General features: G+C 36.9%; 6 protein-coding genes and 1 long non-coding RNA gene across 12 annotated transcripts; 6 read left to right on the top strand and 1 right to left on the bottom strand.

Moving 5' to 3' along the window:
• The first annotated feature begins 5,113 nt into the window (after positions 1-5,113).
• hoxa11a (homeobox A11a) lies at positions 5,114-8,012 on the top strand. Of its 2 annotated transcripts, none has more exons than XM_048202261.1 (2): positions 5,114-6,065; positions 6,871-8,012. In XM_048202261.1, the coding sequence occupies exons 1-2, from the start codon at positions 5,459-5,461 to the stop codon at positions 7,101-7,103; spliced, it is 840 nt and encodes a 279-aa protein (XP_048058218.1). In that variant the 5' UTR covers positions 5,114-5,458; the 3' UTR covers positions 7,104-8,012. The 2 variants fall into 2 exon arrangements, with proteins under 2 accessions (XP_048058218.1, XP_048058217.1); XM_048202260.1 differs by having other exon boundaries at positions 5,120-6,074.
• Positions 8,013-11,741: 3,729 nt separating this feature from the next.
• LOC125275393 (homeobox protein Hox-A4a) lies at positions 11,742-35,785 on the top strand. Of its 3 annotated transcripts, XM_048202268.1 has the most exons (4): positions 11,742-15,970; positions 16,095-16,160; positions 28,678-28,789; positions 34,907-35,785. In XM_048202268.1, the coding sequence occupies exons 1-4, from the start codon at positions 15,644-15,646 to the stop codon at positions 35,230-35,232; spliced, it is 831 nt and encodes a 276-aa protein (XP_048058225.1). In that variant the 5' UTR covers positions 11,742-15,643; the 3' UTR covers positions 35,233-35,785. The 3 variants fall into 3 exon arrangements, with proteins under 3 accessions (XP_048058225.1, XP_048058226.1, XP_048058227.1); XM_048202269.1 differs by lacking the exons at positions 28,678-28,789; positions 34,907-35,785 and adding an exon at positions 16,461-17,423 and having other exon boundaries at positions 13,327-16,160; XM_048202270.1 differs by lacking the exons at positions 11,742-15,970; positions 16,095-16,160; positions 28,678-28,789 and adding an exon at positions 32,909-34,425.
• On the top strand, positions 22,654-28,023 carry hoxa5a (homeobox A5a). The gene is made up of 2 exons (XM_048202271.1): positions 22,654-26,442; positions 26,943-28,023. The coding sequence occupies exons 1-2, from the start codon at positions 25,896-25,898 to the stop codon at positions 27,191-27,193; spliced, it is 798 nt and encodes a 265-aa protein (XP_048058228.1). The 5' UTR covers positions 22,654-25,895; the 3' UTR covers positions 27,194-28,023.
• A 6,070-nt stretch (positions 35,786-41,855) lies between the features above and the next one.
• hoxa3a (homeobox A3a) lies at positions 41,856-47,812 on the top strand. 3 transcript variants are annotated; one of them, XM_048202263.1, is made up of 3 exons: positions 41,856-41,898; positions 45,077-45,635; positions 46,314-47,812. In XM_048202263.1, exons 2-3 carry the CDS (start codon positions 45,194-45,196, stop codon positions 47,105-47,107), a joined length of 1,236 nt encoding a protein of 411 aa, XP_048058220.1. In that variant the 5' UTR covers positions 41,856-41,898; positions 45,077-45,193; the 3' UTR covers positions 47,108-47,812. The 3 variants fall into 3 exon arrangements, with proteins under 3 accessions (XP_048058220.1, XP_048058222.1, XP_048058219.1); XM_048202265.1 differs by lacking the exon at positions 41,856-41,898 and adding an exon at positions 42,422-44,968; XM_048202262.1 differs by lacking the exon at positions 41,856-41,898 and adding an exon at positions 42,422-43,645.
• Positions 47,720-49,021, bottom strand: LOC125275395. The gene is made up of 2 exons (XR_007186439.1): positions 48,913-49,021; positions 47,720-48,094 (listed from the first exon to the last, which is right to left on the bottom strand). It is a non-coding gene; the product is annotated as an uncharacterized LOC125275395 (long non-coding RNA).
• A 153-nt stretch (positions 49,022-49,174) lies between these two features.
• LOC125275391 (homeobox protein Hox-A2a-like) lies at positions 49,175-53,446 on the top strand. The gene is made up of 2 exons (XM_048202266.1): positions 49,175-50,872; positions 51,355-53,446. Exons 1-2 carry the CDS (start codon positions 50,506-50,508, stop codon positions 52,044-52,046), a joined length of 1,059 nt encoding a protein of 352 aa, XP_048058223.1. The 5' UTR covers positions 49,175-50,505; the 3' UTR covers positions 52,047-53,446.
• Positions 53,447-53,526: 80 nt separating this feature from the next.
• Positions 53,527-57,255, top strand: hoxa1a (homeobox A1a). The gene is made up of 2 exons (XM_048202267.1): positions 53,527-55,251; positions 55,448-57,255. The coding sequence occupies exons 1-2, from the start codon at positions 54,612-54,614 to the stop codon at positions 55,798-55,800; spliced, it is 993 nt and encodes a 330-aa protein (XP_048058224.1). The 5' UTR covers positions 53,527-54,611; the 3' UTR covers positions 55,801-57,255.
• Positions 57,256-71,754: the final 14,499 nt, after the last annotated feature.

Here is a 71,754-nt window from a genome sequence, read left to right on the forward strand (position 1 = left end):
CTTGATTTCTAATGACATACAAAGCAGAAAGTGTTAATGACGCGATGTTAATTCTATACATCCTATCGAATTTTTTTTTTAATTGATTTATTTTCGAAAGCTTAGAAAGAATTTGGAATAAATTTTGTTTATAACGTCTTCTACAGCTGCTGCTGAATCCTCTCGAATTTTGTTATGATCTGGCTTTTCATTTTATTTTTGGAGTATAGCAGTTTTTGAAATAGCACTTTTTATAGTGATGTCATGAGTAATTTTTAGATCAGGTTTCATGAGGTGTTACATTTTATTTTTTTTGTTTTGTTTTGTTTGTTTGGCAAATAGAAGCCACACGCAAATGCTTTTTCAGTTATTTATTTTAGCTATCCTTAGCAAAAAGTGTATTTTACGTTATGTTAAAAAATAAATGAAATATTATGATCTACTATATTTAACAGGAAATATTTTTTATAATAATTTTTATCAAGATGGTAATGCATCGGTAAACTTTGAATTCTGCTGACTGCTGAATCGTTACCAGACCCAATCGGTTAGTCTAAATAGACTATATAGGCCAAAATATTGGCTAATTATAAAAAGATTTGAAAAATTTTACGCGTGATTGGCACATTTATAAAAGTAAATTTCAAAGTTTCCAAATAAGAAATGCTAACACCCTGGTATTTAGACAACCATTTTCCTTATTTTGCAGCTGAATCTGCAGCTGAAGCTTTCAGTCCAGTGTACATTAACTTATTACCTCCATGGTAGCCTATGTAATTATATTTGCTGGTAAAAAAAAAAAAAAAAGAAAAACTCTTTTGGAAATTTTATATATATATATATATATATATATATATATATATATATATATATATATAATTTCCAAAAGAGTTTTTTTTTTTTAACTAGCCTATTATTATTCCATGTAAACAAATAAATAGAGGCTACAAAGCTTCCAGGTTCTTTATAGTATAGCCTACACACTCACATTAATATTTATATTAGACCATTTTCATAATTAGTAACTGCTCGGATTGTTTCGATTGCAAAAAGTTTTGACGCTGGTGATGAAAATATGTTTATGCCTTCCACAATCACATTTCCGTTTTCTGCTTCAGCGTGTCTGTGTGTGTAAGGTCTGTTGTGTTGACGTAATGTCTCAAGTGCGCGCACGTAGTCTCGAGAGAGTGAATGCATTTGAACCATTCACGAGTCTTTTGATGATTTGTAAATCTGGTTTCTGGCGCCATCTACTGAACAAAAATCGAACCGCACCTGCAAATCTTTTTTTTTGAGGAAAATCATTTTCTCTCTTGATTTCGTTTCTTTCTCTCTCTCTCTGGATTTTTTTTATAGTTGTCAGTTAGTGAACAAACAGTTTGAATTCTATTGTATTCTAGGCTACGTCTTAATAAGACCTAGAAAACTAGAAACCGTTATTTGTTTAAATAATTTTAATGTGATTTGTTCAAACAATTTAACGTCCGTATTGATAGAAAAACAAGAAAACTGAAAGAATGAAAAAAATTGTATTTTAAAATTGCTAATTAAAGATGAAGATCATTTAAATATAGACAACTGATCAAAGAAGTTTTAATTAAAAATGCATTTTATATATTATTTAGTTTATAGCTAATTAGGCGATACTTGTTTATAAAGTTTGATATTTGTTTATAACATTTAGCTCATGAGAGAATGTCGGAATGTTTTGTGAGACAGATTAGAGATTTGTGAATGACTGGTAAAATAGCGCGGGTTTTCTCTCAGGTTTCATTCTTTGAGCTATTAGAAGGGGTTAAAGCTCGGGGTGGTCGTCTAGACAATGATGAAAGCCAAGGCCACAGACAATATCTCAATCATAGGCCTACGTCTGGTTTATCCTTGATTATAATATATAGGCCTGTGTATTTTTTATTTGATAACTGTTCCATACTACTCTTTTAACAATGTGTTGATGTAGAAATTCATGACGCAAAGTCTTGTGTTTTCTTTTTCAAAACACGACTCGATCAAATAATAGGCTATTAGGCCTATTAAAGAAATTAAACTTCTAATGGTGAAGGAGACGGTAGAGATATAATTAGAAGTCATAACTATAAACTCCAAATTCAAACATAAATTACCCCAACACTATGCCTATATTTCAAACTAAAAAAAAAAAGAAAAAAGAAAACTAACATGCGCTTCATGGTAAAACGTTAAGCTAAATTATGTAACAAAAGTTATAACTCTTGTAGGTAACCAGTTATATTGTCTTAAACTTTAAAAATCATTTTCCCATATATGTTAAAATCCCATAGGCCTATGTTTTTTGCTTTACCCCTTTTAAACAAATAAACAAATTAAACAAATATTTTCCTAGACAGTAGGCCTAGATTTAAGTGTCAAAAAAAATAAATAAATAAAAATAAAAATACAGGTTTTAAGCGGTCACTCTAGCCTGCAATTACGCATCAACCTTAACGTAGATAACAAAGGAGTTACTAATCAGTTAAAATAAATCCGTTGCAGTTTTTAGGATGTTTAGGTAGCGCTTGTTGCATGCCAATTTCAAAAGTCTTTGTAGCTTAGTTCCAAAGAGGGTCAAAATCTTTTAGAATTGTTATTATCTTGGTATTCGTTTTTCGTCTTCGTAAATTGAAATTTACAAAGAGAAAAAACGCTAAATGACATGATTTAGCGTTATTTGCAATTGTTTGACGACAATAAAAAATATTTCTTTTCATCATCATTGTTGTTAATTATTGTGTAATTACACTGTTGTTTTATTCATCGGCAATGTAATTTTAATAGAAATTGTCGTAATATGCTGCATACATTTTAACAAATAGGAACATTTTACAAACAAGTAATTTGTAATCTAATTTGTGGCCAATTGCAGACCTAATTCTCCGCCCGTATGTCCAAGCAAAAAAAAGTAAATGGCTTATTAACTGTTCTGCTGTGCTTGTGCAACAAACTTGTGAAGGGCTTGCTCCTGCAGTGTTTTGCGGAGGTTCTAACGGGGATTTCTAGAATACAACTGACATAGTCCGCTGTATTCAGTTGTATTTAGTCGTACTTAAAGTGACATTCATAGGGGATCGGCCACTCCATCCAGTTCCATATGCAATTTGGCTGCAAAAAACATGATTTTTGATTAGTTTAAATATGATTTAGCTTCACACTGATTATTCTTCGGGTATATTTACGGTTACAGTTGGTGTGTTGCTGTGTGTGATATAGGCCTAAAGTTATAAATGAACTAATTTGTGGCATGTGTGTCAGAGAGAAATTTTATTGGGATGTTTCGTTCTTTCCCCCCCCCCAAGTGCCCGTTTTTCCCTACTTGTCACGTTATATTGTTTTCTGTCGTTCCCTTATGTGAAAGCGACGTTTGTGAAACTCCATCCGGGGCATAGAGTGGCTTGCGTGGCGTTTGCTGTTCATTCTTTTTTCAGACTTGCGCTGTGGGCGGTAGCCCGTCCCCCTCCCCGAACTTGAAGTCGACCCTGAGGGAGGGGGTGCGGGCCGCAACATCAGACTACTAGATATAGATACACTGGGGAAGAGAAAGCCAAAAGAGCAGCAGAATGACATCATGTCATAACGTTATATAATAACAAGTTGATACAATCTGTTAATTTGCAAAATGTAGGCCTGTATTTAGGCCAACCAAGGATTGTTGGATATTAATGTCCATATTATATCCTGTTATTCATATATTCTTATTATTTCAGTCCATGTTCCTGTTATTATAAATAGGCTATTCTTTTGTCTAAACTTACCTTGCTCTGAAACTGTAGCGCGTCACTAAACTGTAGCGCGTTGTTACTTACGTTTTAGACAGAGAAATTGTCTTTAGCTGAGGTATGCGTCAGTGCTACCCATTCATCTTGGTTGAGCAGCATTGTTCTGTTGTGTTAAAAAAAAAAAAGATGTAAAAAGGTGTCACACTATATAGATCCTACAAATTGCATTCAAATATCTGCTTCCCCATCGAAGGTTTCCGCTGCACTCGGGCCCCCAATTACTCTCCGGCACACGGCGCGGAATTTGCCATGAGTTGACGAAGAGGCGGAGCGTCTGGTCTCGGGGCCACCGATTTTGTGTTTGTGTCATTTTGCAATATATCGTGAAGAACCTATTACTGGTGGTAATAGAATCGTATAATCAGAATATCTTAAAAAGCAAGACAATTACACAGTGCAAACATTATGAACGTTGCACTAAATTAGGCTCATGTTACTCACCTCCCTCTGCGTTCCTCTGAGGCATGTATAGTACAAGGGGATTAAGGGTAATGCTGTGGAAAAGCGAGGCCTTTACCGGCCTAATCCAGGTTTAAACCCTATACGGTTAAACTCGTTTATTCTCAGGCCTTTCAAAAGTAAAAGAAGCATATTTGGGAGCTGCCGAAACAAATTGACACACACATGATATTTAAAAAACAATGAAAAGGTTGAGATAGTTTCCAGAATTTTGTATATAAAATAAGGTACCGGTACTGTTGAATTCTTGAATTGAAGTTTACATTATGTATCATTTATTTAGTATGTCAAATCTTTATATCGCGTTAACGCACAAAGTTGCCGCGGTGATACGTATCTGAAGGTAGCTCGTTAGTCCTTTATACATTAGTTGGACTTGGAATGAGTACTATTAAAAAAACTGAACGATCTAATTATTACGAATAATCATGTGCACTGATTTCCATGCGTAATCATTAACGCTCAAATGTCAGGCTATCACTGCTCGCTTTTTGTTGTGTCAAAACATAATAATGACAACAAAATAAGAAATATGATTGAAAGACTCTAGTGAATATATTTCTAAATGTTTTATAAGAAGTCTGGATTTCAGAAGCCATACACTTTTCTTAACGGCCTTTTTTATATTTAATTTTTCTTCGTTTTGATACCGTTTGTGGTAGGCCTAATACAGTAGGCTAATGCGAGTGAGCATTAAGTCACAAACAATGTGTTCCTGACATATCAACTTAAGAATATACTCTGGGAAGACTTTATATACATTTTTTTACAATTTCATTTAGAAATCAATACATCATAAAGACATCATAAATATTTTTCAGTTTAAAATATAGGGCCTATTCAAACATTCCTGTCAATCAAACACACTCCTGAATTTTTTTTTTTTTGTGTGTGTGTGTGTTCTGCCGCCTCAACATAGATCTTTTTTTAATCTTCACAAACTAGTTTTCACAAAGAGATTAGAAACTCATTCGTAATTCAGTCGAAACTGATAGCTTTCTCGTCAATATACAAACAGTGGGCGAGGATCTATCAATTTCTTTTCTAGATCACGTGACCCTGGCCTCAGTTGGACTGGACAGAGATGGATTTCCACGTCATCTTACGTCTCAAAATTTCTGCCTCTCAGATACCCCTACAACGCGGGTAAGAGGCACGCGCACATGAGAGCATGTTGTGGGCGTTGCGTATAGGTCTTGCTAGCCCAAGCTTGAAGCTGCGCGGGTACAATGATGGATTTTGACGAGAGGGTTTCCGTTGGCTCCAACATGTATCTCCCCAGCTGCACTTATTACGTTCCGGGTGCTGAGTTCTCCACGTTGCCCTCTTTCCTATCTCAAAGTCCGTCTTCTCGTCCCGTCACCTACTCTTACTCCTCTAACCTGCCTCAGGTACAGCATGTCAGGGAGGTTACATTCCGTGACTATGCTATTGACGCGTCCGGTAAATGGCCTCATCGGGGTCCACTGGCTCAGTGTTATCCGTCGGAGGACATAGTACACAGGGAGTGTTTACCAGCGGCAACGACAGTTGGTGAAATGTTCCCCAAGAATACTGCATCTGCGTATTATCACTCTACATCGAACTCGACCTCCGCGCACAATTTCTACGGCAGTGTTGGAAGAAACGGGGTGCTTCCTCAAGCTTTTGACCAGTTTTTCGACACCGCTTACAGCGGCTCGGACAGTGTAGCGAACAGCGACTATGCAGCTAGGGATAAAATGCACTGCAGCAAACAGCCAACGCCAGCGCCAGAGCAGGACTCCGAAGGAAAGGAGCGACAGGAGACCAGTAGCCCCGAATCTTCTTCCGGAAACAATGAGGAAAAGACTAACGGTGCGAGCAGTAAGTATGAGCTCAGCGAACAGTCATGCGAGAAAGTTTGCAATCTTGCCGCTCCTGTTAAATTTTTATATGCTGTTTTATAAGCGTATAAGGTTTATAGAGGGCCTGAGATTTTCCCAACAAAACCTAGGCTACTTATAAACTGTGAGAATCACGTGCTTGGAATTGAAATTGGCCATGAAAAGACTCAAAGCTAGCGCAATTTTAACTTGAACTTTAAAATGCGTTTAAGTGGCCGCAGTGATTTCACACGACTGCTTAAAACAATCAGTGTAACAAGCTTCTTGTATGTCTCTGGTAATTCAGGGTTCCCCCCCCCCCCCACTGGTTCAAAAAGTAAGCTATTATATTATATCATTATTATCAAGTAAGCTATTATATTATATTATAGTGTGTGTATATATATATATATATATATATATATATATATATAAATGTATATGTATATGTTTTTGATAGAAGAATATGTAGCTTGTAGCTTAAAAAGATTCTACTTATTGTTTTTGTATTTAATAACACTGACAACCATGTGTATATTATTAATAATGATAATATATAAATAATATAATGTTATATAATAATAGACCCATGTAATCATAAATATATAATATTCGTTTAAATTTATATATTTTACATTAACTAACCTCAATAATCTTAGCCTATAGAATATTTTATATATAATATTCTTATCTTTCATAATCTAAACCTACAGCAATGACGATTTTTATTTTTTATTTTTATTATTATTATTATTATTATTATTTTTACGTTTCATTTTATTTTCATTGCCTCTTAGGTGGACCCAGAGTTCGCAAGAAGAGATGTCCCTACACTAAATTTCAAATTCGGGAGCTCGAGAGGGAATTCTTCTTTAGCGTGTACATCAACAAAGAGAAACGACTTCAGCTCTCACGGATGCTTAACCTCACCGATCGCCAAGTAAAAATATGGTTCCAGAACCGGCGCATGAAGGAAAAGAAACTAAATCGGGACCGGTTACAGTACTACAGTACCAACCCACTGCTCTAGGACAAGGAAATAACAACAGATACATACAACTACCGCAAAAAAGAGATCGCATACGAGAGGTTATAGAGACTCAGCGGTAAACTTCAAGTTCGTGAAAAGGCACCATTCACTTGTATGCAATTACAGAGAGCATATATGACATTTAAATTCACATAATTTAAGTACGAATTGTTTTATGCTGGTAATAGATAATTTTGTGGTGGAAAAAATGATTTCATTTTAAGCTCGTGATACACATTAAACAAGCAGGCTATTTCTTCCCTTGCACTTCTGATGGACACGCGAAGATTGAGTGCAAATGGCTGAAATATTTGGGTCTAAACAAGGAAAGACTTTTGACAGGCCATTCCTATGGTATGTTAATTTGTGTGGAGGAATGTTGTACAGGTTGGCCTAATGACTTTGGTGTGACCAAATAGAAGAAAAACTGCTAGAGGCAGACTGCTCCCAGTTTTTGAATTATTTATTTGATTTGCCAGCAAATGGAATTTCCACCGTCGTTGTTGGTGAACTCTTTAAGCAATAACACTTTCTTCTACTGCCGTCTCGGGATTGTAAATTTAAACTCATTACAAGCAACTGTGTACTGATTATATTCTGATCATCAAAAGTTTTCACTTGTTGCAAACTCTGAACAAAGAGACTATAAGCTTATTGACTGCACGGAAAACAAACTCGCTGAATCTCATCCAGTCATAAACAAACATATCCGAACTTGGATAAGGTCCTTCTTTAGTGGACTCTTTCAGGCTTAATAACTGTTTTCACAATAAACTTATTTGCCCATATTATACTCTGCACCGAGATGAACATTGTCCTGGGGTTAAAATAAGGTTTGGCTTATTGTAATCCAGAAAACAATATGTATAACATATATTTCCTAAATTAAACAACCAAAGAGGTACAAAGTATATTTGCAGTACATCGTTGTCTTTTATATATACACATATATATATATATATATATATATATATATATATATATATATATATATATATTAGTTGTTGTGTACATATAGGCTACATTTTGCGTGAGCGTAAACATGCGCATTGTGTGCATTAATGAAAAACAATGTTTTTTGTTGTTGTTGGGTGTTATTTTTTTTCCCTCTTTTTTTTCTCAGGAACCCTCTCGGACCATGGGATAAAGCAGTTGTTACCTGACAGTTTTACCGTCACAGTGGTTACAGTATTTGCAGTTATCATCTGAATGTTTATGGCCGTACTCGTAGCGTTCATATATGGCAGCCTAAGAGCAATAAACTATAGTCACAGGGAAAAAGAAAGAAAGTAGAGAGTATAAGAGAAGGGTAGAGAAAGACTGAGCTTTATGGTTGCCTGCTGCAGAGCGACATGGCCTGGCTGGCGCATGCTTTGAGGCGCTGAGGTATATCCGTCTAATTACGGGGACATCCTCCTTGTTGCTTCAGCAACACGACCATAAAAGCTGTCTGCGTCTGGAGCATTTGGGCAATTGCAGTGTGGTGCCATAAACTGTCTGAGAACCAAGGTTATTAGCCACGATTCCAAGGGTACAGAGGCAAAAAGATATTGAGGGCCGCTTTCAGAAGTGCTCTTGCGCTTTCTGTTGTATTAATCTGTTTTTTTTTACCCCTGAAGCGCATTGTGCTGTTTCATCTGTTTTATTTTCTTTTTTTGAAACTTTGTTTGCCTGTCTATATTTACTTGCAATGATAACTGTCCCATGAGTAGGTTCAAACGGCCTCCATTGGGAGGCACTCGTGAGATCAATGTCATGGCCGTGGATCATGGACTGAACAGGAGGATTTGCAGATTCAAATCTTTAAAACGTCTTTGAAAAATCTTATATATATATATATATATATATATATATATATATATATATATATATATATATATATATATATATATTATTATTATTATTATTATTATTATTATGTATTCCAAGTCTTTCTAGGTCTATTCAGAGTCCAACTGGTTCAGTGAAACATACCAAATTCTTTGCAGGTGTTCCAACCGAACTCCCTTAAATTTAGAAAGTCACTAAAACATTCCACAACGTTAACTGCCTGGATCCAGAACACGCATTGAACGTCAACTCTTCTTATTATATTAAATATGATAGTGTAAAATATGAGGCTTTTAAAATTTCACTTTTACTACTGAATCAAAAAGTTTATGGCAAATGAACTATGCTCCGTCGTTTAAGAAATCCATTAAGGATATACAAAAGATACGCGTTTTCGCTCATATCTTTAAGCACAATTATTAAATTTACAAAAATGGCTAAGATAATTTATTGCCAGCTGTATTCAAGAATTTATTGTGGCCTCAGAAATGACGTAGGCCCTACATCGTTAATTCGAGCTTTCAGCGACGATTGAACATTGAGAATGTAAAAGTGAGTATGCTGTCTGCACATCTCTTTTTCTCTCCCGCTGACAAATTCCATTATGTAATTTGAAATGGTGTTTGTAATTGTGATACATAATCGCGACTTTCCGTAAGAGGGATTCAGTAACAACATGAAAAGGGTAGAGGAGGCGAACGGGTAGTGTTACAGTGCGTGTGGACTATTTGTCTCTGGTGCAAAATAAATGCTTCCGCTGATAGCAATAAAATGAGAGAACAAAAGTTCTTGGGTTTCTCTTACAGCAAACTAGATCTTGGGAATAAAGAAACGTGCAAATGAAAGGGTTGAGTTTACCTGACATTTCAACTTTGGTAGGTAGGCCTACTGCAAAGACACATCAAAGATAAGATTTAGATCGACAAATATTAAAAAAAGGAATAGGTCCAAACTGTTGTTATTTTGATTAGGACTGAAATAATAATGCCTTACACTGTTACATTAACTAATAATAAGGGCTAGATAGCCATTATTTATATTATTATAAATAAAAATATCTAGAGAGAGATAAAGAGTCATATGGTGGGATTTATGATTGTCTTTAAACTATAAGTTCCCTTTTCACGTTTATTTTTAAACTTGAATTTGAACAAGGCGTGTCAGCGTCAATCGGACAGCGTGTATTTTGCAACCCAAGAAACATTGTGTTGTCAGTGTTTTGTTTCTTTTATTTTGTTTTAGCATGTGGATGTTTTAAGGAAAATGAACAGGCCTAATAGGCCTATTCTTCGAGAATTGAATAGAACTGAGTCTGAGGGCGCCACTTTGTAATATGTGCACCATAAAATTTGACCCAAACATTATTCTACAAATACGTAATATTAATTAAAGAAAATAATAAACATTTATATTTTATTGTTAGCACGCACGCTACTCTCCCGATTTCAAGCTATATATGTTTTAAATAACCCCGAAAATCAGGCTATTGTGTTTCCTAATATAGCTGTTTGGTCGGCTTTAAGCCGTGTATTTCTTCAAACACTGAGGGTGAAAAAAAAGCTTGTGGCATCCCGCAATTTCACACATACACACGTTTTAGCTCCGATAATCTAGCTGCCCCACATGGTCTTCTCTGCAGTCCAAAAGTTGCTGCTACATAGACAGGTGACGAAGGACTGGAGGGGGTGTGGCTTTGTGTTTCTAGGCTTCCAGTGGTTGAAATGTGCGCACTGAATTGAACGAGGGCAACTTATTACATCCAGTTTCTCAAACGAAGTAAATGACTGGCCATACTTTCTCATCTCCAAACATGCACTTTCCGATAATGGCGCGTCCAGTTAGCGCAAAAGGGAGTAAGCGTAATTTGGATTCCTTAATTAATAAGCGGACTAAACCTGGCAGGTTGACCAGCATCAGCATCTGGAGTTTAGCATCTGACTTGGAAGAGGGATATTATAACCCAACAAAACTAAACATATGGGGCTGCCCAAACCATAAATGTGACCAGCAAGTGGTTTGGAGCAGCTCGTGTCGCATCGTAAATAGATTTTTACCTCTGTCCTCAGGACATCAAAGAAGATGGGCATGTTGTTCGAGTAGCGGAAGTGCACTAAAGAAGCAGCCAGCCACAGTGAGAGAGGAGTATGGCTCAAGGGATGCTTCAGGTTTATTATTATACACTATTAGGACATATCAGACGTCGAGCACTGTCTCTACTGTAGTGGCTGCTAATAGGCTACTATATTATCCAGGGAATAAGATGGAGATGGTATAGTGTTGTCAAAACGCCCGATGACAACGATGAGGAAGAAGCACAAGAAATAAAGCACGGTCGGGAATATGTCAAGCCTACAGAACGAGATATAGGAGTTTTCGGTTTAATGTGGCAAAGGTAAGATAATCCGTTTGTTATTGGTCTGCTCTCACCTTTAACTTTAAACTTAAAGCCATTAATATATGAATCTGGTGCAGAATCTAAATGAATGAATTAATTAATATAGTATAGGCTATTTCCAGATATTTCTTTTCAGAAAAAAACATCATAGGTAAATTGCTATCTGCATGGCTCAAGAAAAAAAGTGGGCCTACTAAAAGGCGTCGAAAAAAATACGATGTTAAATCATGTCGTACTATAGGCTAATGGATTACTAAAATAAAATATATTTAAAAAGAATGTCACTTTTGGTTAAAATTATTCTAAATCTATACAGAAATAAACATCAACTGTAGACTACTCCTGCTACTATCAATCCAGGCAAATATTGAAGATTATCAAAATCTAGATCTCAAATATTGTTACTCTGTGTTTAATTTCGAAACAACTAAATATCTGAAACAACACGCACATTTTATGTTGACCATGAAACAAACGCTCCCCCTTTCTGCTGTCAGCTGTGCTTTACTTATTCTGTATCTCATACAGGAAACCATGGACTGTTCAACAAACTGGCTAACGGAAGACTTCCCGGAAGAAGCGCTGTCCTTAAATTAAACAACAAACCTTGGAGCTGGAGAAGAGGTTCCTCTACACTTTAGAGTATGTACTTGACTCAAGAGCGCCGCCTAGAAATCGGCTGCTGTGTGCACCTGACCGACAGGCAAGTCAAAAATATAGTTCCCCAGAATCGCCATGTAAAATGGAGAAATAACCTACGAAACGAGAATCCTCGAACTCTAGCACGGTTATGAGTTTTCCTCATGACGAGAATTCCAGCAAAAATTTTTATATTGTTTTCTTTATGTTTTTTCTTCGAGATTGTTATCTGATTTTCGAGGATGAAATCAGTGTATTTTGGGGGAAACAATAATCATGTGGTTCATTTACCAACGTATGGAATGTAAACGATTGCTCTTTGTTCTCGCCATATGCCTAGACATAGCCTATGTTTATGTTAGCACCGAGCATTGTGAAAAATATAGGGCCTAATTGAAGATTATATATCATATTTAAAAATTTTTTTATTATTTAATCGTGGTATACATTATTCAAGAATCATGTAGCTAAAAGGTAGGTCTACGTTTAAATATTTCGAAACTGTACCCCAACAGGCGCTTTATTAAAAAAAACAAAAAAACAAAAAAACTCAAAACAAACAAACAAACAAAACAAAACAAAACTATAGGCCTATCATTGGCTGCTACAGCATAGGCTTCTTGTATCTATCTTGAAAATTCCAAGGCCGTTGAATTATGAAATGAATTATGAACGACATAAACCCTCGATGAGACAGGCAAAAAAATATAATTCTGACATAATGAATGTGCTTATGTTTGTGTTACACATACGCCTACAATGTTGCTTTTTTAGTGTGTGTATATTTTGCCTTTGAGTTTACATGACATTTGTTGAGTTTCGCTGTGAGAACATAGTGTTTTCAATATGTAATACGTTCTAGATTTTTAAGTCATAAATTTCGTTTTGCTATGAAGTTTCCCGTTCTCTCTGCTGGAACCTATTTAAACATAGCTGCTACTTCGGCGAATGGCCACAACATGGACACCGTAGTATTATGGCGAGTTTAGTCCGCTTTTGTGACATTTTATTGCTGGCTACTTTATGAGGCTCGTCACTTTTCTGAGTGACTACCCTCAGTAGAGACTGGATGGAGGTAGGAATAAAGACGTTCGGATTTCAGGCGATGGAAAACAGTTAATTTTTGGTATGCGGTTTCAAGTTAACACAGGTAAGGTGCTATTCTGACATTACTAGTCTTGGCTGTTACAGAAAAATGCATGTTGTTTGATAGAACAAGGCAGTACAGATTAAATGAAAGACAATGCCGATGATTTGTTTAGATAACCTACCATTATTTGTTTTTTGTCTGAAGATTTGAACCAGACTGTCGAGTGGTTTAGGTAGTTTCATGTTGTTGGGATTGTATAATTAAACCCTGCAACACGAAACTGTCTTAATTGCCCCAGTTTAATTCGTCAGTAACCTACGATCTTTTTATCTAGCGGATACCGAAAATCCTTTAAATTTTACATTAGATTTTAAGTTTACAGTATTATTTTTTCACTTGTACGAAATGCAGCTGCCTTTTGAACATAATCGCCATGAGTTGTTTGTTTTTTGTCGCTCTGTTGTTGAACCACGCTGATGGCAGACACGGATTTGTTCAACTCAATGTAGACAGTACTTGACAAGGCCTCGGTTACGTCCAATACACCGTAATCGGCCACGTCTGCTGTAAGCAACAGCGACCTCGGTGGCGTTCCACTGAGCTAAATAAATTGCTTTCCTGGCTTCCGCCTAGCGCCGTATAAGTGGCTGAACACAAAAGGCAAAATTGGCTTTATTGGTGGCACTTCAGTACAGTTAAAGGGACTAAAATGCATGAATAGCGCCTATGGTAAAACTCGGTTGTGTAACAAACACCATATCTCAGTTTACGGCATCAAAGGGCCATGCTGCTTCTTTTCTCTTTTTCTCTCTCTTCTTTTTTGACAAGTAGTGGCGTTTCCTGCTGTAAAATCCTTCTGAATGCCCTTCTGCTAATCACTGGTGGACCACTAAACAGTGTGAACAATTATTTAATTATTTTTAAAAAGTATATATGTACTTAGGGTTATGTCTGTTGAAAATACACCTGATTAAAAAAAAGGTAGAAAAACAGTAATTGGGCTATTTGTTTTAACTTGAGTGTATTACGCATTTTGTTTTTGTTTTTTTGTTTGTTGTTGTTTTGCCGTTAAATAGGCTGTTAAAAGTGTATTTTTGTTTTTTAAGGCTACCATTATTTAGGCTACATCTAAACGATACATAAATGTAATCCATTTATGGCCAATGATTGCCGAATAAAACGTACAACAACAACATTTATTATTATAATTATATCATTTATAATTGTTTAAATATCATATAAAATTATATATTGTTTTTTAAAAATAACAATAACATGATAATAATATAACATTGCTACTACTTTACTATATGCTGTTATTTTTATTTATAGTATTAGCATTAATAAAAGCTCTTTCATTTTTTTTTATAAGTGATCCTCACATTTTCTGTACCAAGTCACTTTGAATGTTATAATAACCATTTTGACTTTATAGTCTGTTCGATCGAGTTTATTGTTAATATAGGCTAATAGTTAATATAATGTATATAATGTATTAACTGTCAAATTGTATTTTTCCATATTCATGGCGTTCTTCAGGATTTAATACCTTGTTTGAGACATTTAAGGCTGTTTGGCTAACGTGCATTTTGTTTTGTTTTTTGTTTTTTTTTCCTTTTCTGTTATTAGTTTGTCTGATATGCAATTTACAGATAGCCTACAGAAGATTCTGAATAAACAATAAGTGATATCTTTTGGCCAACTTAAACTTTTATAGTTTTATATTCTCATTCATATGGAACATTTTGGAATAATGTACTATGCTATGTGAAGATTATATTTGAATGCATAAAAGACACACATTTATTTAGATAGTATAGTACGCTCAAAAAATTAAAACTTTTTAAGATTTACGCAATTTAATTAATATCAAAATTGAATTGAATAATCCTTATGCAATTTAATTAAATAACTGATTAAGGATTTTTCAATTATTCTATTAAATTGCGTAAGGATTGTTCATTTCAGATTGATGGAATGTTACTATTTAAATTGCGTAAATCTTAAAAAAAAGAGTCAGTTTTACAGCTTGCTGCTAACCACCAAGTGAAAATATAAATGAACAGAGTTAGCTAATTCAGGTCGTCATGTACATAACAATACATCAAAACATCAGCACTGTAACCATTTTATTTTAACAACCGTGTAACTAATCCCTCTACATTTCTTTGGACAGCAGTGTCAGTTTGATTACATTTCTGGCAATGCCTCCTGCCCATGACTTTTGTCAGCAGAAAGAAGTGTTTAAATTTTGTAGATATTTATTTTTTATCATAGCTTATTCGATTGATGTTTTTACAGAAAAAGTAGAGCTTAATTAGAACAAATGCAATCTTTTTTACTTTTTTTTTTTTAAACAGAAATTCCATTGATTTTTTTGATTTTTTATTGTGCTGTCCCAATGGTCACGTGTGTACCTCACCCAATCAAATGGCAGTTTGCTCTCAACTTATTAGCTGACTGGGGCTTTGTGAGGGGGAAGTTGCCTCTCCATTTTCACAGATTGTTATTTTGTGAGCGTGTTACTGTATGTGTGTGTGTTAATGTTTTTATGTGTGTGTGTATGCATGAGAGTGCGTCCCTGCCATGTCGACATCTGGAACTCTGACAGGATACTATATTGACTCTCTTGTTATGCCGGACAACGAGGAGAATCGCTTCTCCTCAGGTTCAGGGCTCATTCAGCACAGGCCCTCCGTTCTACCCACAGATCATACAGAGCTCGGTCCCTGCACATCCCCGGCAAAGCAACCCGTTTATGGTGGCTCAGGTTGGGGCCACATCCCAACGCATTTCTCCAGTGGTGTACCGTCAGTGTATCAGCCGCATACACAGCCTCCAGTAGCTGGGGATTACGTACAGTCTTGGCTTTTGGACTCTGCGTTTGGGCTGCCCTTCACTGAGCTACCGACGGTACATCATCACTATCATACCAAACCCGATACAAATAAAACGAATGATGACGGCACAGAGGCCAGTTCAAATGCCGTACTCCCTCCTGGAGACTTCATTAATGGAGCATGTTCTACCGACACAGAGAAAGTATCTGGCCGGGCTGCTGAGAAGGGAGGCGATATCGAGGAGAAACCGGGCGCTCATCCAGGTAAGGCTGACCAGATGGTGCGATATATGAGTACTATTGATGTTAAACTTATATTAAGCACTATTGAAAATTGGCCATTTTTATGTATTTAACATGATTCTCGTGTAGTTAACTGCTGTAAATTATTTTACAGCGAAATATTTTACTTTGTTTGTTGTGATTGTTACGACGCTCTGAGAGGCTATGTTTGGATAACTGTGATTTATGCCATCGTCTGGATTTTAGATAGGGAGTATTGTGTGAAAACTATTCACTACTCGCTTATGATTTCGAAACCCTCCTTCCCATACCTTTCCCCAGACAACCCTGTATCCAACTGGCTTCACGCGAGCTCAACGCGTAAAAAACGCTGCCCCTATACTAAGCACCAGATCCTCGAGCTGGAGAAAGAATTTTTATTTAACACTTACCTCACGCGCGACCGGCGGTACGAGGTCGCCCGTCTACTGAACCTCACGGAGAGACAGGTCAAAATTTGGTTTCAAAACCGCAGGATGAAGATGAAAAAATTAAACAAGGATGGAACAAAGGACGACCAAGAATGAAGAGATGATACATCCTTTCACTGAAATGATTTTCGTGGGATTTTACATTAGGTCTGTCATTCTTTTCAAGCAAAACATATTAAAGCATGCAGGGATCCGATTGTTTTAATGAATTATGGGCTATTTGTCATATGTGGTTACATCTTAATGAATACGGCACAAATCCATTTTTCAGACTCGCTGATGCAGCCTTAAAAAATCTGTACTTAATTTAGACCAAATTTATTGGGAATGAATGAACGTAGCTATATGTGCTATTCCTCTTCGATTGTAGGATAATGTATCATTGTGTATTTCAGACTGCTAATTAACATTTTTCTTATGTTCTGTAACTTTTCCTAAATTTTGACTAGAAAGATTGGGCCTAGTTTTATGTAAAGGTAATAAACTTAAGATCATGTGCCCGTAGTTTTTTTTTTTTTTTTTAAATATGACATTACCACTACCTAGTCTCTTCACTACCTATTTGTTTTGAAACGACCAAAATTTTCACGCCATATCAGCCGCTGTGATATTGGGTGAAGTCTGCGAACTTCAGGGAACAAGTAAAATTATACTGAGCTGTAGATATAAAAGCACTGTAGGCAACTTTACAAATACCTCGTGGTCTGTTGACCGTCATAATTTGTATTAGTTTTTATGTTTTGTTTACTTTAATTTCTCAGATGTAATTTGTGATCTTATTTATTGAATAATAAAAGCAATTCATATCTCCAAACAAGTCTTCCTTAGCCTATATTTTGAAGTTCTCGTGACATTTTAAATAACGATTAAGTTGAGAACGATGTAATAAATTGCTTGTACGTGTTAAGTTTTAATTATGTAATTTTTGATATATTTTCTTGTGCTTTTCAGACTTTTTCATAAAATTGTATTTTGCATTAAGGAAATTCGTTACATTGAATTGAAGAAGAAGAAGAATTTTGTTCAAATATTAAAGTCTTCTACAAACGCTAATATATATTTTACTTAAACCAAGAGTATCTCACAGACCTGCCATCTGCACTTGAGGAATGTGTTCTGAGGCGAGCCTATATAGGCAACTGGGCGAGTTTGGAGTCGGGGAGAGGCTCGTAGACCGGTCTGGCAGATGAGGTTGTTAGCTGCATGCTGCCATAAAAGACAATTACTGCTATAACCGTTTATGGTGTGCAAAGCGCTTTGAGGCGAGAGAACGCAACACAACAGAGAGATTATGAGACTCGACAGCTGGGCCCAGGGAACAACGCACCATGTGTGCATGAATATGTGGAATTAAAAGAACAGAGCTGTCGTTTTAACCTCCAATGATGAGGTGTTTGACGATACTGAGTTCGAGGTGTTATTTTAGATTCTGTCTGTTTAAACATTTAAACCTTAAAATGTGCATGTTACATATATTGTATAAGGCCTACTGTAGGCTATAGCCTGGAGGTTTAAGTGGCACAGATATAGCGGATGGACTTTGACTTCAAAGGCCTCCTCATGGAGGCAAGGCAATGAATCGCAGACGCGGCAACAGACATTGGCATTCCGTTTTCAATGGCTTTATGGCCGTCCAGACACAATTAGACCGTTTCCAGAGGCCCGACACCCATTTGGAGAGGTGTTTTTGTTTTCTTCAGTTACCCTCCGTTTCAGGGAGACTGGACTTCGTGCACAAAAAAGCCAGCGGAAATAATCTAGTTTTATTGGCCTCTTATTGCAGTTTGCCCTATACGGCACCCTTTGTGTAGACCCATACACGGTAAAATGGAAGCGTCTTTGCAAAGTCTCCAGAAATATGATTAAAAAACAGGCTACTCACTGATAAAATGAAAATGATTAAAATATTTCATATTCTTGCTATCACTTGCAGAAATTTTGGCCATAACAGAATGTGTAATCGTCCAAGCAAAAACAAACAAACAAAAAAACAAAACAAAAAAAACCCTGCTTTGTTATACAGTCTGACCACTTGATGTCAGTAAAACCTCATAATCGCAAAGTGTTTTTGAGTTGTCCTACACACGTAGCCTATTTCCAATAGCTACAATTTTCCAGTTTCTTTTTTAACGGTTTCATTTTATTTAATTTTTGTTTGATGAATTCACAAACAAAAAGTCTGTTTAATGATCTCTGTTTCATTGTAAGTGTAGAGCAATAATTACAACTTACATTTTAACAGTGAAGCAAAATCATTTGAGTCCTGTCTGGTTTATGAGTCAAGCCTGGTTTATAATATTCTAATATTTTTAATTAGTCAGCATTTAAGTTCTGAAAGAGATTTATTTGTTTTTGCATTTAAGTATTTTTGAAATAGAACATATCTATTATTATTCTGTCGTGACATTCTGTTTTGAAAAATAACCCGCAAAAAATCGGGTGAATTTGGTATAGAAGACATGTTGGATTAAACTAGCCCAGTTTTATTATGTAGAAAATGTATAAATGCATATCGACATAGCAGCCTTCCTCAGATTGTGTCCGTGTATATTGACGCACTGAGGAAGGCTGCATGCCGAAATGCAACAGTTCTAAAATATTTTTTATTTCAAACCAAAACTACAATAAAGGCTTTTTAAAACCTTTTTTATGCTATACTACAAGAAGTGCTAAGGTGTTTAAGACTAATATCCAAACCAAAGAGCACCTTCTGGGTTTATTAGGTCCCTTTCCCTCTGAGACTAGCATTGCTCTTAAATAGTCTACTATGCATACGCAAAATTACACTTAACTGGTAATTGAAATATTTATTTTGTAATAAGTTTTCTTTGTCTTAACAAATGCATTAAATTCTAACAATAATCATAACATCGAAATTTTAGGAAGGGAAAGGAGCACATAAAAGCAGTGGCATCTGAAGAAAAAACAAATAGTATTAGTAGTGCAGACTGGAAAAGATCAGAACATGAAATCCTATGCCAATATTCACGTTTTTGCAAAGTGACGTCGAAGAAAAATATACAGGGTTACTTTGTGTGCTCTAATGTGGAAAAAAACCTAACGTGCTCGACCCGGCGTTTTTAGAGTGTAGATAACCTGGTTTACATTCAAACATCATTAAGATTTTTAGCACTTTAAAAATGCTCTGATTAACTTGTACTTCATATAAGAGCTTAGTATGCTGTTATTTGGAACACCCCGTGTTTTATTCGAAAACGGGTTTCTTTTAGCAGAGTTAGCTACATCATAAAAGGTCCTTACAGCATATTATTTTTACGTGTATTCAGAGCTCGTCTTTTAGACTAAAATGTTCGCATTTTATGCAAACATCCTGTACTCTTTACTTTTCTTCCTTTCTATTTCACAACAATGAAATGTAGCCTATATAACAAAATACAAACAGAATGCAAAAAAATGAATTTTAATAAAAAAAAAAAAAAAGATTTTGATCCTGTGAAATAATTGTACTTCTAATCGGTTATACTTTAAACGCTGCCGTTCAGAGACAAAAAATAAGAATAAAAGAATAAAAAAGAAATAGAATATTAACGAATAACGAATATTAAAATGTACAAAGATGTTTTTCCAAATCAATGCATTTTTAAATGCACTTCGAAGACAGTTTTCTAAATCAGTCAAAAACAAACTAAAATCTTCTAAGTCTGCTTAGTATTTTTATATTTTGAAATACTAATTTTCATAAGAATTGTGATCATTTTCAGCGGTCCATAGAATTATTTTTGAGATTTACTATTCTTGCAAGCTGATGAAAATGCAAAAGCAATACTTATTGGCTGTCTAATGCTTGCGGAGTAATCATGTGACTTCATGGGCCCAATGCCATTGAAGTGGTATTTAATATGAACTCTGGCTATAATGGGATTGTATATCACCCTGGCTCGTAAAAACGACAGCAAGGATCTCTGCTCAACAACTCTGCAAGATGAAAAAGTATATGAATTAGAATTAAATTGGAAAGTCACAGGCACATGTAGCGCGCTCTCACTCTTCTTCAGCACTGGCCAGAAATGTTGCTTTTATGTAAAACAAACTGTCGTCTTCAGGAGGCAATGACTGTTTATTAAATGTTACTTAGCCTACACATGACATGGTCAAGCTCATCGGGGATTTAGAAGGACTTGGACATCTCTCGTCCCAAATTCATATAACATGCACGGGCAGGACCTGTCGGATGTGTATCTTCAAATGAGAACGCAAGGTATGACTTTTTGTTTGAGACAGCTTGTATAGTCGTGTGTATCTTTTATTATTGTGTCAGAGGCTACAGAGTCGTGTCCTGTAACTGCATCCATTAAGCCGCCGATGCAGCTGTTCATTCATGTGTGAAGTCGTAAAGGTTTTAATGTCTTGCATGGCTCTGTGGTAATAAATTAATTACTCAGTCCGTCTTAATTTAGAGGATCCCCTATGCGTATCTAGTTGCATAATTGATTTCTCTCTTTGTGTCTGCTTTTAAGATTCATAGCATAGGCTATATTCTGTAAAAAACAAAAAACAAAAACAAAAAACATGGATTCTATTTTCGATGTTATTGTGGCTTATAGGCTGCACTGCAAAAGAGAGCTACATTATAATCTCTAATACATTATAAACTACTGACCAGGATCTACTACTCACAGCTCACAGGCATATAAACCTTTAAACTGTATGCCTACCGTAATTAATCTATTGATACAAAACCAAGGATAATTTTAATTAGCCAGGAGCGATGATAACGCGCTATAGGCTACGCAAGAATAAAATGTAGTGTAGGGCCGATGGCTCTCTTTGGCGTAATCGTGCAGTTTAAAAAGAATTGCATAAACCTATCTTTATATTTCGATCATTTTTTTGTCATGTATTGACAAGGTGACAACATGACGTTAACTGTCGGTCTGCGGTATAAGTCTTAGACTCAGAAAGGGACATCAAATGTGAAAACTCGTATGCAGCTATATTTGCGCATATCCTATTAGATGCTATGGTTTAAACATGTTCAGGTAGTTAGTCACATAGGCGTGAGTCAAATGGCCACAACGCGCCTTTATTGTTATTGACATCAATATGAAATTTCTAAAATCTGGCAACATAAAGGCTAAACTTAACACTTACAATGATAATGTAGACACAAAATACACTGATCGTATATTGAGACAGATTTTCCACTAAATAATACAAAATCTTCTCACATTTTCTCTTGTAACCCTATACACTAGGCCTATATTGAATTAGACTGTATGCCTGAATTAAAGTAAAACATACTGTGTAATTATTGTGGACCTATCTGTTTTCTCTGATTAAAAACAACAACATCTGAATAGATTAGTTGTCCTCCACAATATTTGGATAATTAAAAATCCTTATGTTTCCGTTATATGATTTCAATGATTTTTTTTACTATTTTATTTTAATAAATCTGTCTATAGGGTTAAATTAATAGCGTTATTATAATTTCAGCAATTTATGAAAAAAGTTGTTGTAATTGTTTATAATATTTCACTGTAATGCGGATAAGTATATAGAGTTACTTTTCCTGTGAGCTCCTCCTCTCTGTAAAATGGCGCCTGGCTGAAAACTGCTTTACCAGCCCCCACCTCTGTCCTCTTCCCTAGGGAAGCTATAAATCTGTTGTTGTTTATGAAAATTTACTACTTTGCCGTACAACTTTATGAGCTGCCGCTAGCTCCTATTGGCTACCAGTTGGTCACGTGTCTTAAGGCCACATGAACGTTAACTTTTATGTGTATGCATCCCTACCCAAAATAGAGCAGCATTCTTCTTCTGACCTTGCTTTGTCTAGGATTCTTTTACCTCCGCTTTTCCACATAATTTCGTAGTTGTTAATTTCTTGTCTTTCAATTTTGAGGTAATATTCTACATTCGCTGCCATCGAAGTGGGCATTGACTGACAGAAAAGAGAAAACTGCTCATCCTGTTTGGCACACTGTGACATGATAGAGAAGCTTTCTGAAGATCTGAAAAGTATTTTTCATCAGCTTTTGTTTCTTGCCTTCGTGGATCAACAGACACACTGAACGGTAAGGACTTGGGTTGTTTTTTTACTATCGAACTGACTATTTTTGTACTATCGAATATTGCACACGTTTTGAGGAAAATACAACATTTACAATTAGGATTGTTTGTCTGGATGATTCTAATGTTGTTCCTGTTGCTGTCGTTATTGCTGTTTGTTGTCCACAAAGTTATGTCTGCTGCTGTTCCTTGAAAACTGTATATGACCGCAGTATGTAGCCTAAACGTTGCAACAACTGGTTATGTCTTGATTAAAAAAAAAAAACAACTTGATAAAAATATAAAGTTGTTTATTAGTATTTTCCTATTTGGAATAGGGTTGCATAAGCTATTTGTATTTGAATAAGCAGCTATGTGAGAGGGTTATACAATAATGTCGATGTAACGTTTTGTTTCTAGGCAAGAAATGTGGTGTGTGGTCCTTGTTTCAGAAAAGTTTGAGGTTTCGAGTAGCCTAATAATCATTAACATAAAGCCTAATAATAATTGCAATAACGTTTGGTCATGTTCTTAAAAGGAAGTCTAAGTAGAAAAATGCTTCCACGAATAATAAATTATAAATACATTCTTTATTTTAAAGCTTCTTATCTTTAAGGACTTGAAAATCGTCGTACGAGTGCTGAAATGCATAATGAGATACATGCCGTCACCTGCAGGACAACCGCAAAATTACACCTCAACTTAAAACAGGCTATAGCCTTCGGTAGACTATTCAATGTGACTTTAAAATCATTCACATTGTTTTGTTTTATTTTATTTCATTTTGTCTATTTACTTTTATTTCAGCACGTTATAAACACGACTCTTAAAGCAAGCAAAGCGTAGAAATCTTCCCAAACGCTGTGGAGAGCTAATATCTATCATTATCGGGAAAGGGCATCTATGTGGTGTTTAAATTATATATAATCTAAGAATAGAAACGGGTGCAATTCATAAGAGATGTGCATAGTTCTATAAATCTTCAACTGTGAATGAATGACGAGGTAAATAGAGGTACATCTAAACCACCACTAGATGGTGATCTACTTTAATGGCTGCACAAGCAAAGGTTCCAAAACAGTTTTTGCTGTGATGCCATAGAAGAACTTTTTTTTTTTTTTTTTTTTTTTTTGTTCCCCAAGGAACCTTTCAGTGAACAGTTCTTAATAGAAACATTTTTTTCTTGTGTGAAGAACATTTTAATAATTTAAAGAACCTTTTCCTACTATAAAGAACTTTTTGTGAAATGGAAAGGTACCATGGATTTGTGTTCACTTGTTCAAGCTGTTGTAACATATTGAAATGTGAAGTGAAACGGCAAGGAATCTATCTAGATCCTATAGGATACAGCTCAAAAACGTTAATATTCATAGCATTAACAGCATTATCATTATACAGAGAACAATCTTGTGTCAGTTTTTTTTTTTTTTTTTTAGAGTTTTAGGTAGCAACGTTTTCGCGCCACATTTCACAGTTAAACCAGCTGCTTTATCTCTACCACATTTCCATAATTATAGAGGCTAAGCTAAATGAATCCGAAGTTCAACCAAAGACAAAACAATGTCTGGTTTCTAGATAATTAGCTTTTCTGTAAACGAATCACGACCTCAAGATAATTGAAACTGTCTTCGTTCGTTAGCTTATGGCACCGGACAACCAGAACGTATGTAGGTGCTGAACTAGAGCTGAAACTTAGGAGTCCTGAAGATATTCGCTTGTCATCTTATCAAAGTAGGCCTAAACGAGGTTTTATATTATGCATAATGAAGACAGTTTTTAAGTCGAATTTTAACGATAGAATACAATAGCACATATAATTGCGAGGTTTTCATTACTAAATGATTGTTTCTATCCAATGACAATGTTTTAAAAAAGCGTTTTCATTCAAAAATGCTTGACCAGGGGCCAGCTTTGTCACCGCTTAGCTCTTTTCATCATCATAAGCTCCTGCTGTTATTCCTCCGGTACCTCAGCTTGTCAAGGAAACAGGCAGAACACAGGGAGTTGAAATTTAGTCTGTTTTATTTTATTTTATTTTATTTTATATTTTAGTATCTATTCAGAGACATTTTCTCTACAAGAAACTGTAATTTCCAAGTGAATGTGATTCTCAAGTCTAATTATATTAGACTATAGATAGGGCTACATTTTCTCTCTGAAGCCATATTTATTAGTCAGAATATTTGACACATCAGTTAGTCAGTTATTTATTCCCGTAGGGAAAGTATTTGTATCACAATCACACAGAAATCAAAGAAACATAGTTGGCATATAAGCTACAAAGAACAAGTAAATTTAAGTGAATTTAATTTAACCATCAATTAACACTATTAAAAGAAGACAAAAAATGATTTTTAATGACTTCACGCGCACAGTTAAACAGTCTAACTACACACACACACACACACACACACACACACACACACACACACACACACACAATCATATTTAACCTTACCATTTCTATATGATTTTGTTATATAATATACTGTAATAATTAACGATGATCATGCACCATATATTAAAATTAGATAATGAGTGTAGGCCTACATACATAACCGAATAACGTAAACCCTTTATTTGATGAACCACTGTTTATTTTCCTTATATGCCTTATTATTTTAAGTGGGCGCTATAGACCAAAGATTCAGATGGTATTCTTTGGTAGGCAATTATAATTTTATATCCTTGTTGGTTGATTATTTCAAACCTTTAGTTGCATTTGTCTTTGAATCTACTGAATCCATTAGACATTGTGGAGCGTGTTTTGTGTGCAGGTCACGGTGCATTGTTTCAGCAGATACAATTTTTCTACCGCAGAGTCGTTACCCTCTGAATGACCCCATCGCGTGCTCGCCTCCAGTCTGATGGTTTAGGTAGTCCCGCCTTTAACCAGAGGGTGGCGCGCGGCTACAATCTTTGGCCGACCAAACAACAGCTAGTTCGGCGAAACTCTTGTTGCGCGCTCCCGTGTCCAAACAATTCCACCCTGATTTCCTGCTTACGCGTGAGTTTACCGCTGGAGGTCACGGAATAGGATTTACGACTGGTCAACAAAAACACGTGACTCTAAGCCGTACCCCATATTTGGGAGCCTACGTAAGGGAGCATTAAGTCTGTGTCTCACTCATTTCCATAATTCATCATAAATTGTGCAAGGGTGCAATAGAAGCTCAAAACCATCAAGCGATACAAATCAAACACACGGCAGCATAGTTCTCAACACAAAGGTAGTTGTAGTAACTAAAAATAATTATAAGGTAATTGTCAACCAATGAGCTCTTATTTTGTGAACTCATTTTGCGGTCGCTATCCAAATGGCGCGGACTATCCCTTACATAACTATGGAGACCACAGCTCTAGTGGCCAATGCAGAGATTCTTCGGGCATGCATTCGGGCAGGTATGCTTATGGCTACAATGGAATGGATCTCAGCACCGGGCGCTCTACCACCGGACACTTTCTCTCATCTGTTGAGCGAACTCAAAGCTACACAGACAGTCCAACTGCGACGCCTGTCCGGTACAGTCAACCGGTTACCGCGAGCAGCGCTGAGACTTCCTCTGACCCTCTCCCCTGCTCATCCTTAGCCAACTCTCCTGTCAGCGAGCAGTCACACCGCGCCCTGAAAACCTCTCTACCGAGCACCGCTGGCTCTGAGACCAGCAGCGTCGGGACGGTTCTCAATCGCGAGGACGTCTCTAAAGCGTCCAGCATTATGGAGGAAGAAAAGCCGCCGGGAAGTGCGCAGACAGCCTCACAGAATGTATCCGAGGCGCCGCAGATTTATCCATGGATGCGAAAACTTCATATAAGTCATGGTAAACAGAAAACAAAGTTCTGTTTTTTTATGTTTGTGTTCTGAGTGTTGGAGTAACGTGTGAATGACCCCTTGTCAAATTACACAAAATCAGATGAATGCAAATATAGTAGTTTACTTTGGTTTTGGACAGTTATATCGAAATATGTCACCTCCAGCATGAGGTTATGTTGTTTACATGGCTTCATGTCTCGGAAAATAATTTAAAATAGATTATTTTATTAAAATGAAAGAACCTAATTGTATTATTAATTGCCCTGTCGATTATCCATTAAGGAACTGACTGTGCTATTAAATTCATTAGGCTATGTAAAACTGATTTAATTTTAGATCATGTAAAGAAATGAGATGAATTAAATGTTATGCTTTCTGTCCTTAAGAGCGTGTCACGCATGCAAGTTGATGCATGTCCTTTCAACCATGTTTTGTGTGTCGTACATAATATGTATACATTAAATTAGCCTATAAAAAATGAAAATGTCACACTTTTGTGTATAACAGACAGTTTGGCCGGACCGGAGGGGAAAAGGCCCAGGACAGCCTACACACGCTTCCAGACACTTGAGCTTGAGAAGGAGTTCCACTTCAACCGATACCTGACACGTCGCCGACGGATTGAGATTGCACACACGCTCTGTCTCTCAGAGAGACAAATCAAAATATGGTTTCAAAACCGCAGAATGAAATGGAAAAAGGACAACAAATTGAAGAGTATGAATATGGCGGCTGCAGGAAGCGGATACCGTCCCTGAAAATGTGTTTATAATGTAAATGTGCATATATAAACTAAATCTGTTAGTGTTTCAGTTTGTGTGTGTGTGTGTATGTGTGTGTGTGTGTGTGTGTGTATGCGCGGGTGCGCGTCAGTTTCCTTAAAGTGTGCTTTACAAGGGGATGAAGGTTTTTCCCATTTCACAAAAGAACTTTCAACTGGTCGTGAGAGTTTTGCGCCCTGTGTGCGGCCTTTGTCAGAATAAAAATAGTAATAATAATAAAAACAATTCCCCTCCATGTTTTCATGTAATGTTGCTAAAGTGGATAAATCTTTGCATTGTCTTACAAAAGCCACATGAAGGTGTCAATTAATATAACACGTTTTGACGAAAAATGCTTTATGTTTTTAAGGTGCATTGGGTAAGGCAACCTATAAAAGTATTTAACTCTTGCTAAATGAAGCATAACTTAAATACGTTTTTTTTTTTTTTTTTTTTTTTTTTTTTTAAATGTGTTTTGTTTGTAAATATGAATTGATATATTTTATGTATTTATAGTAATTCGATATCAAATATCGATTGTATTTAATTCATTGTAAAGCTGAAGTAGAAGATCTGTTATTTTTCGTGTTGTACTGTCATCTTTGTGTAGGTATTGATAAAATCGTTATGTTCAGACTTGTCCGTATATTTGTCGTGTCCTCATTTTTATAGCCTACTTGAATATGTTTGTGTGTTTTACTCAAATGTTCAACTCGAATTATTTAATTTACTTTCTCGTGAAATTTGAATGATAACTGGAAGTGCAGAAAACAATGTGGCCAACGATAAATGCAATGTTCCTAACAATAAAGTTTTTACCTAAAATATTAGATCTCATTGTTTTTTCAGGTTTGTCCCATAAGGGTGTGTGTGTGTGTGTGTGTGTGTGTGTGTGTGTGTGTAAGAGACAGGCGTATAAAAGTCAAAACTGCTGTGATTATTAATGTGAGGGTGAAAGTTACTGAGATAAAACTGGAAAAATACCACATTGCTCTTTCAAAACTTAAATAAAAGGTTTAGCAAGACATTTTTAAATTCTAGTTTGTTTACAGCAATTTGTTTATTTCTTTAATTTGAATGGTTCAACAGGTATGAGATACACTAATCACTACTTTACTCACCCAATGTGGAAAGGGCACTTATGGTCCCCTTGCCAACTTCTCAACATGAGTGTGCGTCCACGCCCAGTGTCTCGCACTCTTCTCTTCTCTGGAAATCTGAAAAGGGTTTTTAGCGGCAAACTTTACTAGACCCTTTGCCATTCTGGATCCGTGACATTGGCGGGTAAGATAAATAATGAGGTTTGGTCCACGAATTAGATCGTAAAATTCACCCGGAGTGAAACGGCAGATAGGCTCACTGGCCATAAAACAGTCACGTGGTGGCAATTAAAGTCATTTTTATGGTTTTGGGGAGTCGACACTATATCGCATATAAAGTTTAATCGCACTGACGTGGAGCTTCGTTCCCTTTCTCTGCAGACCTTAGAAGTGTTCATTGACTGCTTACCACAACTTCTATTGACACACCAGATTGCTATGGACTGGAAACACGTCGACCGGATTCACTCGGGTGGACGAGTGTCAGCTCTTGGTAAGTTGGTTTGTTTCGGTTTTTCGCTTTTGTTAAGAGACAAAATTTTCTTTAGGCCCTCAGTGTAACAATGAGCAGAACACAAATGCACTCAGTTTCAACTGTTAATGAGGGCTTGTACTGTGAAGACCTGCTTGTCCGGCAGAGTGGTAGGGGGCATTGCTCTCTGACTGCTTCATTCCTACTGTAACATTTTCTGCCCTTTGCATCTATGCATAAAATAATGATTTTTAAGACGTTTTTCTTGTGCAGCCACACCCTTCAGGACTTTTTGTTAGATGTTGATGCACAAATTTATCGCCTGTCAGAACTGCCTAAAAGTTTTGAGAGCGAGGATAAGGAGTTATTCAATCTGCCTGGCTTTCTGTCTGTCTGTTTGTCTTTACCTCCCTCTTTTTATTTTCATAGGCAATGTTTACTTTGTAGGCAAGATCATTTTATACTCTCACAATGGATAATTCCTTATGATTAAAAATGAGTAATTATTATTCAACAACATCTTATACCAACACTGCTGCTCAGCAACACTGTAGTTATCATGATCAACAATGCTGTTTTATTTTTATCTCAACGGCACGTAAAACGCAGTATTGTATAAAAAAATAAAAACGTTAACGCAGATGAGATGAGAAAATGCGCATAAAACATCCACATAGCCTACTTAAAGCGATGTGTGAGAATGAGTGGGAGATAGACAGAATTCGATAGACAATAAAGGAGAGAGAGGGACTGAAGAAAAATGTCTTTGCTCCTGGTTCACCGTAAGGTCAGCGGCGGCAGGAAGATGAATGTGCGCACGCCGTAAACCACCAGCAGAGCTCGCTTTTGGCCAAGTTCAGTGTCACCCGCATTGGCGCCCCTTATCCCTATAAGGATAGAAATGAGAGAAAGAGAAAGAATAATAACTCCCGCATTCACCTTTAATTGCAGGGAATAGAAATGGTTCACAAATCTTGATGCAGCATGGATATCAGAAGGATGAAATTTATGACTTTAGCAGGCCAATCTGTCTGCAAACATAAAGGTTGTTTGATACTGTATTAATAGATTTGGCCTAATATTACTGGTCATGATAAATGGAAGATATAGGCCCAAAAGATGTATGGGGAAAACAATAGCATAGAAGAGAGAGAGAGAGAAGGGGAGAAAGAAAGTTGATGAGCTCGAAGGCTTGTTTGTGTCCATCTGTTTATTTGTGCTTGTTTGTCTGAGAGAGAGAGAGTGAGATTGTAAAGGTAGGGGGAGGGCCGGGGTCAAAAGTTTACTGCAGAACAAGTAGCTGTCATCTGTTCTTGTAGAGCGCAGTGCCACTTTTATAATGGCACAAAAGATGGAATAGCTGTGAATCCCGTGAGTTCTGGTCTAACCTCGCGATGAACTCTGCAAGCTGGGTGACCCTTGGTTAGCATCCCCAAGAGACTACCTCCTCCGCCTATGCCAGAGATTGAGTATTCAGGTTTTATTAAAGGGTTTGATTGGTGAATTTCCTTTGAATAAATCGCACTTGATGACCAAATGTTCTACTGGACATTTGCATTTAGGATTGATAATATTTCAGCGCATTTCTTTGTTCTGAAGCGTTGATTTCTCTTTGTCTGGACTTGAAAACCAAACATGTAAGTTTAATTGAATACAAGAAAAATAGAAAAGAAGAATCATACAAGGAAAATAATATGTCTAGCAACATTTACCGGTAAAACGAGACCGAGACGGTATTGAGTTTGTAATAAAAATGACTTGGAATTGTCTTACAAATAATTTTATTTAGTACTAACCCCGTTGAACGCTTCTCGTTTTGGACATGCGAAGAAGCGTCGACGCCATATGTTTTGTCTATATTTCTGTGAATACAAACAAAATAAAATAAGCCACAAATTTGGAAATCTTTATTGGATCGGTTTAATGTTAATTTTTAAAAGAATTTCTTAAAGAATGCATAGGCCTATATTTTGTGCAAAATCTGACCTTTCCGAAAAAATACTAATTTTGTAATAGCCTGCAGAAAAATGAAACAAAAATGGTATTATAAATCAAAGCTGTATCACACAGATTTATATAGGAGAAAAAGTGTTTAATGAAAGTAATTTCGAATAATTTTGTCCAAGGTTGTTAGACAGTTTAATTTACCTCAGGTTTACAGATGACACTTGCTATAGCCGTATATTCCCTTTAGGAGACCGGAGCTATTTGTTACATGGGGAAGCACTATGGAGGACTATCTCTGTAAATAAGGTTTTGAGTTAAAAGTCCAATTACAGAATTGCTCGCGATTTAAATTATTTTGAATTTTCATTGTATTTTGGTTTCAGGCAACTTAAGTTCAAAACAACAAAACGGAATATTTATGTTGGAATTCTGTACTCAAATCGGAAATTGCAATACCATAGTATTTTGTAAAATCAGTTGTCAGTTGAACGTATTAAAACTTTTTAAACAATTAATCAAAGTATGTTTTAACAGAACATTTAAACTATGTTTTCAGAACAAGGGTATTTTTAAGTGTTTAGAGTGGTGCCATTTTTTACAATCTGTTGGCGAAATGTATGTTAGCCTACCTTTTACATTTTTTCGTGTTTAATTAACTGTTAATTTGTTTAATGTTTAAGCCTCTTTATAGCCAATTTATTGTCAACTTCTCATTCGTAATACACCGTTTCTAAAATTGACGTTCAGTACCCTGAGAGATATATTAATTGGAGTAAAAAAAATGTGACAACTAACCCCGGTCTCTCTTATTTTTATTTAATCCATATAAAGAACTATTGCAGTTGTAACATTTAAATATGCATAATCAGAGTTTTCTTGCTTCTGATCTTCTAATAAATTGTTTGTTTTACTTGCTTTAAATATGTAAATACTGCAGCGTGTTTGATTTTAGGCCTCCAGTTTTGTACACAAAGGAGAGAAGTATATAATGAATAACAGACGACACGATATCATTTTATGTGGCCCTCGGAAAACTAAAGACTTGGCTTTTTTGCTCCTTTTTTAAGCCTTACAGTTAAAAGACTTTAGACGTTAGCAATATTAATTTATCAAGTTAAAGCAAATAATACAACAACATTACAATAACTTTTATAATAATAATTATGATTATTAAATATGTGGTTATAGTGAAGTTGAAAATAAAGTTTTATATATATTTGCATTTACCCCGGCCTTGGACTTCATTTATCCCCAAAGGGTGCATATATATATATATATATATATATATATATATATATATATATATATATATATATATATATATGCCGATCTCCAGAAGGACCCTGTGCCCCATGGGGATAAATGAAGTCCAAGGCCGGGGTAAATGCAAGGTCACTGCGTCTAACAAATATGAAAATGTCACCTTTTCAGAGGGCACGCCTTGTTGTTTAACAAAGACTGTCAATGAACAAGATTAATAAGGGGCGAAATGGACACTGAGTCATTGAGAGGTCAAACCGAAGTTATCTCTGTGTAGCTATTACAGAAAAGTAGCCAGAGTGGTTCTGAAGCTGTGAAACCTCACGTGACTCACATAGTTTAAATACTAACCTAAAGCTAGTTTGGATAGCCTACTTAAGCAGGAGTTTTCAGTTCAGAGTGGCTGTTGAATCACTACATGGAACTATTAAGGATAAAGAAACATTACTTGGGAGCTACCTGTCGCAAAAGGGATGTGTCATTATTTTCGTTTATCTGTGCAGCGAACCTGTCTTATCATGGCTTCAAGGTCAGGGATATTATTTTGCTCACGAATTTATACAAGGTAGGCCTTCTCATATTTTAGTGTTCAAATAAACATTGCAATTCAACAAGTCCAATAGGAATATGGTATTGTTATGTAATAAAGTCTGTCTTTGTAGTGCATTTCACAGGAAAGCGGAAACAGACAAAAAAAGTAACTTTTTTTAATATTGAGATGCGTTTAGAGATAGAGATATATTTCAGACCATATAAACATGACATTGCAGCCATTGTTATAACGGTTTTGAATTATTTTTATTACCACTGAAGCAATATTCATACAAATATAACTCCATCAAGACTGCTGAGTATCGCAGTAAATTAAAAGCCAACTGCAATAAATGCAATTGATACAATTGATAAGTAATGGCTGCATAATACAAAGTCAGTGTGGGTTTGTTGTCATTTGTGTTTGGAGTAGAATACGAAATACAATGCATCATTGTGCGGAACACTAAAGTTATTTACAAGATGTCCAGTTCAGTTTAACTGGACAGTATAAAATATAAAATATGACCAACATATTTAATTTTGGGACATCTGTGAAGGAATGTTTTTTTATTTATTTAGATTGTATATTATTATGGATTCTTTACATATTTATGTAGACTATTTTTGCTTTTAATGAAGACGTGTAAGACTTAATTCGGTAATAACAGTCATTTCAAAATCAAAATCAAAAATGTGTGCATCTAAAAGGCTCGTGTAGCTTTGATTTCTTTTTTCTTTACTGCACACGTTTGGGGTTGCTTTAACATTGAGCAAATCGTCTAACTGATGAAATTTCGTTATAATTTGAGATGCCAATGGTAGAACCCCCAAAACTAAGAAATTTTACTGTGTCTGTAAAAACTGTTACAAAAGACATGTGGAGTTATTGGTTGATGATGTTGCTGGCTTGAAAATAGTCTTTGTCCTATTCATTAACAGGTGCATAGTCACTGTGAGTATTGTTGCTTTGTGAAAGTGGTCGTGGGCCTTCTTGATGGTTCTTTTGAGGAACCTTTAGAAATTGGAACGTCCCTGGAGGGTACAAAACTGTAGGTCGTGGTACACAACAAACGAGATTTCTTTTTGTACATTTATCATCAGAAAGGGCATTAACACTGGAAGGGGATGCTTTCGTGATAAATCACGTCCTCTGTTGCACTCAATTGTATATGACTGTATATCATGCATTTTAACAGTTCGTATATATTCAGCCAGCTGTTTTGTTCTCTATACGGTGTATATGGCAACTATATCGAATTAATTTCTGATGTTTTAATTCAATAACAAAAAGAGACGCATATACCGCTCGAACACATTTTTGCTGTGCTGATGCCTGGCCTGCTATTGGTGCTTGTTTACACGATGCCCACAGGAGGCGCTCATTGGTCGCATTTCTCACGTGACCGACCAACTTTGTACATTTGACAGAGGAGTAGGTGGGTTTTGGAGAGATCAGAAAAACGACAGCACGATAAAAATTAGAATTGTTGCACTTTTCAAATTAATGATCATGAGTTCCTACTTGATCAATTCAAATTACATCGAACCTTCTTTCCCACCCTGCGAGGAATATCAGCAGAACGGATACATGCCCGTGTCCTCTGATTATTATGAGCGGCCGAAAGACGCGGGCTTCCCCCATCACGAGGAGACATCATACCCGCGATCAAACTACCAAGAGCCGAGCTATGATTACGGTAATGTGTCAACCAACGGCCTCAACGATTTCACCGACCGTCATCACGCGCAACCTCAATCCCTTCCGCAGAATCATGGACCCCGCCTCACCACAGAGAGCTGTGCTGGTTCAACTGCGAACAAGGATTGTAGCCTCGTGTCAGAGGCTCTCCCAGGCGCACAGAAGGGTAAAGAGCCGGTCGTGTATCCCTGGATGAAAAAAGTCCATGTTAATACCGGTAAGTAATGTGCACGGGCAATAAAAGCTGTAGGAGCCCTGTGGAGGGCATTTGTCGGAAGGCATGTAGGGAACATACCCAGTTGTAATTGCTCATTTAGAGGATTTACTGCCATCGAGATCCCGGTGATTAGGAGTTCTTGCAAATTTGATTTCCCTCGATGTTCCGCCCGGGCCATTTGCCTTTTGTTTCTTATGATCCAAAAGAAAGTTTATCGTTGACCATATTCACACCAAACAGGCCTTTTAATTGAGCTATTTTCCCATAGGCTTTCACTCATGTTGCAATGCTACCAAATTAGTTACATCAAGACTGCGTGTGAATGGAATGCTGTCGTCGGAGAACGACGCGTATCCATTGTTTCATACTCTACTCGTTTAGTGCTCTTCAAAAAATTCAGTAAGTGTACTAATTATCCGGCATCTCACTTATACCTGAGAATGTCAATAACACCTGCTTGGTTGTGTGTTTATGTGTTTAGTGACCGCCAGCTACTCTGGAGGAGTGCCCAAGAGGTCTCGCACCGCCTACACGCGCCAGCAGGCTCTTGAGCTTGAGAAAGAGTTCCACTTTAACCGATACCTGACTCGACGTCGACGAGTGGAGATAGCGCACACAATGTGCCTATCTGAGCGTCAAGTGAAAATCTGGTTTCAGAACCGCCGCATGAAGTGGAAGAAAGATCACAAGCTGCCCAATACAAAGATCCGTTCCTCGAGCTCTGCGCCCTCCAACCATCACGTGAAAACGGATGCCACTCAGCAGCAGCAAACGCTGCTTCCCACGCCGTGTTCCTCGAACCTATAGTGCTAGAAGCAAATCGACACAGACGGAACTGAACAAGAAAGAAGAACACATTGCAGTATTAGGATCGGAATTTCACAGGGTCACTTTTTATTCAGTGTCCGACGAGGCAACCTAACTTCGCCTTCCCAACCTCTTCCTCCACTCTAATTTGAGCTGGAAATCACATCCTTCCTGTAAAAATAGTTTTTTTCTCCCTTAAAGGAACAATAGTAGAATGTACTTTAACTTGGACAATGGACCGTTACGTTTTCTGTCTTTAACCGAGGCATACCGAGTCTTGTTTGTGAAGATCAACGCTATAGTGATGCGTGTACCAAACTGACATTTTAACATGAAGGCACAAGTATAGGAACAATCTTCCTGGAGTAGTTATCTTATTTGTCTTAGTTCCATATGTTAGTGTATTGTTAACTGTATTTACGTCATCGAAGCTGTGAATATTCGTGTATTTGGTTATTTGTATATTGGTGAATGATGTCAAGTTGTTTTAGTAAGCCTGTATGCAATTGTAGGCTACCCGTGGAAATAATAAATATGACTTTATTGTGCATTATCCCTTTAGGTTAATCCATAGAAAGGACTAATGAGGTCTTTGTTATTTAGCTGTTTCCTGAAGCGTGATACCGTTTTATTCCAAGTATATTGATAATCCATAACAAAAAAAAAAAAACTTTAGATAAAACTGAAAGCAAATTTTCGTATTGGACTAAAAGCTTGCCTCCGAAATTTGTATCACGTAAATTGCGAGACCAATGCTGTTTAGACCAACGGTTTAGGTTGGCTTATTTGATTTTCAAGACATTATAACATTATATGAAAAAGGTGCACTTTACAAATCTAATTACTTCACCAACAAACATATGACGTACATAGTTTTTATTTATTCCAGTAGGCTAAAGTTTTTTTGTTGTTGTTGTTGTTTTTAATATTAAAATGCCATACGCATAATGCCATACGTTATATGCTATATTAGTGTTCCTTTAAGCTAACTTGTAATACGATAAAACGTTACAAAATACTGGGTAGATGAGCTTGCATTGCTGTTAGTTGAATTATATGAATTAATGCAGTAGTTTGCAGTAGTTCTTTCTAAGTATTCAAACTATTAGCCTATTGTGACCAAATCCCATGAATTTGTTGTTTTAATACTATGAAATCAGACTAATTCGTGATTGCGCTTAATATAGCCTATCACTGATAATTTCAATACAAACAGACCTTGCGTAATCAGTTTTTTTACTTGTCAGGACAATCTACTTTTAGAGTTAATTTGATGTCCATTTTAAAATTCGATCCTAACTATAGCCAATTCTGCACTCACTTTCTAAAATCAAAATGTAGGCTATTTAAATAACAAATATCATTAACTCTTTCCCCCATAGAAGTCTATTGAAATAAATTAGAGACGGACAGTAGGCTACTTACCGGTGTAAACTACTGCTGGGGTCAAGCAAAGGACACAGATGAGCTGTCCAATCATCAAACTAAAGCACTGTGTACGACCCCTTAACCTATGACCTCGCCATATTCAGCACCCTCATAGACCATGGCCCTTTTATTTCTCGAACGCATGGGGCAGTAGTGGAACTTGAATATGGCCTATTTGAACATCAAGGGGAGACCAAAACTGTACTCCGTGTTTACTTTGCGCCTTATTTGACATAAAATATGACTTAAATGTTCAAATCTACTAAATTACTCGCACTTGAACAACCCGCTTCAAAGATAATCTAAATGGTTTATTATAACACAAACTGTGAAATAAACTATTTAAACAGATCGAAGAAACTAAAGCAATGGTCTATACTGAAGAATACTAATTTAGGGATCTAATGTGCACTCATAATAGCAATACACCAAGACAACAACAGCAAACTTGGATTTTGAATTTGAACAGCATCTAGCCTGGTTACGATCTATTTGTAGCTTTGGAAATCAGTACGGATGGCCCTGCTTGTAAATATTCATATTTCGAAAGAAAAACCTTAAACTGCAGCCACTATGTGAGTCACAGTCCGTCATCATTGATTCAGATCTTGACAGACAGGAAATTTAAACTTCCATCATGACACTAGTACCTCACCTCTCAATCTACCATGCTTAAAATTTAATTGACTTGCTCACATGACCTTATTAAATAATAGATAGGCTACATCTTGGTTAGAAATAGACACGGGAGGTTCGGTAGGATTTTTCATTTTGCAGTTGACTGTCGACTTAGCGAGACCTCTCAGAACCGACCTGCTGCTCCTCTTCCGGTCAGTCTTCAAAAAGTGGTTTTGGAGTAAGTAATCTAAGCTTTTTGAAATTTTGAAAAATAGTATTTCGAAGTTTATATGAAAACTATGCAGCACATACAGGTTATATACAGATGCTGTTTGTACTGATGTGAACTAAACTGATGTTTTTCATTATCCAACAATTTTACCGTAGCGAATTTTCCTGAAATATTGAGATTTTTTAGGTTTTGTAAGTGTAGATGGCCAGTTTATTTACAAACGTTAAATATTGAATTACTGTCATTTTAGTGGTAGGCTATGTAATGTTGCTATAGTACTTTTCAACTAATTTACAAGGCAATTGTAAACAGTGACAGTAAAGTATAATAATGATAATAATAATAATGTGTACTAGCTGTTATAAGCCACAAAATCATTTCACGATGTATGTGTCAATGTCTTGATTCTATCAAGAACAAAACACAGGCTACAAAGAAACGTAAGTACAGATATTTCTATTTCATTTACATTCAACAAACGTTATCCAAACGCATGAGTATACATCCATTAGGCAGTCAAAGATCATTGCCGTGTTCACTGGCACCATGGTCAAACTGCTTTGAGCTGTACGTCATTATTAGCTTTGATGATGACCACGGTAAATCCAAGGAAAAGAATTATCTTCGTCTGCGTGTGGTAGTAATCTTAGCTTGCTTTAAGAGCTCCAAATGTCAGCATTGAGAACAGATTTGTTCTGTCCCCTGGCGATACTCCACGATCCATTTAGAGTGAAAATACTGCCATGCCTATTGGCTTCTTAAAGTCACTTTGAAAAGGGATAAATACTAAATTGTTGAAATATGTTTCTGCTGGTCTGCAGTTAATAACTGAATGATAATAAAGTCATATAAAAAATAGGCCTTTTAAAAGAAGAAGAATATTTGCACCCTTTGTTCTGGTCCCGAATGGTTTGTTTAAAAGCGTTCATAATGCACTTTGTGCTCGGGTAAGTGGGATGGAGAAATGCTGAAATGTATAAATGCAAACAGACAGGCACCAGGGTCTTCAGCATGTTCGCGTTGCGTCTCGCAACACCCCAGGGTCTCTAGCAGGCAGGTAACTAAAAGTCCGACTAAAGCGGATTTTGAAACATTGTTTACTCCTTTAAAATATCTGACTTTCGTAAGTCACACTTGATAAAGCACACACATCACAGTAACTCAACTACATCAAAATGAAGATGTAGGCCTATTATGCATCGTATTTGCACTATTCACTCAAAAGCGGACAGCGCTGGCCTCTGTCCAAAGGTTCTTGCTGTATGAATGTGGTGCTAAAATGATAACATAGTTTAGCTCATGTTCAAATCTGAAAAGAAAGAAAGAAAAAAAAGTTTGTACTCCTTCAAGTTATGGCTTTTGAGAGAACAAAGCATTGGTGCAAGGGGGAGAAGCGGTCCTGCCTGGCTGAGGTGATTAATTATCTACAGGGCTTCACCGCGTCTGTTGGATGAGCTTTCAGTAAACACTCTGCTGCCGGAAAACAAGCACCAAATGGTGTAAAGAGAAGGCCTCTTTTCGGGACGGGTCTTCTTTCTTTTGTTTGTTGAGGTATAGACTTGATAGATCACTGCTCTATTAAAAAACAATAAAAAAAAAATAAAAAAAACTGTAACTGTAGCTATACTACTAAGACTCTTGTTACTAAAGGTTAGGATGTCCACAATAGTAACTTTTAACACATACACTATCGCAGATGCACATTTGTAATTTTTAGTATTGCAGAGTTTTTTAAACTCTAGTTCAGAGAGAGCAGATGCTTGGTGTAAGTCTGAACTTCCATTCACAGACTTGTTTGACTGCTACACCGTAATCACCGAGAGAGGGCCACCTTGCACACACGAGTTCTTTACAGGTAGGCTAGTAACAGTGGTATATTAGATTTTAACATATATAGTTGGTGTATTTTTAAGAGATAGTTAGAGGGTGAAAATTAAGGGAAATTTGATTTCATTATTATTATTATTATTATTATTAAGAAATAAGAACTCCAACTGTTATCTGCTAATCCATTTATTTCCTTTACCGTGGCTTTACGTTTTAGGACATACCCAAAAACGAACTTCAACAAATCTCATTATAAGGTTTCAACTAATCTGATTTTTTTTTTTTTTTTTTTTTTGTCTGGTTAAAAAAAAAAAAGACTAAAAATTTAGACTGGAATTTTAAATTTCGGCTTAGTAGTCCAAGCACACTACTTCCATCCTTTCCATCTTTGTGATCCGACTCAAAGGGGACCAACAACAGTCTCTATTAATGATTCACAGATCAGAAAAGGTTTCCTTTTTAATAGACACTGGGTCACGTGAGTGGGGCGCATAATATGGTTGCGATATTATGATGAAGGGGGTGGATGGCATGCGAACCCCGGTCTGCTGCTGTGCTGATAGCGCTAGCCTACTTTACTAAAGTGGGGTTGGGTCATTGTGGACTTGCTGGAAAGCTGGAGAGATAGAGAGAGAGAAAAAAATTAAAAGAACGAAAGACCCTGGTACGTTTTGCGGATGATGTTATACAGCTGTCATGAACGGATATGTTTTTCCACACAGAAAAAGACAGAAAGCCCTGCGCACCATGAGGATGGATTTTATTTTGAGCTATTTCCGCTGATTGTTCATTACTCCAGTGAGTTTTTGCGCCTCAAAGAGAAGGTCAGTTACCCTACAATGGCGGATAAACATAGGAGAGTGTAGGACTCAATTTTATTAAAATAAACTCAACTTAGAGCATATTGGAGAATCAACTTTTATTCATCACTTAACCGGCACTGAAAAAAAACATTACAGTCGTAAATGTACATGTATTTGTGTTACATACATTTACATAAATGCTACATTGCTTTAAGCAACAGTTTACAAAACTAATATTCTTTAAAAATGTAAATAAAATTTGACTGAATTTTTATTAAATAAAATATAAAGTCATATAAATTAGAAAGAATCTGCTTCATTTCACAAAACATGGGGAAACAATGTTTATTATCAAGACCTAGTCTGTTAAATAAAATATAAATGTAAAATAAATGTATCTAAAAAATCACATACTTTATGGGCTATTTCAAACGTTTCAAAATTTGTCTGCAGCCCAAAAAACATTTTCTCTCACACCAGTATGATTCGGAGTAGAATAAAATATGTTTTATTAAATATATATATATATATATATATATATATATATATATATATATATATATATATATATATATATATATATATATATATATTTTTTTTTTTTTTTTTTTTTTTTAAATGTGTGAATGATTAATGATAATATATTTGTATTGCACGTGGACTCAAATCGGTAACACTTGTGCGTGGCTGTAAAGCTCTCTAGGTTGTGAGGGTGTGTAAACTGGGTTTTCCCAGAAAGAATAAATCACCAGACAGCGAATAAAACTCAACAGAGCAGTGGCGGCCGGTTTGTTGTGGAGGCTCGCATGGGAAACGAGGATATAATATAAGGAGTATCATCCAGAAGCACGCTGCCGCACGAGGTCACGACGCTCGAGTCTTGATTTATGGGCTGGGGGACTAAGGGCAGCCGCTGCTTGAGAGCTAATGACTATTCGATCTAAATTCTCTCGGAAGGAAACACAAAGGAGGAGAACTCGATACTTTTGCTGTGTTTTATTGTATTATTTATATATATGATATTTCTGATGATACATTCTTACACATGCATCAATATTTACCTTTAACTGTAAAAATACATTCATTTATTTGATTTATTTGTGCTGTTAAACTTAGGGTTCCCACCTATTTTTTATTATATGCATTTGATCTATTAGTAGTGTAAGTAATAGCATTAGCAGAGAAGAGTCGTAAATAAAGGATTTTAATATTGATATTTCTCTAAAGCCTGAGTTGAATATTTTTTTAGCTTTTGTCTGTTGTTCATTTTTATAGAAAGCTTAAGGATACGCTACTAAGATCGTTTTCAGTAGTAATACAATTTTATTGATATCAGTTTATTATGTATTTGTGTCAAATATAAGTTGGAGTTGAAGTAACCATTCCTAATGAGTGCAAATGGATCTACAGTGAAAATAGTGCAACTCAGCTGAAATAAAAAGAAAAAAGTGTTTATTGTCAAAATTACATTCTCATTTTAAAATAAAAATTAACATAAATGAGTGGCAAACATACAGAAGCGAGTTTATTTTTATTTGGAGATTATCACAGTGCACCCACTTTATTTATAGTTAAGTGTCATTGACATTAATTAGTTTTTACATTTCTCATGGCTGTTGTTGATATGAGACAACACAAAACAAAGGTATTGTTATGAGAAAAGAAAAAAATGACAATACTTTTATTTTTTGTCGTAGATCTCCAAATAAATGAATGTGTCCCATCACTAAGCCTGCGAGAGACTGTGTTTTGCTTAAGGTGAGCTCTCAATTGCATTATACAACTATCATGTCTTGCTATATTATTTACTGCCATTCAGTTTATTTAAGGCTTACACATGCTACATGCACGCATACACACACCTTGTCTACATGTAAACTGAAGTCCCATAATTTCTTCCTTTCCACGTTTCTATGGTGCAATTGTCATTATGAAGGAAACCGCTGCAATGCTCTGGAGCTAACGTGAGAAAACAGTTTAATAGGCTACAGATTAACATACGGATTGTTAGGCTACATATTTTACTTTAACACACATATAATAAGTTAATTTGCAGTCATTTCAGATATATGTTATTTGTTTGACAAAACTAATTTAATCTATTTATCATCCAGCAGTTTCCGTACCATTAATGAAACCCCTTAGTCATCGCTTTAATGAAAGAAAAAAGGACACAATGGTGTAAATGTTCAAAATGCTGAAATTGTAGGAAAACCGCATACACAAGGATTTTCAAATCCCACTCACCAACCCACGCCGCCCGCTCTTTTCTCTTTAGCTTTGGCAATCTGTAATCCAGTGGGCCGCGCGAGAACAGAAATCTGCCTCTGTGTTTACTGCCGTGCTGCGTAAAGACATAAATCTTCTCGTCTGACCGAGAAAATACACAAGCTGATGTTGGTAATTCATTCGTATGCAGAAGAGTTTGATCCATAACCTCAAGTCCCCGGCTCGCGGCTCCCTTTTTTCTGCCTGCTACTTTGGAGGTCCGGGAGTTTTATTACCTTTTTCTGTTTTGCAAAAAAAGAAAGAAAAAAAAAGAAAAAAAAAACATAATTTACTTTTATTGCCAATAATCCTTGACTCGGTCTTCGTGACCGATTCTTTTTTAAATGGATGAGTTTACTGAAATGTTGCAGTATATTACTACTACTACTACTACTACTACTACTACTGCTGCTGCTGCTGCTACTGCTAACTACTAGCTACTATACAATTATTATTATTATTATTATTATTATTGTGTTTTTTTTATTGCTGTTTCAATTTATAATCTCTTAAAACAATTTGTGATTAGCCTACTGTATTAGTAATTAGTAATTCAGTCCTTTTAAGTCTAATAGTATTGCAGTTTTGAATTTTTTAATAACCAATACAATGTTGCTACGATTAAGGTTGACATAGTTTCTAACAACTAGTCTAGTTCTGAGCGTAATTACAGAGCTGTAGATTTTTGTATATATTCCGTCCTGTGTTCACAGGGGAATGAAGCAGCTTTCTGTGCTTGAGAAGGCGCTTCATTTGCATAATTTTTCTTGTCTTCGGTGACGCTCTGTTTCGAGGGAGTTCACTGGGGTGTGCATGAGTATGTGTTAACGTGCTAGTTTGTGCACGTTAGTGGTACACGAAAGACTCACTAGAGCGCAGCCCATGGTGGCATTTAGTATAGGTCTGAGAACACAGGCGTTCATTTAGTGGTATGTAATATGTGTGTATGTGTGAAGGTGCTTCATCTTTACGACCAGGGCGCACGAGACAACTTTCGTTATCTGGCTGCTGTACTGATTTACGTCAAAAAGAGAAAAAGACAGAAGGAAGGAATTTGAGTCCTCGAGCGCGACGGAGTCGCAGCTTTACTGCAGATCCGTCCCATGACTCCTGCAAGTGCAGCTCTGGCTTTGTTGTCTTTCCGATTTAGCTTTACCCTGGACCGCTGTTTGATCGATTTCTGCCGCTGAATGAAAGAAGCTCGCGCCGTGCTGCGCGCTGCTCGTCAGAGAGGAAGGTAAGCGGGACAGAGGCAGAGTTCTCGCATGGTTGTTAAATGGCGAGTTTGTGATTTATGACCGCGCGACTGAAATCTCGGTTCAGGGAGAGTTCATACTCGCACATACACACACTCACTCACAGTCAAGCCAGATTCCTCCCGTGCAGCAGCTGGGTCTCCTGCTTTGTGGCTTTAGTGTCTTTTCTTTTAGCTTTCCATGTGTATGATAGTGCCAGAGAGTGAATTATTGGAAGTCAAGCTATGATGGCTAATCTAGAAAATAAGGAGGCCTGTTGGTTTAGTTTTATGTAATTATGCGGTCTCGTGTATGGCATTTGGGCCTGATTTCAGCACAGTTATACCGCTGGTTGTAAAACCCGCGTGTTTTATGGTATTTTTTATTTAGCCGAATTTTATTGGTATCATTTACCTATTATTATTATTATTATTATTATTACTACTACTACTACTGTTACTGTTGCTGGAATTGTTTGTTATTATTAACGATGATATTCTTGAAATAGTCCATGATTTACATATTTTATTGTGCGCTCTAGCTCCTGATTCTTTTGGCTTTCTTTCTTGTGATCTTATCTTCGTTTTGTTTCTTGTATAAATGCATGTCGAGTTGTGGGATATAGGGTATTGACCTTTCAAAAATTAAATAGGCTATTTCAGTGTTGAGCATTGTACCAGGCAAATGTAATTTGTTTCAGTGGTTACTTCCGCGATCTGCATCAGATCTGGGCCGTGGCGATAGCGTTTTCCCGGTTTGATGACCCCTCATGCATCCACTGATGCCAGTTATAATTATCCATTATTTTTGGTCGGCGAGGAAGAGTTTAGTGTGGTTATGGAGACGCGCGTCTGCCCGGTTTTTCAGGTTTCCTGCAACTTTCGAACCCAAACAATACACGCAGGGGCTTGAATTTATGTAGACTAAAATGTTATGAAACACCTTAAGAACTAAAAATCAGACGCAAGTATGTATGACCATTGTTTAGATTTAAAAAAAAAAAAAAAAAAGTATAGTCAACATTCAAATTAAAAGGCTAGAAAAATCAACACGATGAGAATAAAGTTCGCATTAAATTCACGGTAATGGTTGTTGCTTATTTATTGCCCTAATACGTTATTTCGTTTCACACTACTCATTTACTACGCAATGCCCTATTTTACAGGAAATATTAGTTTTATGTGCTAATTGGTGTTTTTAGTTTTTTAACATGTTAATATATAGCTTATTTTTGATTGGACAGTGATCAAGTTAAATGTTTTAAGCGGCTATCATGTTTTCGGTTCTCTTCAGTTATGTTGGCTATTGTTGCAGCTGGCCATAAGGTAAGTGGTGACCGGCTCTCCCAGTCTCGCCACAGTGTCAACTGAGCTTTGAAAAGTAAGATGGATAGGCCTTATTTCACCCGCTCAACGTATCTTCTCTCACCGTAGGTTCACCCGTAGAGCCCATTGGCGAAGAGGTGTCACGTGACTACATTGAGCCAATGTTCTTCTACAAAGGTGTCAGGACCTTGTCAGAAAGTGAAATAAACATTGGGAAACGGCGAGATGCAAAAAGCGACCTACTGCGACGGCTCGGCAATTTACAGTGGCTTCCCCTATCAAAGCGCAAACGGTTTAGGTTATGATGCCAATCAGCAGCAATATCTCCAGGCCCTTCATGTGGAAACTGGGTACCAACGACCGGCCTGCTCCCTGCAGTCCCCTGGTGGTTCTGCAGCTCTGCACAAACCCAATGAAATCTCCGAGGGCTGCCAACGGAGTAACGGGACACAAGCCCCAGTACCAGACATCCCCGATAACAACCAGCCCCCTACTGCCCCTTCCGGACCATCTTCCCCCAGTGCCCTGAACCAAATACCGAGCAATGATACCACCACCAAGAATCCTGGGCACTCATCTCCAACGCCAGCCACAAGGAAACAAATTTTTCCGTGGATGAAGGAGTCCCGTCAGAACACAAAGCAGAAATCCTGTGGTACAATTTCAGGTGATTATGTTTAGCCTAAATAAAAAAAATGTTATAAAATAATATGGAAACGCATACGAGCCATATTATGCATCTACTGTTAGGTATGGAGTACTCACAAATTATTTAGGCTATTTATTTACATAATTATTTATTTATTTTGGTAGCATGATTTGTGCAATGTGTTTTCGCTTTGGTAAAAAACAGTCTGCTAAGAAAATAAATGTCATAAATGTAGCCTATAAACACGCATCTAAATGAAATTCCGCATAGCCTTTTCTACGCTTATTTGGCTCCTTACTGACAAATCAGGGTTATTTCAAAGTCATACATACAGATGACACCTCCAACCCCCCCCCCCCCCCCCCCCCCAATCAGTTTTACTCATGCTTACTTTCATTTGGTAGGCAGCCATTTACTACTTTGAAAATCACTGCGTAAGGCTAAAAAATTGCAGTATTTCACTCTTGCTCTGCCCCACTTCCGGAGCATACTATCCCACTTTTCTATACCTATTTGTATTTAACCGGCTGCAAAGAATACAATTAGTTTTCAATACAGTAATCATGTGCTTGCTTTACCAATGAACCTGGTAGTATTACCCTATAATCTTTAAAATGATGAATAATGTACAGTGAGGTCAGTTTACTGGGACATACACAATAACGCTTTTCGTTTTACTTTTTTGTCATCATACAGTAGAGAGCTGCGCTGGAGACAAGAGTCCCCCAGGTTCAGCCGCCTCCAAGCGTGCTCGTACTGCATACACGTCTGCTCAACTCGTAGAGCTGGAGAAGGAGTTCCATTTCAACCGTTACCTCTGCCGTCCGCGACGAGTGGAAATGGCAAATCTGCTCAACCTTACGGAAAGGCAGATTAAAATATGGTTCCAGAATCGCAGGATGAAGTACAAAAAGGACCAGAAGGGGCTTGGAATGATGCCCTCTCCTGGAGCACAGTCTCCTCACAGTCCCGTTGCTCTGTCATCCGGTGGCGGAGGAGGGGGTGGGAGTGCATATTTAAGTTCAATGCATTCTCTGGTTAACAGCGTGCCCTACGACTCACCCTCTCCAGCATCGTATAACAAACCCCAGCCTAATGCTTACAACCTTCCTACGTCATATCCACCTCCTCTGAATAACTGCCCGCCTCCTCAGAAGCGGTATCCGGGGACTGGCACAGCCACGCCTGAATACGACACGCATCATCTTCAAGGCAACAACAATTACGGAACGCAAGTGCATGGTAGCCCGGTTTATGTCAGTGGCGGTGGAGGCTACTCGGATTCTTTGGTAGGTATGGGGGCCTCGGTATTTGGCCTGACACATCTACCGCATCCACCTCAAGGCAATATAGACTACAACGGCGCTATCACCATGGGGAACAACCATCAGCAAGGAGCTTGCGAACCAAACCCATGCACATTCACAGACCTTACACCGCACTATTCTCAGGGAAGAATTCAAGAAGCGCCCAAACTGACGCATCTATAGTGCCGATATAGTGTATTTCTCTCCTCGTCCACGGCACACATTTGCGTCCCCGTTCTGATGGCGTTTTCTGCCACCTATTTTGTTCATATAGTTTTCCTGACGTAGCCTCAGGTGAAACTCCCTTGTTTTATGTTCAACTTTATACATATATAGAAAATAAATTAAAGTTCCTTAAAACTTATGTCATTGCATAACGGGAATATATGTAGAGCTATTTGATTTGTTTTAAGAAAATCTGAAACAGGGTATAAAACAGTTTTATGACAGGTTTTTAAATTGGTTTTGATTTTAAAGTTTTTAAATTGTCCCTAGTCCACGGTTTCTTTTCTGTTTTGCATTTTGCACTTGAGGAAGGATGCATATGAACACGATTTCTTATTCAACAAATTTATCATACAGCGTAAGCTCGTGTCTTTCAGTCCTTCAAATGTATTTATTATTTGTTTCCATGGACAGTAGATTGTTTGTGTTATGCCCAAACCCTTTAGATATAAAGAAATGGGTAAAAGGAAAAATGCATCCGGGGATTCTCAAGATCAGTGTGTTCGTATATTAATCAATGTGTGCGAATGTTAATCATGTCTTGCTCAAACAGTCGAAAGAGACATCCGATCAAATACTCATACTTTTTATTTGTTCGAATATTTTTGATGTCACACATTCCATGCTGCTCCACTTCTGAAGAAATAAAAAAAAACTAACTGACGAGCCTATGTATTTGCTTTCGTAGCAGAGTGGTTATACAACAAAAAATAAACAGATAATTAGCAATCAAAAGAATCACAATAAGCAAATCATTTGCTCAGTGGACTGATATATTATTATTAAAAAGATGACTAAGGCATTTGGAAAAATGACACAAACAAGCTAGGTATGCATATATTTAATGAGTGGTGAACCATCATTTCCTGCAGTCTTGCATTATGTGAAAAGTGCAAATAATTCCATCCATTGTAGCGACAGTCTCCTATAGGCCTCCAGCAGTGCCTGTGGGAGAAAAAAAAGTCTTTAAAACTCTGAAATGCTCAAGCCAAGCCCTTTTTTGGGCAAATAACAGTGGAAGAAAACACAGATACTGCATAAAAGATAATTTGCTAAATGCTATTATTGCTAAGTGCTATTATTAAATAATGCTAATAACAATAATAATAATGAACGTAGAAGTCTCTGAAATAACTGGTCAGTTGAAATTTTGTTCAGCCATGGTCATACTATTCGAGACAGACATACATAATTATTCCTGTTCACAAATTTAAATCTAAATAGCGACGAGTTCTTTAATATCAATATTGTTGTTTTGTAATTTCACTTTACATGAAAAGGTGATTGATCAACCTCGTTGTTGTGTTGCTACAAGTCCCATAGACTGTAGTTAACACAAGTCAATTGCTAGTAAAAATACCAAATTTAATTTCCAGACAAACGTGAGTGTTGGCAAAGAGGCAAAAAGATTTTATTTAGCTTATTGATAAGCTTATATTTAGCTTATCAAATGACATGACTGTCCGATGTAATGTTATAAATCATCGCAACGCTTGTAGTTCATTGTAAAATGTCTTAAATCTATATGGCATACGTAAAACAAAGTTGATCGATTTAAGACATTAACTCAAGATGTGGTTATGGATTTCATGTGGAAAACAGGGCCATGTTTTCACCGACTCGGGAGCCAACTCCCACAGAGTAACCTCTTTTCTACTCTTACACAGAATCCTAACGATTACTTCAGAAACACTAAGCCTTTATCACAACAAAAATAGCGAGTCCTTTTAACAATTTATGCAATATAAAAGAAAATTACTTACTCTTCGATAGCAAATTACTGATCCTTGAAAGTAGATGTCTGACTTTAAGTCTGTTTATGAGACAAACAGAGGCAAAACTCTGTAACGGAGCCTCTCGTTCCGCCAGGATTTGATTCGCATATAGAGTTAGAAGGTTTAAATGTGTTGTGGGGGCATGGCTGTCAGACCTTTTGGCAAGTAAGATTGATCGCGTGCAGGCTTCTAGAACCCTTTGTTTAGTATATAAGCACTAAAACTGCAAACGACTCGTTTCCCTAAAGTTTAAACATAATTCACATATTCATCAAAAAAAAAAAAAAAAAAAAAAAAAAACTTTTTCGAAGTTTTGCTTCACAGAAAGTCTCCTCCCTGTGTAAAACAAAATCATCAACAAAATTACTTTTAGCTGAAACTTAATACAAAAGTTCTATACTGAACGTCAAATATTCTGTAGACTGTTAGAAAAAATAGGTCAAATGAAGTTCTGTTTAAATTTACATACATTGATTTAGCAGACGCTTTTATCAAAAAGCGACTACAAATGAGGAATACCATGAAGTAATTGATCACAGAGCCATCAGTATTCAAAGTAGACTATATATTGTAAGGTCTAGTAGAAGCTAGATTAGAACAAGCTAGAACAGAGGTTGTATGTTATATTAAATGTTTAGTACTTACTCTAATCCCCATTGTTCAAACATTACGGGTATGCTCCGTAAAAAAGCTTCTAGTAGCCTTCTAGTATCTGAAAACATCTGGTATCAGGAAGCGTTTTACTTCAAATATTTACTGAGAACGACGTAGAGAGCATATTTAAATATAGGCTACAGACTTTGAATTAGCATTTTATCTTGCACGGTATTATATAAATAATTTGATAGATTAATAATGTATTTTAGAATATATTTCAGTGCGATCATCTACCTTTCACAATGTTCTGTAAGTATGGTTTTATGAAGCTGTAGGTTTTTGTCTAACCAGTGTATCATAAGAATCGATAGGCGGAACGTTACGTCAATAGATTTGAGTGGAGGAGGGGTATATGTGATTCCAATGCATTTTCAGGTCACGAGATGAAAACAAAATTCCTCTGTCAGTAGCAGGCGTAACTTATAACGTATTGGAGCAAGACTGATCCCCTTACTTTATTTTTGACATGAATACACAGACAGAATGCACGTGCAGCAGGGGTAGAAGGGAGACTGTAATTCATATACGCACCGGCGACCGGTTTTGAGTCTGACTTGAAAATTTCTGGGCCATTGCCTTCTTTAGCGAACACTATGACACCGATGTACTACATATCAGCAGTGACCTCCCTCTTGAGAAAGGAGTTGCTCGAGGAAGTTCTTCGGATCGATCTGTCAAGCTGGATCCTTTTGAATAAACCCCAAACTGCCATTGGGTAGAGGTAATCATGTGACATGACTTTTCGGACTTTCCAGTCTCCTTTTAAATGTAATATTGTCAATAGTAAGCGGTCCACATATGGCATAATTAGTTATTAAAATAAATAGTTTAAATGTTTTTGTTTTCTTTGAGAGCGAAAAATCATAGACTTTAACGAAACCAAACTTTCCCTGCGCTTTCGGGACAAGAGGCAACAGGTTTACAATGAATTACGAGTTTGAGCGAGAGACGGGTTTCATCAATAGTCGGCCATCGCTAGCGGAGTGCCTTACTTCTTTCCCCCCTGTTGACGACTCATTTCAGAAGTCATCAATCAAAAGCTCAGCGCTCACGAACCCTCACCCTCTTATCCTACCTCCTTTCGAACACACCATCCCAAGCTTGAGCCTCAGGAGCCAGCTAAGCCATGCAGGGCCCCGGTACAGCTTAGATGGGGGAAGCCCACTGTACGCCAATTCTCTGACACCGCAATACCCGTGGATGCGCGAAAAGAAGACCAACAAAAGAAACTGTCCTCTTACACCAACCGGCTGCTTGACTACAGCCGGAGTCATTTGCTTCTCTCCAAAAGGTGAGTTTAGGAAAACCTAACCGAAAAGAGATGGGGAGAACTAAGGTCATTTAAGGTCTGAGAGAAAAGATGAGCATCGCCATGTCCTTTGCACTATCCTCTCTCCACGCTGTTTACCTTATACAGCATATAGATGAAAATTCTGTTTAATTCTTTATTAGTTTAATTCGAATCAATATGGTCTTTCTGATGTCTGACGTGTAATGAAGAATGATAGATTACTGTTGTGGCGCAAGGGACGCTCAGGCATACATTAGAAGATGCTGGTCGGTACCACGCACACACTGGCGATGCTGTTTGCGGTCTACAGTGTTTTTCACAATACTATTAGTTAATAAGCTTTTTATTGCATGTTACAATTAACATTACATTCAAATTGCGATAGACAAATACTAGGTATTGTCATGTTATGTGTTGTTTTTTATCCTATAGGCCTGTATTTTTTGACTATGTTGTGTTCTTTTTTGGACTAATTTTTCCAGGCTCACCCGAGCTTCCCGAGGGCTGCTTGTCTAGTGGAGAAGGAGGTTCGCGCCGCCTGAGAACAGCATACACAAACACACAGCTTTTGGAGCTGGAGAAGGAATTTCACTACAACAAATATCTTTGCCGACCACGCCGTGTGGAAATAGCCGCGCTGCTCGAGCTTACGGAACGCCAAGTCAAAGTATGGTTCCAGAACCGACGGATGAAACATAAACGCCAGACCCATACCAAGGACATCCATGGGGAGCTAAACAAGACAACTGTCGTGGATGATAGCGATGCACAGAGCGACGAGGACGCCTCTATTTGTGGCCTGGTTCATGGTAGGCTGGGCGTTGTAGAAGGAGAGTCGAACTCTTTTCAAAACGACCTGTCAACAGTCTCCGGGCAGCCCTGTAATGATAACGACATGCAAACGTTTGAAATGTTTTCTAACAGCTTTATGGAAAGAAGTCTGAAAGATATTCCCACTCAGCCACCTACTGCTCTAGATAAGGGGACAATAATACACCACCGATGTGCCATACTGGACAAATGCGGTTCCCCGCATGTTATGGACGCGACTGTGCAGAACCTCAACATTTTTTCGACCGACTCACGTTTGTCTGATGCAGCTTCGCCAACACTACACAAGACTCTGGAAAGCCAAGATGATATACCAACGGGTTTTTATTTTTTAATGGATTAATTTACTACAGCTGATTTACAAAATGCAAACTACTGATTATCAAAGTGGATCAATGAACAAATGGAAGAATAATTCGGGAGATTTTAAAAGGTTTTATTATTATTTACAAGATGGGTGTGATAAACTGACACGATTAGGCTATCATAACATATCGAAGGTAAGCTATAAGACCTGGGCGCTGTATTCAGTAATACACACAGTATAGGCCTAATTCATAACAGAAGGGGTTTAGTATTCTTGTATTTTTGTATGTTGTCTGTTGCTTATTTTTGTAAGAATAAACACACTTTGTAAATACAACTTTCAAGACAATATTCTATTTTCAAATCAAAACACACACGCACACATAGGCTACGTTGCAACAGCAACTATTATTTATAAGTATACATGCTCAGGCGCTACGAAATGTAAACACATAATCATTACCCTTGAACCAAATTAAAATGAATAATTAGATTCACGTCTACTGTTATGTTCCGTGCAGACTATACAAAGTATTTGTGAAGAAAAGTCAAAAACAAAATGTGTGTGAAATGCACACCGATTTGAAAAGCTATTTTTACATTTTATTTTTATTTTATTATGTTGAAACAGTGTTATTAGGGGCCATGGAATCAGCGCTAGTAAACTTTTTGGAGATCACTAAAATGGGGGAAAATATTTCTTTAAACTTCTGAATGAAAGGGCACTGCGTATACTTATAAATATTATAGGCCTATAGTTTTGTTTTCCCTTTGCACGATGCAAATAAATATAAACTGTATAATTATTCCCAACACATGTGATATTATCCTAGTATAAACTTTTAAAATGTTATATTTTAAGTCGCAAAACCGTGTTCAAATATGGCTTCTTCGCCAGAGGTGGACTCTTTGTCTCATGCTCTTTTCTCTGCTCCGCGTGGGGAAATGCCAAGGATGTTTCTTTCCATAACGAACTCATAAATCAAAGTCTTTCAGGCAAGCTGACAGCACCAAGACAATCACTGCCTGTGAAACGTCTACCCAAATAAGCGTTTTCACTCACTGTTTATCATTAAGAAGATTTTGGATCCTGAAGCATAACCCACGTGGACGGATATATAATTCATTTTTATTGGCGTTTTAACACCCCGCATTAGGATTACACAAAACACTCATAAACTACATATTTCACTGCGCGTGCCATGAGCAGTTTGTCTTAGTCTCTTTTAAGCTTTTTTTGCTTGTCCTCCTAACCTGACTGAAATATTGTGAATTGTTTATAACCGTTATATTAAATCAACTTTTAAAAATATTTTATATTAATAAAATAGCATTATAATCATTATAATAAAAACAGCATTTTTATGTTCACATATTTCTACCCACACTTCCTTAACATCTTCCCGTAATAATGCCCCTTTAATTGACTGCAATACTTTACCTTTGTTTTGCTTTTTTTTTTTTTTTTTTTTGTTTCATTACTTCAAATGACGGATTTACATTTTTGCTTAAATGCATTGGTTATGCAGCAGTTTTTGTGTTCTTGATACTCTGGCTTGCTACAAAAAGAAGGAGATGGAGTCCCTTGTTTGTAAGGGACCGTGATGGGAAAAAGAGTGTTAAGAAGAGGGGTCGAGAAATACTAGGCCGCCAGAAGCTTGTGGAAAGCGCCATTTTGAGGATTAAAAAAAAACAAAAAACATTGGACATCTGTAAGAAATGTCCCCTTTTCATCCACAGGGGGCGCATGTCTCCCCTGCTCCATTTGGCTAGGAGATATGAATACACTCTCTCTGATAACAAAACACATTCAGCAAAACAAACAATCCAGTTCGTTTGTATCTTATCGGATAGCCTATGGATTTTTGCCGGATTTTGACATAAATCGCTTAATAGGAGTAATAAATCTACAGTGGGCTGGCTAGCACATGGCTTTTTATTATATAAGACTCAGCCTTATTAAATTATAAAAGCATTTTAATGAAAAGATTGTAAACAAAAATATACAATCAGTTCATCATTTTGATACTCAAGGCCGAGCTGACAAAAGATGATGCATATAACAGCCTCAGAAAGCAGCGCAATTGACTCACAATATAGCTGGATAATAAATCAGAAGAAAAAAGACATTCACTTCACATTATTTCCCTGTTGTTTGGAGCTCCTCTTACCTTAAGCATTTCTTCAACATATTTCTCCACAACAGTATGTTGATGCTGCCCGGACGTTGTCTGTGAGACACTTGCTCCTCTGCCAGCGAATCCATCCTTTCAATGGGGGTTAAGGTGGGCCTACGTCACGTTGATCGACAAGAGGTCGGCATTTACATAAGTCTGGTCTTTAACGACAACCTGTCAGCGCAAGGCCACTTAAGATCAAGATGAGACAGAACAACTGATCACTGGCTGACCCAGCCCACGTGACTGTCACTGGTCATTCATATCACTAGTGCGCAGACACCCCCCAATCCACGACTGATTGAAGGAGGCAGAAGGGTGGCTCGGCTCAACCCCGAGTGAGTGGTGAGACGTTAATCAGTCCCCGGGCCCAAAGATCTGTCAGTGTGGCAGCCACGCACAGAGACGCCCAGGAAGATGCTACAATGAGCACATTCTTAGATTTCTCGGCCATAAGTGGTGGTGGAGACGGAGGTGGCGGAGGCTCGTGCTCAGTCAGAGCGTTCCATGGCGACCACGGACTTTCAACATTCCAATCATCGTGTGCTGTTAGGGTAAATAGCTGCAGTGGAGACGAGCGGTTCATGTCCAGTAGATCATCACAAGACGCAATTAACCCTCAGCAACATCAAGCAGGCTCGTACCAGTCCCCCGGGACTCTGTCAATTACCTACAGCGCCCATCCAAGTTACGGGACTCAAAGTTTTTGTTCCGGATACAGTCACTATGCCCTAAATCAGGATGTGGACTCGTCTGTGAGCTTTCCCCAGTGCGGCCCTTTAGTTTACTCTGGAAATATTTCCTCCACGGTTGTACAGCACCGTCACCATCGCCATGGTTACAGTAGCGGAAACGTTCACCTCCATGGCCAGTTCCAGTACGCCTCAGCCACATATGGTAATAGTCCGGATCAGGCAAACCTTACGTTTGTGGCGGGCTGCTCAAATCCGCTATCCCCTCTGCATGTGGCTCATCACGATGCTTGTTGTTCACCTCTATCAGATGGTGTGTCCACAGGGCAGACATTTGACTGGATGAAGGTTAAACGGAACCCGCCAAAAACAGGTGAGTGGCTGGAGAAGTTTACATGTCAAGGTTTTTTTTTTTTTTCTTTTCACATGTCATTTTTCTCTTGATAGTAAAATCTAAAGAGAAAAGTACTTTACCCTAGTTGTGTAAATATGACTGAGGGACTGATATGACATAAGTCAAGATTATGCATGCGCACTCATTTATTCATCTATTTATCGTCTCTCTTCAGGAAAAGTTGGAGAGTATGGATTTGGTGGGCAGCCAAACACTGTACGCACCAATTTTACCACAAAACAGCTGACAGAGCTTGAAAAGGAGTTTCATTTCAATAAGTACTTGACTCGCGCGAGGCGTGTGGAGATCGCGGCTGCGCTCCAATTGAACGAGACTCAGGTGAAGATTTGGTTCCAAAATCGCCGTATGAAGCAAAAGAAACGCGAAAAGGAAGGTCTTTTGCCCAAATCTCCGTCCGAACCGAAGGATGGTCTCGAAAAAACCGAGGATGCATCCGAAAAGTCGCTCTCCACTCCATCCACGCCCTCTCCCACTTCCCCGACTGTTGATGCCTACTCCTCGAATTAAACGGCTCTCACGTTTGTTCTGCCAACCTGTTATTGCTGTCCTTGGTATGGGTCTGTAACTGTTAGTTACTCTCCTTTCAAAGTCATTGTCAAAATCATCATGTGACATACCGTGTCATACAGAGACCATTGCACAACTTTGTTTCGACCTGGACCATTTTGACTACTCTCAGTGTATTTACCTGTGCTACTTTGTGTTATTGTGAAATGACTGTTAATAGTTTTGGGCACCTTGTCAAGCACCTAGATAGAACAAGTGGATTGTGCATTTTCGTACACAGTAATAGCAAATGCTGCACTTTTACACACGTCTTTGTTCGGACTTGTACACCACTTGTCAAATGCCTACCTCAAGAACCAAAAGAAATAGTGCAATATATTTAAGTAATGTATTATTAAGAGAGATTAATCAATTGTTACTCTCGTCAAAGGCTTGTTTGAAGATACTGACAACTTTTCTGGACCGTGCATAGTGTTTAACCCTGATGTTGTAAATGTGTTGTGAGTTTTGCAACATGATGCGCAGTTTTTTTTTTAAGTTGACGTTGGTCATACTGAGTTTTATCAGTCGGAGATGAAAGCACTAATCTCCATTACTAACATGCTTTAGAAAAAGATCAAGATACGGGTGAAATAAATGTGTGAATTAAAAATGCTCTTAACTACAATTTATTTGAACACTTGTCCTTTACTCTTGATTCTGCTAATGCCTGTTATAACCTGCACACAGCCACATTTAACTCTCAGAACCATTACTGGCAATGTTTGGGTCATCGATTGATTTTCATAGTCCTAATCTACCAAAAGCTCACTCTCTGGCTCCGTAACTGATGTATGCGTCCGCGCGTTGTTTCTTCCTCGGGGAAAAAATATTGGCACATGGTAAGCATGTTTATCCACGAAAGAAGATGCGCAATGCTGTCATCGTCATTCGTGATGACAACCCTATTGACCTGTTAGTTTATCGAAGGGAAACGAAGGACAAGAGAGAGAGAGAGAGAGAGAGAGAGAGAGAGAGAGAGAAACATGAACATCGATTAAATCATTTCAACTATCGACAAGAATGAGTCGGTCTGACCCCATCCGTGTTGATGACGTGTGATTCCTCATATCACACATATCAGTTTTGCTTACAGAGTGTCGAGTGAAGCAGTAACAGAGCAATATAAGGAGCAAAAAGTCTGAACAACAGATCTGAAGGCCAAACATGTTCAATGCCCCCCCCCCCCATACACACACGCACGTTGGGGTTTCATGTTTTATGGGGACATTCCGTAGACATAATAGGTGTACTGTAAATTCTATCCCCTAGCCCTAAACCTATCACAGAAGACTTGCTGCATTTTTGGTTGCCCAATAAACATTATTCTGTATGATTTATAAGCTGTTTTCCTTTCATCTTTGTGATAAAATAACGTGTACCTGAACCACACACACACACACACACACACACACACACACACACACACACACACACACACACACACACACACTCACACAAAACTATAAAGGCGGGAACAAACAATTGCCCAGGGCACAGAAAATATCACGGATCAAATGACAAACTGTCTGTATAAAAACACCCTAAATGTTTAATTTAGTTAACTTATTTACTTCCTTGAGATTTTTCTTCAGTACGCACACACCGGTCTTGATTGAGCTTCACCTTTACCTTAAATCGACCTGCACATGAGGGTTGACTGTGAGTCCGTGTGGAACCTTATATCTTCTGGTCCGGTTGGGTAAGTTCTTCTTCCTAAGACTCGACGTATGTTTGTAGATGTTTAAAACAATATGTATTTTCTTGACTAAAAACACTGTTAAGTAATAGTATACAGTTTAATAATATTAAATGAGAAAGACATTTTCCATTCAACTTTACGAATAAGATTTTGCTGTAAATTATGGGACATTGGGCACACCTGTGAACGCGCTAAAAATACTTTGCACTGTTATCGATTTTATTTGTCCTAATGCCGAAGTGATTAAAAGTCAATTATATAACGCAAAAATATGGCCATTTTTGCCATTTATATGTATTTTGACAATAGTAATATATTAAATATGCATTGTTACCTCGAGTTAAATTTCATAATGTTACAAAGTTTTCCAAATAATTTGATCAAAATAACCATAAAAATGAACATTTGACAAATAGGCCTAATTTACAATTATATAAAACAAAAAGCAACAATACAAAACCAAACATACAAAACAAAAAATTGAGGAAATAAACCCAAGTCAGTTTAAAGTCAAGTGGTCTCCATGATTTGATTTGAAAGTCTTCCTGTCGCGTCTCTAATTGCCAGACTTAAGCAGGCTCGTGACTGTGAAAACATAAATGCGATTATATTCTTTGCCGTTTAGCCACGCAAATAACATAAACGGGATCCAAAAAAAGTAAGAAACTTTTGTGTTATCATCGTAGTCTCTCTCTCTCTCTCTCTCTCTCTCTCTCTCTCTCTCTCTCTCTCTCTCTCTATATATATATATATATATATATATATATATATATATATTCATGTTTTGTGATAGGCCTATGTAAACGTTATTTTGGCATTGTTTTTAAAAAAAAAAGACTGATAAAGGATTAAAAACTGAAATACGTTGATGAAATGTTTATTACAATGAGACGATTATTATTATTATTATTATTATTATTATTATTATTAAAGTGATATATTTATTTATTCATTGAGTTATTTACGGCGACAATGATAAGGGAATTACAGATCTATTGAAACTTTTAACTAAACTATTAAATTAGCCTATTACATTTAGTTATTAAACAAAAAAAAAAAACAAGAGCAAATTAACGAAACATAAATAAAACTAGAACTCACTTCTATTCACCAACCCATAGTAATAATAGTAATAGTAATAATAATAATAATAATAATAATAATAATGTTTATGTTTTGTAAAAATTATATTTTTGTGTTAAAAATGTATTCTTTCACGTACATAATTATTTTAAAGAATAATTGTTGCGGAATTGCATTAAATGCTGACCTGACCCTCGAAAGAAAACCCCGGGATCATTTAACATATTTTGTTTAGTGAGAGATAAAATTATTGATATCTTCACATTGAGTGTGTGCTATCATACCATATCATATTATATTCATATTCTAGATCCCGTGATTTAGATCTTTATATACAAGGAACTCAAATTTACCGAAAATCATGACATGCAGTTCTCTATGGCTTTAATCTACCTATATAAACACTCTCATTTTTTTAATGAAATATATGCCAATTAAAATTCACTTCTATCGGACTGAAAATTAAAATAAAGATTTTATGTAGGTGGCTGACCATTGAATTTGCCTGTTCTGTGAAATAAACTATAACAACACTGCAACACATTTACTGCACACATTGTCCCATTTGATATCACATGTTTCCTACTGTCTTTTTCTTTGACTGTGTTTGAGCATGTTGCTGAAGTAAGAACACCTGTTGGTCACTTTGATTATTATGTAGCATGGTCATCTAATGCGCTGTTGCGGTTCTGATGGTAAAAACTAGTATCTTGATCCTAAAATTCATTCTTTTAAAAACTATTGCTCTAACCCCAAAAATGTGCTATAGTTTTTGTTTGCTTTATTAAAAGTTACTTTTTCAATCAGTTCTATTATTTTCTCTCCTTTTTGTGGTAAATATATATTAAATAATTTACCCACTCTGCAAGTATGAGCCAAAATTATTTCTAAATCATTTAGTTTTTATCCTGTTTGACTGTTAACTTGTGTAAACACAAGGCAAAATTGAATAATCAAGACTGAAATCTTTCATTTTCCTGGTGTGACTGACTCTTTCTGACTCTTAAGGCAACATACTTTATCAGAAATAATCAAGCCAGCAAAACAAACTAATCCTAACCTAATTTAAATGGTATTAAGCATAACACACACAGAGACACTTCAAAAAAATACATGCTTAGCAACACACACATATATAGGTAAAATGCACTTACTGTTACTGTTATTTTATTTACACAAAGCTAAGAAATACTGGGTCTGCAATGCATGAAAAGACTTTTCTTGTCTCTGTTCTTTTCATTATGTTAACAAAGAATGACATCTTTTTCCGAGACAAGCATGATAAGGAAGGAATTGAAATAAAATATTAAAAAAAAAATGTTGATAGTTGTTTTACAAGGATTACATTCTTAAACAGTGCTTGTGCTACTTAAAGTTCAAAAGCATACCAAAACATCTCTAATTGTCCAGCTGATAATGGAACTGGGCCGCACATGTATGCAATGTACAAGACATGTTGTCTCAGGTTATAAAAAGACCCTCACTTATCCACAGTCTTTCTTTGTGTTCTTGTGATTATGTAGTCAACTGTCCTTTCAGTAAAACAATCTGTACTGTAATGATAACACAAACAGACTATACATCAAATTTCACTCTCACTGTCATACATGAAGCCTATAATTTTGCCTAAAATTGAGGAGAGCAAAGCTGATATCAGAAGAACATTACAGAGGGGTGTTCAAGCGAGAATCAGATAGAAAAAGAGGAAGAAATGGGGGGTAGAGAGAGGCAGACAGAGTAAAAAGGACAGAAAGAGAGAGGTCCATCCATCACACTGTCTTAACCTCAGAGTGACCCCAGCCTGGCAGCCAATGAGGCACCTCTCGTCTGTGCAGGAGATCGGGTAACCGTGGAGATGGACTGAACGTTTTAGCATGCTCTTTTTGTGCGATCTGTCGACACCTCCCAGAACGACTCACTACAACTTAACTGATGTGAGTGCCACTACTTGATTGACTGGATCCACAATAACTTAAATACACAAAGCATCTTAGATTATATCCATATAAGGACACAACCATTTATATGAGGGAAAAAAGCACACACAAACTAATATATATTCATTTTAGAATATTTCTTATCTGAAAGGTTCATGCTCATACTGATCATAACTTTAGGAATAAACTTGTTTGATGATTTTTTTATGTATGGCAAGAATATTTGTAGGGCAAAAGTTTGAGTCGTATGCCTGAGGCTGTTGCTGAAAGGGGTAATCATGAATTGACAATTATCACAATTATCTGAATTACAGCCTCCTGAATTTTAAAACTATACACAACTTTTGAAGTCCAAATTCCACAGAGCTTTGAAATGTGTTTGAAGGAGCTTTTACGAGTTCATGTTTGCCACATATGGATAAACAACTTTATCCATAAATATTAGTAAATATTAGTATATAAAATATAATATATTGCTCTATTAATGCTCATCATGTGAAAATGCCCTTCAGTGGAAGAAAGAGGGAAACAAAAAGGATAGGTGATGAAATGTGGGGAAAATTTCCATAGTCAGTTTTTCCCTACAAGCAAAACCGAGGTTCATCAGATAATACTGATTCTGTTTCAAGTTCAGCTCACCTGCACCAATTAGCCCTGAGGAAACAGTCTTCCTCCCTTGCAAAGCATTCACACACATACACAAGGCATACACAAGATCAAAATGAAAAATGACGCTCACATGCCTTTTGACAGGCCAACCATTTAAACATTGTCTATGTGGATTTGGTGCAATTTGTCCTCTGTGTGACAAATTGATGGTTTCTTTTCCTTTCTTTTTTTTTTTGCTGTCATACATATATAGGGATATGAAGGTTTCAGCTATCAGAAGAGTAAATGTAATCAATCCATTTACGAGCATATGCTTTTTCAAGAGTCCTTATATATTAAGGACTAATTAATAAATATATACTGTATATAGGCTTAGATAATCTTCAGGAAATGCATTTGTTCCATAAGGTCATATAAAAAAAATTTGAAGACCAGTAAAATGATGGTCAGTTATGCTCATTTTTAAGGTATGGTCTTCAATGACAAGAATGACTGTAGGGCTCGAGCTACGTTAGTGTTATCATTTGTACATCATGGTTTTTAACAACTGTTTCTCTGCTCCCTGTTAAAGCCAACAATAGTCACACTGATAGTGTCTGAGTAATAATGATATTCTTGTACTCAGAAGAATGGAAATGCAGCCTGGGGTGGCTATGACACTCAACTATGTTTATGAACTGAAATATCATGTCTTTTCACATGCCCACTCACTCTCACTCTAAATGTCATTTACAAAAAAAGAGAAATGCAAAGATAGACAAGCTGTCAGACATCTACAGTGAAGCTATGCAAGGGTAATTATTGTCTGTCCCCTCTAGGCAAAGTCAAGTCATACATGACACACACCTGCATGAGACCGAAATGAAATGCAAACTACATCTCCCACAAGGCAATAGGTGTTCATAGCTGACTGGATGGCTTGGATATGATGGACAGGTTTCTAAGCTGAATCATCACCAGGTGCTGATCTAGACTTGAAAAACAGGACATAGAGACATTAAACTGGTTAAGTCTTACAAGTTCAGCTATTATAGACAAGTGGATAATAAGATAAAAAGATGGATTCTTAAAGGGATAGTTCACCCCATAAATTATAATTCTTTCATAATTTACTGACCCTCATGTCATTACAAATCTGTATGATTTTAGTTTTTCTGTATAACACACAAGAAGATGTTCTGATGAATGTTTTGTCTATACAATGAGAGTCAAACATCATTGGACCACACTGACTTTCACTGTATGGAAAAATAACACTGAGATATTTTTTTTTAAATCTTACTTGCATTTGCATAAAGTCATATGGGTTTGGGACAACATGAGGGTGCATGAGTAAATTATGACAAATTTCAGTTTTAGTTGAACTATCTTTTTAAGTCTTTTAAAATCTAGTAAATATAGCTTGTGATATTTTTTAGCCATTGACCACCATGATCCTCAGAATATATGCCTAATGACAATATCAAGTTATCAACTGTTGAGAGGTCTGCGATTAATAGAAATCCTCTGGCAGTTCCTTCCCTCACTTATAGGCTAAATTCTAGTGGCATTTAATCTTACAGACAAATAGCTCATCATGAAGATGAGCAAGCTAGAAATGCTCTTCTGCTGTTTTGTTTAGTGTTGGACCAGAAAGCCTCAGTAGGCTCCTCGTTTTTAAATACTTTGCATAGACAGCCTAGGTCTATTTGCAGATCCTGACCTCTTTGGGCTTTTAGGCTCACACCTGTGCACTATTATCTCCCCACATTATAATTTGTGCAACAGTGGCTAAGTGATTCCCGGTACAAGCGAGCATTTAATGACAGAGCTGTCTTTACCCTGACCATCACTGCCGGACGTTGGCAGGGATCATTCCATCGGAGCGTGACGTGTCACCCATGTGTCTGTGTGGCCGGTGATGTGATCTTTAGTCCCCTCATGATCTATAGACTGGCATTTTGGTCGTTTAGACACCAGACCCCAGCTTGCATGCTAAACACTTTGTCAGCCAATATCCTGACAGGAACTTAACGCAGTCATGGCAATACTAAGACAGGACAGGGAGAGGCTGAAGACACAATCGCCAATAGCCAAATGGCAGCTGGCTGCTCAGAGTCAAATTATGTGAAGGAGGTCAAAAAAAAAAAAAAAAAACTTCAGAAAGTTTGTTCAAACAACATTACATATTGTTTGATAAATCTATTAATCACTAGAGTTTAATCAAGATATTATATTTCTACCTAAATAGGTAGAACACAGAGGGAATGTAATAACTAACATTCTTGAAGCCATTGATGACTAATCGTAGTTTTACATTTTACATTACATTTACTTCATCACAGTGCATTTACTATGGTCAAAATACACAAAACCTAATTTGTCTTTTTTTCTATTTTTTTTTTTTATATATACACAATGACATTGTAAGTTAAATATACTGACACATGATCTACAAATGTCCCAGATTTTCAGAAATCAACTCAACTTAGTCTCTTTTTCTCTGTTTTTGTATGGTGATAAGGGTCGGAGAAACGGACAGGGTGTGTGTGTGTCCATTTCAGTACCTTTGGGACCTTCTGTCCATCCCTCCATTGACACGTCCATGGAACTGTGAAGTGATCTAAATGCGTGGTGGTGTGCGCGCACATGTCTGAGCCTTAGGTCAATAAAACCCTCATCAGGGATTCCTTGGCTCGAGCTTTTACATAAACAGCCGCTTAGTGGGATTAGCATGGTGTTAGCCTGTTAGCTTAGCGATGTAAACAGCAGTTTAATCTTTTCCCAATGTCTCAGGGGGCTGACCAAGATGACCAACATCTCATTAGGTTAGGATATTTTTTATTATCCTTAGGTCACTGGTTCACATCACGATTGAGAGGGCCTATTTTGGAAAAGCAATCAATTTGTAGTTAAACGAGAAGGTTTAGGCAGAGATATTCCCCTTACACTCCACAGTTACAACATCCTGGATTCAAATCTTATCAATAATATACCTAAATCAGTAAAAAGTAAAATACACATTAATAAACATTAATGTACAAAACACATTCAAACAGCCAAAACTTTCCCTTTCTAAGAAGATGCTGAAGGCAGTTGTCTGTGTTGGGATAACAGGTCCTGCAGGGTTATGAAGGAAAAAAGAGCAAAACAAAAAGTATACATCTGTTTATTCTTAAATTAGCTTTGGATGTTTTTACCGCTGGTTCCACAGTTTTCATTGTTAATGTATACTAGTGGAAGACATAATAGCTCATGCTCTCAAGACTGATATTGTGTGACAGGCCAACACGAGACAGAGTTAAATTACATTTTTTCTCCTAGGAACCATCTTAATGATTGAATGCTCCTAAACTATGCACTGTACAACCAACACCACACCTCTGAAACAGTTTCAAATGGGAATTTCTTCAAAGCCCTGCAGCCACATGTAATGCAGAGATGGAGGTAATACGTTTCATACATTTTGGTGACCCACAGTGACTCTTGTTGAAGTTTGCAGCTGTGATGTCTGATGCCTTAGGGAAATGCCTCATTTCAACCCCTCTTTGTCTTTTGAATGATTATTCGTTGATGTGGTTTTCATGTAGAAAATATCTCTTTACTGTACCTTACTTTGCAGACCCTTGTCTCGACCATCATGATGGTGGATTGTGCAGTATTTCAAATATTTTCATTTCTAGTATTTTTGAATACTACTAATTTTCATTTACTAATATCAGTATTCAGCGTTAAGACTAATACACTGTATACATGTAACAGTAATCTGTTGGAACATTTCATCATCTGTCAGTCTCTCATACTCTCTCTTGTTCTACAGGCTTATATGACACATTACAGCTCTTGAGTACAATTATTTATGAATTGAAATGGAGAGACGGCAAGCCAATTATTGCCAACCAGCCCGGAGCTACAGTTGCTCTTCCTCTTCCTTTTTTGATCAGAGTGAATGTAAATGTTTTGTTGTGCTTTGCCAGTATGTTTTTTGTGTGCACATGTATTCATGAGGGTATTGTTTTGTAAGAATGATATCCATTGCGTTCAGCGAACCATGAGAGGTCATCACTCCAGTGGGTCATGACCTGAACAAATATTTTCTGTATTTCCTTTCCTCTAACAATTTCAGAGATAACACATCACATCAGGTTAAATATATATAGAAATATTATTCCATATATTAGGGTGAATTGAGGTTGATTGGGATACTTTTTTGCCATTGAGATGACTGGGAAAAAGTGTCTGAATTCACCCCTATATTATTCCAGCCTGCTCCAGATATAAAAACAAATTGCTAACAGATAACAAAAAAAAAAAAAAAAAAAAAAGTGTAAATGTTTTCATGGGCTGTAGTTTACTGGTTGTCTCTGCTGTATTGTATATCCAACATTAACTGCAAAATAGGATTATTATGAATCTAAGATAATTATGATACCATCAATACACCATCAGAACATCCTAAATTTGCTAAAACATCACAAATTCTATTCTAAAATACTACAGAATGGAAGAGAGTACAGAAAGAGAGCAATACTGCCCCTTGTGTTGACAATATATCATAATAGCAAAGATCCTTTGAATTTGCCTTAGTGTGTGCTTTGTAAATGAAGCATCATCAGTACTATATGCTTCATATACACAGTGCACAGGTGAAGTGATGCAAATGGTAACAGACTTTTTGGTCAGATGTGTCTACATGTTCAATCTCATCAACAAACACATCCTCTCACCCATAATATTATTTGTTGTTTCTGTAAGCCATATTGATATTTGCTTCATAGAGGTAGACACCTTGATCTTATGAATAGGATGTTGTCTTTTGTGTGTGTGTGTGCGAGTGTGTGTGTGTAAATAGAGGTAAGTTCAAGGTGTGTATGTGTGTGTAAGTGAGGGAATGAAAGTGGCTAAGAGATGATAATGTGAAATAAAATATGACAAATCTTGTATATATAATATAATATATGAAAACCAGAATGTGACACTGAAGTCAAAAAGCCACCAAATAAACTGAAAAACATTTTAAATATACACCGTCTAAATAACAAAACTATGTCTTAAGTCCAAGGACATAGAGAGGTTGTATGAAGGTCTCTGTTTATATTCCAGCTTTCCCCTACATGTATAAGGGCTTGTCTGCGGAACACATATGTTGTCTCACACTGTGAAATGACCAGCTTGTGTTTTGAAGGCAGCACACCCCACCAGGTTCACACAGGGGTCAGACCCCAGTCTTCACTCTCATCCCAGCTGTGATGGAATGGTACCAGGGCATTGCTATGGCAACCTGCCACTTCTGCACAAATAGACACACATAAGAACATGCAGACAAAAGACATTATAAATATATCTGTTTGGTATATTTGGTATCTGTGTGTATTTTTGCATATTTTTGATTTTTTTTTAAAGCCTATAACCTTGAAACTGTGTAACAATGTAACACAATGTTTCACTAGACACCTCTTTAAAACACTGATAATTTGTTTCAACTCAAAGCAAATAACAAATCACCTCTGTAAATGTATATTCTGTAAAAGCAACTTAAAATGGCTTCACATTGCCACGTATACAAAACAACCTGCCTCAGTTACACAAACACAGAACACTCTGTCAAAATGCCCCATTTACACCTGACCCACCAGATTGCACGTTACCTTGACAACCAATTTTTGACAAGTCTATTTTTCCATTTGTGCTGGAATTAGAACAGATGGTGCTTTAATTTGAACCGTTTCACCTCTATTATACAGCTCTATAGATACATAGTGGAAAGGGCAGGACACTACACTTTAAACTTTGCCAAATTTGCCTTTTTCACAACTAGACAGAGGGAAATAATGGTTCCAAAACCTTTTTTCAGAAAGTAAAGCAGTTGCTGCTAGTGCTGACCTCTATAGGCATTTGTAGTAACTACATGAATTACAGTGTTTGAGAAACACTGAATACTCTTACACTGTTTAAATTTACAGTTATTGCTTTTATTTTACAATGTTTATTTCAATGCTTAGACTAGTGGTTTTGTATGTCTCCCTAATCAAACACACCTGATTCAAGTCATCAGCTTATTAGTAGAGACTCCAAGACCTGAAATGGATGTGTCAGAAAAATGAGACATGCAAAATGTGCAGTGTTGGGGGGCCTCCAGGAATGTGGTTGGGAACCACTGGCTTAAACTATTCATTGGATGACTAGTAGATAATAATAATAATTACAATAATAAAAAATATAGCTGCAAGCACCAATTAAGGTGCCAAGCACAAAGAAGGCATGATAAGTCATGCCAGCATGGCTGGGAACATCAGACCAACTGCAACAATGAGCAATTAAAGGGGTCATGACATGAGAAATCAAATTTTCCTTGATCTTTTGGTATGTAAGAGGTCTTTGTATTATTAATGCATCCTGCAAAATCCATAACTTAAAATGTCCTCGTCATCAATAAAAAGCATTTATATAATCATGCTGTAAAAATGCTTTGTTTGGCATGTGATGTCACAGGGGGCACAATCATTTGCATATGTCTGCCTCTGGAGCAAGACAACAACTCCTACTTTTACATAATCCCATCGTTGTCCCTGCCCACTGGTGTTCAGTCATTGAGCAATGAGTGGATCTAAAGTAGTTGTTTATGATAACATTGTGATAATAACAAGATTGCGGTGACACACAGACTTTGTGCTGTTCCTTGCTGTGGAAAAACATCATCTTTGCATAAGCTGCTGGAGGATCCCGTTGTCAGAGAAAAATGGATTCAGTTTATTCCATATATTAGGTTGAACTGAGGTTGATTGGGATACATTTTGGCATTGAGATGACTGGGAAAAAGAGGCCCATTCAACGTGAATTCACCCCTATGCAGCCTGCTCCAGATATACAAACAAAAAGAAAAAAAAAAAACTATACAAATTTGTGTAAATGTTTTCAGGGGCTGTAGATTACTGGTTGTCTTTGCTATATTGTAACATTAACAGCATGTCATAATAACTGTAGGCTTTAAGTTGCAAAATAGGATTATTATGAAACTCAGATAATAATTAGGCTATGATAGCATGGTACCACCAGAACATCCCAAATTTGCTAATACATCACAAATTTTATTCTAAAATACTACAGGATGGATGGAAGAGAGTACAGAAAGAGAGCAATACTGCCCCTTGTGTTGACAATACATCATAATAGCAAAGATCCTTTAAATGTGCTTAAGTGATTGATTTGTAAATTAAGCATCAGTTTGTGCTTCATATATTATTATTGTCCTAGTCACATCAGTGTGGACTTGACAGTTTGTACCATACATTTAACCAGCGACTGTTTTGAGAACAAGTCGCAATATTATACTGGCTTTGCCCAAAAACATTTGCTCAAAAATCAGGCTGTGCCAACTGTTCTGGTGTCAGCAAGGACCCCGCAAATGTACAAACTGTAAGTAATGTATTTCATTTTTAAACTGGTAACGACAGTTAAATTCATGATGAATAATCCTAGTATTTTTACTAAAAGAACGCTCTCTTTATAATGGCTAAAGCTGTCGATCACGTAGCGCAAGTTTATCTGGACACTTGCCAAAATTCCTGTTATAATAAGTGACACTCTTACACTACATAATGAATTTCTTACTGTATTTACATTGTGTTTGTATTGTTAGTTATGGTGAAAGCGCATTTCGTGAGAGTGCAGAAATTGCATTGCAATGATGAGATCAGTGCATTCACACGATCAACAGACTGTCTGTCATCTGCTCAATGCTCATCACTGCAACCATCCATGTGATGGGAATAGATCTAAATATAATTCAATAATCAACACTTTTCACGATTCGAGAGGGTTCCACATGTAATACTTATTTCATATGCAAAGATGTCAGCCAATAACAGCAGTTGGTGTTTACACTGAAGTCTCACAGTAGACATGCCCCTTCAAACAGAGCGTTCAAATCAGAGGACTATAATCAGGGTAGAAAATAGCCATTTATTTCTAAATGATGACATTTTTTGATGTAAAAATCATATTAACATTATAAGTGCACCTCAGGAAACATTATAAGAATCCAGTTCAAGGCCCCTTTAAAGACATATACACAATAGTAATGTTATTTAATGGTTTATCACTTTTGACCAATAGGTGGCACTGTGACCAAATTGATGTGGTGTAGTCAGAGTAAGGCGACAATGACACATGCAAAGTTTGATGTCAATATGCCAAAGTATTGCAGAGATACAGCCTCAGAGTCATGAGATGATCTGACTTGAATTTTGTGGGGAAAAAAAATGGTCTAGGTGGAGTTTGAAAGGTTTTTTAAAGAAAATCAAAATGGCGGACATGAAGTTCAGACAACTATGGCAAAATTGGTATCTATGTTCTCGGCATAACCCAAGGAATTCCATTACAATAGGCAAAATCAAACAAAAGCTATAGCATTTTTTCAAAAATGTCATTATCACTTTTGACCACAAAGTGGCTCTGTCACAAAACTTTTTGAGTACCTTCAGGGCATGGTGACTATGGCACAAACCCAGTTTCATAGGGATACCATGTTCATAAAATATAGCATTTTACAACAAAATTCTAAATGGCCGATATGGGGTATCTTTCGACTTTTGTATCTTTCATTTTGGTAATGATAAATTGGGTATCATTTGACTCGGCGTGCTGCACAGAATCTAAAGAGACCATTTTTGGCCAAACTGTTCCAAAGTTACAGGTGCTGGTCATATAATTAGAATATCGTGAAAAAGTTCATTTTTTTATTGTAAATTATTTTTAAAAATGAAACTTTCATATATTCTAGATTCCCTACATGTAAAGTAAAACATTTCAAAAGTTTTTTTTTTTTAATTTGTTGATTAGAGTGTACAGCTAATGAAAGTCCAAATTCCAGTATCTCAAAATATTAGAATATTTACATTTGAGTTTCGTTAAATGACCACCCCTACAGTATAAATTACGGGTATCTCTTGTTCTTTGAAACCACACTAATGGGGAAGACTGCTGACTTGGCAATGGTCCAGGAGACAATCATTGACACCCTCCACAAAGAGCGTAAGTCACAGAAGGTCATTACTGAATGGGGTGGCTGTTTACAGAGTGATGTATCAAAGCATATTAAATGCAAAGTTGACTGGAAGGAAGAAATTGGGTAGGCAAAGGTGCACAAGCAACAGGGATGACTGCAAGCTTGAGAATACTGTCAAGCAAAGCCGATTCAAACAGAGCTTGAGAGCTTCACAATGAGTCGAATGAAGCCGGAGTCAGCGCATCAAGAGCCACCACACTCAGACATCTTCAGGAAAAGGACTACCAAGCCACTTCTGAAACAGAAACAATGTCAGAAGCATCTTACCTGGGCTAAGGAGAAAAAGAACTGGACAGTGAACAGTGGTCGAAAGTCCTCTTTTCAGATAAAAGTAAATTTTGCATTTCATGTTGAAATCATGGTCCCAGAGTCTGAAGGAAGACTGGAGAGGCACAGAATCCAAGCTGCTTGAAGTCTAGTGGGAAGTTTCTGAAGTCAGTAATGATTTGGGGGGCCATGACATCTGCTGGTGTTGGTCCATTGTGTTTTATCAAGTGCAAAGTCAATGCAGCCATCTTCCAGGAGATTTTGGAGTACTTTATGCTTCCATCTGCTGACAAGCTTTATGGAGATGCTGATTTCCTTTTCCAGCAGGACTTTAGCACCTGCCCACAGTGCAAAAACCACTTCCAACTGGTTTGCTGACCATGATATTACTGTGTTTTATTGGCCAGCCAACATGCCTGACCCCTGAATTTATGGGATATTTTCAAGAGAAAGATGAGAAACAGTCGATCCAACAATATACAGATGATCTGAAGGCTCAATAGTGCCTCAGCAGTGCCACAGGCTGATCACTTCCATGCCACACTTCACTGATGCTGTCATTTGTGCTAGGAGCAAGTCATTTGCTGTAATATGTGCTGCCGACCAAGTATTGAGTGTACAAATGAATATACTTTAAAGAACTTAAACTTTTCTGTTTTGAAAATCCATTTTTTGATTGATCTTAGGAAATATTCTAATATTTTGAGATACTGGATTTTGGACTTTCATGAGCTGTACGCTCTAATCATCAAAATAAAAAAAATAAAAAAAACTTTTGAAATGTTTTACTTTACATGTAGGGAATCTAGAATATATGAAAGTTTCATTTTTAAAAATAATTTACAATAAAAAAATGAACTTTTTAACGATATTCTAATTATATGACCAGCACCTGTATGTTAAAAAGCAACAAGAGCTGATTCCAAATCATCAGTTCTCATTCTATATTCAGCTTTTAACACTGTTCACCATCAGATTCTTCTGTCCATCATTGGAGCTCCACTCTGCTGGTTTGAATCTTACCTCACAGATAGGTCGTTCAAGGTTGCCTTGGGAGGGGAAGTATCCAAAACACATTATCTGGGTACCCCAAGGATCAGTTCTTGAACCTCTTCTCCATATACACTACATCCCTGTGACCCATTTTACAGGCACATGGTTTCTCCTACTATTGATATGCTGTTGATACACAGTTCTAATTTTCATTTCAACCAGACAATCCCACAGCAGCTGCACAGATCAGACTGCATGGCGGACATCTCAGTATGGAT

Source organism: Megalobrama amblycephala, linkage group LG9, assembly GCF_018812025.1.
Source record: "Megalobrama amblycephala isolate DHTTF-2021 linkage group LG9, ASM1881202v1, whole genome shotgun sequence".
Taxonomy (NCBI): domain Eukaryota; kingdom Metazoa; phylum Chordata; class Actinopteri; order Cypriniformes; family Xenocyprididae; genus Megalobrama; species Megalobrama amblycephala.

Bases quoted from the DNA above. Each gene is read 5' to 3' on its own strand.
- hoxa3a (XM_048202263.1), top strand. From the start codon at position 45,194: ATGCAAAAAGCGACCTACTGCGACGGCTCGGCAATTTACAGTGGCTTC. The intron at 45,636-46,313 runs GTGATTATGTTT...GTCATCATACAG, and splicing joins ATCCTGTGGTACAATTTCAG to TAGAGAGCTGCGCTGGAGAC.
- LOC125275391 (XM_048202266.1), top strand. From the start codon at position 50,506: ATGAATTACGAGTTTGAGCGAGAGACGGGTTTCATCAATAGTCGGCCA. The intron at 50,873-51,354 runs GTGAGTTTAGGA...TAATTTTTCCAG, and splicing joins CATTTGCTTCTCTCCAAAAG to GCTCACCCGAGCTTCCCGAG.
- hoxa1a (XM_048202267.1), top strand. From the start codon at position 54,612: ATGAGCACATTCTTAGATTTCTCGGCCATAAGTGGTGGTGGAGACGGA. The intron at 55,252-55,447 runs GTGAGTGGCTGG...GTCTCTCTTCAG, and splicing joins ACGGAACCCGCCAAAAACAG to GAAAAGTTGGAGAGTATGGA.
- LOC125275393 (XM_048202268.1), top strand. From the start codon at position 15,644: ATGTCGACATCTGGAACTCTGACAGGATACTATATTGACTCTCTTGTT. The intron at 16,161-28,677 runs GTAAGGCTGACC...CTTTCTCTGCAG, and splicing joins GAAACCGGGCGCTCATCCAG to ACCTTAGAAGTGTTCATTGA. The intron at 28,790-34,906 runs GTAAGTTGGTTT...TTATGTGTTTAG, and splicing joins TGGACGAGTGTCAGCTCTTG to TGACCGCCAGCTACTCTGGA.
- hoxa11a (XM_048202260.1), top strand. From the start codon at position 5,459: ATGATGGATTTTGACGAGAGGGTTTCCGTTGGCTCCAACATGTATCTC. The intron at 6,075-6,870 runs GTAAGTATGAGC...ATTGCCTCTTAG, and splicing joins AAAGACTAACGGTGCGAGCA to GTGGACCCAGAGTTCGCAAG.
- hoxa5a (XM_048202271.1), top strand. From the start codon at position 25,896: ATGAGCTCTTATTTTGTGAACTCATTTTGCGGTCGCTATCCAAATGGC. The intron at 26,443-26,942 runs GTAAACAGAAAA...TGTGTATAACAG, and splicing joins AAAACTTCATATAAGTCATG to ACAGTTTGGCCGGACCGGAG.